This window comes from Homo sapiens, chromosome 14 (assembly GCF_000001405.40).
Source record: "Homo sapiens chromosome 14, GRCh38.p14 Primary Assembly".
Lineage (NCBI taxonomy): Eukaryota > Metazoa > Chordata > Mammalia > Primates > Hominidae > Homo > Homo sapiens.
The window spans coordinates 97,923,626-97,995,714 of NC_000014.9; the positions used below are offsets into that span (position 1 = coordinate 97,923,626).

Consider the following 72,089-nt stretch of genomic DNA (forward strand, 5'->3'; position numbering starts at 1 on the left):
TTCCGAACTTGCACACTGACCTATCACACTCGGGTCTCAGACTAGATGACAAGTGGCACGATCACCTCTCCCTCTCCCTCCTGACCCTTTCCTCCATGTCTATTTCTGCAGTGTCATGTCTTTCCTTCTTTGTTTCTCCTTTTCTTTGCCTTCATTTTTATTCTCGTCTTCTCCATTCTTCTCCTTACTTCTTTCTTGCCTTTTCTTTCATGATTCCTTGCTTGCTGCTGTCCTCCTGCTTCCATCCACTTTGTCCTGGATGTCCTATGCCCGAGGAAAATGAACACCACCCTACTTAAAATGAATTTAGTGCTGAGAGCTCCACTGGCACGAGAACGGGAAGTCTGTAAAGTGGGGACATTTCTCAGTCTGTAAAATGACTGAGAACTTTCCAGGTGTCCACCAAGTTGACCCACTCAATCCTCAAGTGCTCAGAGGACACAGAACTTCACTGAATCTTACCTGCCACCATTGTGTGGGATTTCTACCTAGCACTGGCTTTATGCTAATGGCATTATGTGACCTTTTTCCTCTGGGCCTCAAAACAGCCCTCATACGTAGATATGACAATGTTCATCCCCTAGATGATGACCCTGAGTCTCAGGATGGGAGGAGATTGTACAAGGTGGTCCAGGGAAATGAGTCAGGGGTGGAGCTGCCTGATTGACTCTGTTGCCTTACATTGTCTTTCATCTTTTAAAGGAGAAAAAAGGGAGCAAAAATAAGAAATTATTTAGAAAATTTTACTATGAGAAACATAGATGGTCATAGTCAAGAAGGAGAACAAACACCTGTTTCAAAGATGAGGACCCTGAACTCTGAGAAGGGAAGGAGTTTGACCAGTACTTGGAGGACTCACCCAGGTTCCCGCCACCACCAGGGACCCTCGTCATCACTACACAAATCTATGACATCTTCTCCAATGTAATGCCATAGTAGGAAATGAGCTGCAAGCCAGTGTTCTTAGTTGACTATCTTTGACTATGTAACATGCACACACACACACACACACACACACGACACACACACACACAATTTTCGATATTCTCATCAACATCTTCAGGTAGGCAAGGTGGAAATTGTTAGTGTGGCTGCATGACAGATGCAGAAGTTAGCACCATGCCAAACTTGCTCAGCAAAAGAGGCGAAGCTGGGTCTCCACTCAGGGCCTGTAGCACATGCTAGTCTCACTGGACAGCACTACTTTGGAATGGCCACCTTTGGGGTCTGGGGGAAAGATGAGTGCATGAATTAAGAATTACTTCTGTAAAGCTGCAGGTCATTTCAGAGAGTATCTGGGCTGGAACATCCATTTACCATTGTCAACCTATAGACATGGACGACACAGAGGTGTTGACAGAATAGTTCGACGTGTTAGCTTGATCTTACTTCATTGCACCCTTCGTGATGCTGCTATTTTAGTATGTCATCCTCTAGTTACCCAAAACTTCCCCAGTTATCTTACTATTGCAGAACCCAGGGTCTGGTTTCATAAAGATCTCCCCGCATTACTCACTGTAGAGAGATGATCAAACACAGAGTTTTTAGGGCACTGGTGTGACTTGGCTTCATGCCCCTGTCTTTTGTTATACCGTTATTAGCCAAGATACGTTTTTCAAGAACACAGTCAGGCATGTACACTGGGTCAAGGCATTGCTGCCGGAAGCCAGGCTCCTCCATGATGAAATGTTTATAAGGTGATAGCTCTGCACAGAGTCGCCTCCTTCAAATTCACTTAAGTAGTGATAAAAACCACTGCGGTCTAGCCCTATTTATCTTTTGGCCTCATCTTCTCGCCACTCCTCACCATCTTTTCTTGAAGAAGTATGGTTTTGCTTACAATTCCCTAATTGAGTCATGCTGGTTATAGGCTTCCATGCCATTACCCATCTGTTCATTCTGCCTAGAATGTCATCTTCTCATCATCTTCAAGACCAACCAACTCAAGGATCCCTCTGACAATGTCACACTCCTCACCACAGGCCACCTTTTTTGTTTTTATTTTTTTTTTTGAGACTCTGTCACAAGGCTAGAGTGCAGTGCTGTGATCTCGGCTCACTGCAACCTCCGCCTCACAGGCTCAAGCCATTCTCTTGCCTCAGTCTCCCTAGTAGCTGGGACTACAGGTGCATGCCAACACGGCCAGCTAATATTTGTATTTTTAGTAGAGACGGGGTTTCACCATGTTGGCCAGGATGTTCTCGATCTCTTGACCTCGTGATCTGCCCACGTCAGTCTCCGAAAGTGCTGAGATTACAGGTGTGAGCCACCGCACCCAGCCCACAGCCCACTTTTAACCCACAGGAGCTGATCTGCTGTCCTGTCCGCTGCAGTGCATGGACTTTTTTCTCAGCCCTTATTTTCCCCTATTACTGTGATTTTCTCCAAGCTGTCTTCCCCATGTGCTCATGAATTCCGGGAGATGACGGATAATCCCTGACTCATCCTTGCAACCCTGACACAACGCCCAGGCCCTGACATGGAGAAGTGTCCATGAAGTCTGGTTGAATAAATGAGTGAATGAATGAATGAATGAACAAAATTAGCTAGATGTAGTGAGGCCTCTTCCACCAAACCACAGCTGAAGGGTTTTGGAGAAAGCCTCATTCTGCAAGGAGGTCTAGATCTTTATTAGGCCTGGCCATTGGCGGGGCTTGAACCTCAGAGCCCACCACTCCTAGCACCTCTTCCCCTCTCTTCTGCTGTGCTTCAAATGGACCCAGAGATGAATTAAGTCAGAGAAATTCCCAAGTCTCCTTTCTATCCACATCCAGGTTAACATTGCTGGAAAGTGTTTTGCCTACTGAGGACTTCTCCTTCCCAATATGATTCTTGGTATGTGCTCACATTGACTTCGTATTGAGGGCACTGCATTTTATTCAATGCGACAGCATAGCACAGTGGGTACATGCATAGGCTGCAGAGTCTGACTACATTTGTTCAAATCCAGCTTGAACCACTTCTCAGTTGCATGGCATCAAATGTGTTGTTCGACCTTGTGAAGGCTCAGCTTCCTTGTCTGGAAAATAAAAACACAGTAACAATGCAACCTCATAGGATTTTAGGAAAATCAGAGATAGTTCAGGGAATGTTCCTCGCATAATGAATGTTCATTGTGTATGATTTGTTAGTTTGTTTGAATCATGATCATTGCTGGGACTCCAGGCCTCAGCAGGTCGACATCCAGCCCTGTGAGCCCTGAGCAGAGGACCCCGCCATACCATGTGGGATTTCTGGCCTACCGAACACTGAGCTAATAAATGGGTGTTGTTTTGTGTTGCTACGTTTGTGGTGACTTGAGGGAGCTCTAGCAATCTGGAGTTGGAGATAGTCGAGGCCTTGGATGGGGGAGGCAGGGATGGGTCAGGGGAGGTGAACACATTTTTTTGCTTTTGGTTACAAGATTGCAAAGACAGCCCCAGAGATAGAGATAAGGGTGGAGACCACTGAAGGAGGCCAGCTCTCAGGGGGAGAGGCATAAGGTTAGAGGTGTAGCAAACACCCCACGGGGAGATTCTCTAATCAACACAAGCTCAGGGGGAACCCCAGAATGATTGTATTAATTAGGCTACCCCTCATGATTGGCAATTAAGTCTTGGAGAAGGAGCAGAACTAACATTTACTGTGTTCATCCTGCTTGACAAAGGGATGTGTGTGTATTTACGTGCACATGTGTGTACACATGTTGGGGGAAGAGGTTGAAAGGGAGAGGGATGTATTAACCTTCTGTACTTATGGAAAATAAATGAATAATAGAAATTCTAACCTCATGTCTATATTGGTTTCTCATCTTGCTTCCTAGAAATTATTTATCTTTGGACTTAACTTTTCCATCTGCAACATGGAATACATGAATGTTAGTTTCCAAGAGGTAGATCAAACATCATTGGTCAAGAACACAATGTGAAGAAAACCTCCAGCAGACCCAAGACACAGAGCCAGAGAGGTTCAAGGGTTCCAACTGCATTGATTTCCACCTCCTCATTTTTCCCAGAGGTGGGGCTGTTACTGACTCCACTTCAATTCTATCAAATTCCCATTCAAGGCTCAATTATCCAAATATACAGAATACACAGAATCAAAATCCACTCACATCTGGCCAGCTGCATTTGCTCATGTAGAATGATCATGGCTGTTAAAACATGACTTTGCGAAGACACCTCTGTTTGCTGCATTACCTGTTTTCATCACTAACTGAAGAATGGGAGGTGGGTTTCACCAAAGTTATGGGGATGAGCAAAACGGGCAGTGGGGAAGGGATACTAGAGCAAAGTCTGAAGTTAAATATTTTTTCAGAGGCTGATGAAGATGAGGAATAAAGAGTGTTCAGTGAGAGGCTGGGTGCAGTGGCTCATGCCTGTAATCCCAGCACTTTGGGAGGCCGAGGCAGGTGGATCACCAGAGGTCAGTAGTTTGAGACCAGCCTGGCCAACATGGTGAAACCCTGTCTCTACTAAAATTACAAAAATTAGCAGGGTTACCTGCTAATCCCAGATAATCCCAGGATTACAGGATTACCTGTAATTCCAGCTACTCAGGAGGCTGAAGCAGGAGAATCGCTTGAACCTGGGAGGCAGAGGTTGCAGTGAGCTGAGATTGCACCACTGCACTCCAGCCTGGGTGACAGAGTGAGACTCCATCTCAAAATAAAAATAAATAAATAAATAAAAAGAAGAGTGTTCAATGAAATGGGGACAGACAGTGAGTAGGACCATACTGTAGACATTTTAAACACTCAAGAAAGGTATTTTGCTGGCTGGAATTAGCAGTGGGGTGCCACGAAAGTTACTGTTCAGGAAACAGATCAGAGAAGAATGTTCAGTGGAGGAATTAGAATTGGTGTCCCTCCAGTGAGGCAGCCCTCCATGGGGGCTCCACCCCAGCAAATATCAAAGAGGAGCTTGTCCGTCTCATTCTTACTTCCAGAACAATGTCAACACTTTCTGCATACTGCCCTAGGCCCAGCCCTGGGCCAGAACAGAAGATGAAGAAGGGAACAGGGACAGGCCTCTGTCCTCACAATTGCCACACTTTAGTAGATTTGGGAGCTGTGCCCATTTGCAGTTCCAGCTAAAGACTTGAGCCTTGTAGCCCACAGTATCCTGGGTGCCCCTGACAGCCATGCCTGTGAAGTTATGTGAGTTAATTCGTGAAAACTTTTTGAATCAGTATTTGGTACATAGTAACCTCTAAAACCTGGTATTAACATTGTTATTCTCCTTATCATTATGATTTCCTACCAACACACTCTACGCCTATCTCTGAGATTTGTGTGAACCATCAACTAGCTCCCGAGGCCATCTAGCCAGCCAGCCCAGTGGCCTAATCACTCTGAAGAAGGGGCCGCTGGAGATCACAATGCACTTCAGAGCATGTAAGGTTCTGATAAGCCCTGATACACAGAACACTGTCTCAGCCACTGTGGTCCACACCTGCTTGACTTGACTATATATATGGTGACTTTTGGTCTCGAACAGAAATAGAGGTTCACATGTCTGAAAATTTTATTTCTCCTTATTCAATGAGCCTTTTCCTGAACTCTGCGTGCATTAAAAAAAAATCTCTCATTTGTCCTTTTATGGGGGACCAGGGGAACAGGATGGCTCATTTCATTAGCAAAAGCAACAATTATAGGGACCCTCTGGACAGCTTTTTGGATCTTGTAAACACTTTTGTACATGCTCACAACAATCACATGAGGTTGACGTTGATAGTCCCACTTGCTGTTGGTGGAATTGTGGCTCAGAGAGGCTGTGTGCCCTACTTAAAGTCACAGAGCTAGAAAGTGACTGGAAGGTGCCTACATTTATGTTGTCTAAATTCACAACCCAAGCTGTTTCAAATATTTCAAAGTGCTTCTAAAATTAGAAATTCCAGGTGACTTACAAATTGTGAGTTGGGGTATTTATATATGTGGAGGTGAAAACAAATCCCTGTCGATGTGACGTGGAATTGAAATCAACCATAACTTGGCTCAGAGATGGGGCTCTGTGCAGGTGGTAATCCAAGCTGTCCTCGAAGGTGAGAGCTGTTACTACCATTCCCGATGTTAACAGTGGCCTGAGCTTATACACTAGAAGAGTCTCCATCAGAAAGAGAAGAAGATGTTGGAAGCTTCAGCAGATGGGCTGTTTGCCTCTCACTGAAAAGAACAGCATCGTATCAGGGTCTGCTGGGGTTTTACAAAGCCCAGATAGAGACAAGAGTTGCCGCACAACCCATAGGAGAAAAATTAAGCAAACTAAAACCTTTCTTGGAGAGCAGAGCTTCCATATAAAGATTGCCACTTGGTTGCTTGCTGGCATCTCTCCGCGATGGCAGATTTTCACCCGAAACCACCAGAGCCCGCCCCACCCCTTATCTCTGCGCTGGCCCTGGTGGAGACTCCAAAGGACAAAAGGCACACCGTCATGGTGCTTCCAGCCCACAGCCCCCTAAAAATAACTTCTCATTCTTTGAGTCTTGGGAAGAAGAAGAAAAACACCTGGTTTGTGTGAGACATTCAGGTTGCGTTGTTCTTTGTGGTTGTGTTGTTGTTTTTTTCCTTGCTGAAAGGAGAAAGTTAACATTTGTTCCTCAAAACAAGTCTCTTCTCCATCTGGAATCAATGGGGGCGGCCCTCAGCGGATCACCCCTGAGGACTGGCTGATGTTTATAAGATCTTAATCCTGGGGGGAACGGGCTGGCTTAGGAGGCTGGTAATGGGATAAGAAACCTCTCCTCTCCAGGGCACCAGCTGGAACCCAGCCCAGGCTCTTAATGACGGGAAGTCTCCAGCTAGCGGATTGGGAGGCTCACTGTGAAATGAGCTGGCGGGCTGAGGCCAAGGTGGCTCCAGCTCCACCTCCCCCACCCCATTCCCTTTCAGGTTCAATGTCAAGGATTTCCACGTTATGTCGAGGAGGCCCTGGGCCTCAGGGTTGAGCCAGCCATTACAGGGCTGGTGTGGTTGAAAGGCAGGAAAAATGGGAATGAGTTTCTTTACCGTTACAAGGGAACACATGTTGTTTGAGCACCTACTGTGTGCGCCTGGCATTGTGCTAGAACAAAGAACATATTATTTCATTTCACCTTCACAGCAGCTCTGTAGCTGCTAATGTTGTCCTCACTGAGACAGATGAGGAAGCTGAGGAAAAGAGAGGTTGAGTAATGTGCCCAGGTTGCACAGGTAATAGGCCTTTGATTCCGATTCAAGGACCTGTAGTCTTTCCACTGCTGACAGATAATACTGAGCTCCCTCCAATGTGGAATGGTCCAGCCTGGAAGCTTCCTACCCATGGTGGACACACACACACACACACACACACACACACACACACACACAGCCTTCATCAACAGCAGCACTCAAATCATGCCATAAAAATTTCTCACAAGTCACAGAATCATTTTATGTTTATAGCTTATAGCAAAGATTAGCAATTTTTCTTTTCTGTAAACAGACGGAAGCTTGTAAGTAGTTTCTTAGTTTCTGCTTTGCTGGCCATTTGATCTCTGTCTTGACTACATACCTTTGTCACTGGCAGGAAAGCAGCTCTAGATAATACATGAGCCTGGCTATGTTCCAGAAACCTTTACTTAAAAACACATGTGATGATGGGTTGGACTTGGCCCATAGGCCATCATTTGCCAATGCCTGACTTAGAAGAATTATTCCTGCATTTAAATAAATCAGGAAAAGGCTTCTTGGAGGAGGTGCCGTTTAAGGTAGGCCTCAATGAACAGGTGGAATTTGGAATATGAAACTGAGGAAAGGGGTAGATATTATGAAAAAGAGACCAGAGTGAAAGAAGGCATGAGGCAGGAGAGTACAGAGTGAATCTAGAGATGTAGAATGACTCAGTGTGGGAAGAGAACCACATGGGGCAAAAAGCAGAGGAGACACCACTCAAGAGGAAGGACCAGGCTGGCTGAAGAAGTGCCTGAATGCCTGCTGGGGAAACACAACCCGATGGTCTATGATCCCCACCGCTCTTGCAAACATTCCAAATCCTTTGTCTGAAAAAATGTTAGAACATGAGTCTCCGATGGTTTAAATTTGGTGTAAAAATGGGAAAAAAATAATGTTATGGAAGCACAGGGAAATATGTGCTTGTGGAACCAGATGGAATGTAAAGCTGAGGAGGGAGGTCCAGTGGAGAGAAATGCATAGAGCAGAAGGCTGAAAAATATGCAGAGTTGAGGATCAACTGACCTTGGTGAAAAACTTACCACTAGCTGTGTGGTTACTTAGCCTCTCTGAATTTGAGCTTTTTCCTGGAACATTGGGCCAATGATGTGCACCACACAATGATCTGCACGTGTGATGCAGATGACAGGAGATGGCACATATGACACATGTAACCCATGTTGGGGACATATGAGAATTTTATTAGACAGGGTCCTCTAGAGGGACTGAACTAATAGGATATATGTATATACAAAAGAGAGTTTATTAAAGAGAATTGACTCACAGGATCACAAGGTGAAGTCCCACTACAGGTCATCTGCAAGTTGAGGGTCAAGGAAGCCAGTAGTAGCTCAATTCAAGTCCCCAAACCTCAAAAGTAGGGAAGCCGACAGTGCAGACTTCAGTCTGTGGCCAACGCCAAAGACCCAAGAGGAGTCCCTGGCAAACCACTGGTCTAGGTCCAAGAGTCCAAAAGCTGAAGAACTTGCAATCTGATGTTCGGGGACAGGAAGTATCCATCATAGGAGAAAGATGAAGGCTGGAAGACTCAGGAGGTGATCTAAGTCATCTTCTCCCATTTCTCCTGCCTGTTTTTACTTTATTTTTATTATTTATTTATTTATTTGAGACGGAGTCTTGCTCTGTCACCCAAGCTGTAGTGCAATGGCACTAACTCGGCTCACTGCAAGCTCCATCTCCAGGGTTCAAGCAATTCTCCCACCTCAGCCTCCTGAGTAGCTTGGATTACAGGCACCCACCATTATGCCTGGCTAACTTTTGTATTTTTGTAGAGATGAGGCTTCACCATGTTAGCCAAGCTGGTCTTGAACTCCTGACCTCCCGAAGTCCTGGGATTACAGGCATGAGCCACTGCGCCCAACCATGCCTGCTTTTACTAGCCACACTAGCAGCCGACTGGATGGTGCTACCCATGTTGTGGGTGGGTCTTCCTGAGGGTGGGTCTTCTTCTCCCAGGCCACTGACTCAAATGTTCACCTCTTTTGGCAACACCCAGAAATACCCAGATATGCCCAGAAATAATACTTTGCATACTTCAATCCAATCAAGTTGACACTTAATATTAACCATCACAAAGACTATTTAAAAGGGCAGGAAGACTTTTTCTTGCCAAAGTCTGAGAAGTGTGCTTCTTGTACAACAGGTGCTTTGGAATAGCTCTCCTGATTCAAGGCCAGAACATTCTACCTTCAACTCGGGTATTTGGAGGTGGTGAGAGTAGGCATGAGGGCCTTTTTTTTTTCTTTTTTTCTCTTTTTTTTTTTTTTTTCAGACGGAGTCCCTCTGTCGGCCAGGCTGGAGTGTAGTGGCTGGATCTCTGCTCACTGCAAGCTACACCTCCCAGGTTCACGCCATTCTCCTGCCTCAGCCTCCCAAGTAGCTGGGACTACAGGCACCTGCCACCACGTCCGGCTAATTTTTTGTATTTTTAGTAGAGACGGGGTTTCACCGTGTTGGCCAGGATGGTCTCGATCTCCTGACCTCGTGATCTGCCCGCCTTGGCCTCCCAAAGTTCTGGGATTACAGGAGTGAGCCACTGCGCCTGGCTGGCATGAGGGTCTTTTGATTTTACCTGGTAAACCAGCAGGAAAACTGGCTGTGTGTGTCCACATCACTTACTTGCTACACACTAGCCCTGTCTTGAACATCTCGGGCTCTGCTCTTCCTCTCTGCCTTTGCATGAACTTTTCCCAGTGTAAGGAGAAACTTTTTCTTTCTTCCTCTCTTTGCAATCTTCCAAGGCCCAGGACAAAGTCTGCCTTCCTGGTGAAAAGTCTACTGGGCCTCATTCTGTCTACATGTAACCTTTGATAAACTCCAAGTCTCTTAAAAGCAGGTTTTGTTACCTTTGTGACAATAGCCACCAACTTCATACTTCAAGTATATTTGGTACAAATAATTGCACAGATCAGAGAACAAACAAAAGTGAAGAAAAAGTAGCCACTTTTTCTTCATTGCCTTGTATGTAGTGCATCTTGCTAGGGGTTTTATGATATTGCCTACTATTTACAACACCCGGCTTAGTAGGGATCATTTTCCTCATCAACAAGGCAGGAAGCTGAAGCTCAAGGTGACAGAGCATCATGAATTTTGCCCTTACATTTGCCTTCTTTGGAACTGTAAGTCTTTAAGCAGACCGCCTTCTTTTACAGCACTTGGGTATAAAAACACACAAATACACATGCTCATTGGCACTGTTCCTGGTACAGAGCTGTGCCCAGTTGGAGGGGCCATTTTGAGCAGTGTCCTTGGAGTTCATTGTGTCAACCCTGACACATCAGGCTCCTTAAATGCACATAAGGGCTAATAGACCTGGCAGAACTGAATTTCTCTTGCACTTGAGAATTCATATTCCCTGACAATAAAGGATCTAGAAATGGAGACATCTTCCAAATGCACATGTTTGAATGTGATGGGAACAATAGTGTCATCCTTGAACCAAGGGGAAGGCACGGTGTTTGCTGGGAGTGTGTGGTTTTTATCCTGCATTCAAATCATCATGCAGCAGCTCTTCGCACAAGGAGTAAGACGTTGTTCACTGTGCATTCTGTTCAGCTGTGCAATGAAGAGGAGAGAGAGAGGTGCTGGGCTTGGTGGCTGCAGCTGTGTGGGGAGCCACTGAGTCTCTGTGATGAGATATTGCAATAGGCAGAATCAAGGCACCCTAAAGATGCCCCACGTTAGTCCCCAGGACCCATGAATATGTCCCCTTATGTGGATAAAGGGACTGTGCAGATGTAATAAAGTTAAAAACCTTGAAATGGGAAGATGATCCTAGTACACCTGGGAGGACACTAAATATAGTCACAAGGGTCCTTGAAATCCACGAACCATTCCTGGCTGAGTTCAGAGTCAGAGGGAGAGAGGACCATGAAGAAGGGTCAGAGAGAAATGATGTTGCTGACTTTGAAGAAAGAGGAAGGGGTCCATGAGCCAAGGGATGTGGGAGGCATCTGTGACCTTAAAAAGGGGACACATTTTTCCACCTAGAGCTTCCAGAAAGGAATGCAACCTGCTGGCATCTTGATGTGAGTCCAGTGAGACCCATGTCTGATGTCTGTCCTACAGAGCTGAAAGAAAATAAATTTGTATTGCTTTAAGCCACCCAGTTGGTGATAATTTATTACAAGAGAAGACTCATACAAACATTTCTTCTGAGGCTTATCCTGCAAACAAACCAACACACACATAAACCAACACACACATAAAACAGTACAAGGCCTACATTAGCCGTGGTCACCTACTGCCATATGGGATGTGGCCCACAATGCCCTTGACCTAGACAGAAACTTTCCAGAAGGGAGCAGTGAAAAGAGGCCATCCAGGGGAAGAGACGTGAGCTGACCCTTTGTGGTTGGGTCTAGGGAACACCTATCCCTATTATGCCACAGGTTTAACGTGCCAGCACTGGATTGCAAAAGGCAGTATGGGATAAGGAAACACTCATGGAACTTATAGTCAGACAAGCCTGGGGTAAAGTTCTGCTTTATCCACTCACTACCTGCATGGTCTCCTACAATCTTGCTCAGCTTAATTTGGGAATAACAGTATATAACTTCCGGTTGGTTTGAGAATTTCACAAGATAAGTAATCTATATATCTATGACCTAACCGTTGCCACTAGAACCTAGTAGATGTTCAATAAATTATATTATTTTTATTATTTTACCATTTCCCCTTAGATCATGGCTTCATTTTTTTGCAAGTATGGAAAACAAGCCATTTAAGTACCTCTTATAAGTTTCAAGTGACAATTAGCAAGGCTTTCAAACCACAATATTTCCTTTTAGGAAGTTTTAAAATATTTATTAAAATAACAGATGAATACAATTTTAAAACCAAATGATAATACAAAGATTAGGACATGAAATGAGAGTTTCCTCTTTAACCCAACCCATCTTCCAGATTCCTGCTTTGCAGAGGTAAGAGTATTAGCTAGTTTTTATAATACTTCCAATTTTCTAAACAATATCCTTACAAGACTGACATTTATTGATTTTGTTTTTAAAATATTATTTACTTCATGCTATGAGAGATGCTGATCTAACTCTCTTAAAATGCGCGCACACACACACACACACACACACCCCTCCCATGTAGTTTTAATTTAAATTTTTGATAAGTCAGAAGTGTTTGGGTAAGTTGAATATTGAATCACATAGTATACTGAGCCTCATAATACACTACAATTACACATTCTTGATGGTGAAGCTATTTCCCCTGGAGTAAATAACTATTTATTATTCTTATTTGGTGTTTAATTTTATAGATAGTTATTACTTATCCAGTTTTTACCTTTAAAACTACTATAAGACAACTCACAATATAGACAAACACTGGTAATTTACTACTGCTGTTTTTTTTTTTTTTTTTTTTTTTTTTTTCCTGAAATACCCATTCTTGATTCCTCTGCCCTGCTCCAATTGGACTGACTGTTTCCTAGGGTGGCTGCTTAAATTTAAGCTTGGACTTCTTTTTACTCTCATCTTGGGATTTCTTTTTTCCCCTTTTCTTTGTTTCCTTCCCCTCTCATTAATTCTGTGTATTCTTTATTACTGGCCCAATACCTTATTATATCAGAGAATATATTCTAGAATCTTCCTAAGAAGGCAATACATACTTTGATTGCTTATGATTTTTAAAATATCTTTATTTTATCTTTACCTTGATTAGAGTTTCGATGGGGTATAATTTAAGGTTGAAAGTCATTCTCTCTCACAATAAGAAAAGCATTGTTTGCTTTCTAATTTCCAGTGTCAGTCATTAGAAATCCAGTGGCCTACAGTTTTCTTATCATTTGAATATTTACTTTTGTTCTGTAAGTGTATATGATTTTGTGTTTATTCCGAAGCCCCATGCTGATGTGCCTTGATGTGGATGGTTTCATATTAACTCTGCTGGTCACTTGGGGAAGATGAAATATGTTTCAAATGAAAACCTGTGTGTTTCATTTCTAAGAAATTTTCTTGCATTATGTCTTGAAATTTTTTCTCTTTTTTTTTCCCCCTCTGTTCTCTTTTCCTGGAACTGATATGGGTCAAACATTTGGTTTGTTAGATTTATCCATTGATTTTTATTACCCCATTTTCTATATTCTTGACTTTTTTGTTCATTTTCCAAGGAGATTTTCCTAACTTCATCTCTTAATTCTCCTATTATAATTTTTTTTTCTGTTTTACTTGTTAGAAACCAAGAGTTATTTATTGAACTCTGAATATTCTTTTATTGCACTCTAACATTTCTTGAATGTAATATTCTTTCTTATTTCCCTAAGGATAGGGAAATAATTATAATTATTTGCAGTTTTCTTCTGGCCAGTACAGTCTCTATCTCCCTTAATTTTGTTTGTTTGTTTGTTTTAGCGACTATTTTATGCTCGGAGCTTTATTAAATGTCTGAAGATACTTGGTGTCAATTCTTATTAGGGAGTGAGGAAGTAAATATCTAAATAGAATTTTGTTCACGGGTGGGGCTTATCTACTGCTGAGCCTCATGGTTGCTTAAATGGAAGACCCTGAAGTATCAGTGCCTGTAGTCTTCTCTTCTGGTCTAGTCAGTTTCTCCCAAGAGGATGCCTAGATGCTATGTGTGATGCCAGCGTGCTGGGAGTCCAGCAGCCGAGCAGGGCTGGAGGTCAATGTCCAGTGCCCCAGAAAGGCAGCTAACCACCCTAATTTCTTTCTACAGCATGACCTCTGGTTTCGCTGGGCCTGGTTTCTCTAAGTGAGAGACACTTTGATAGTAACCCTGCATAAGGGGGGATTCTCTAGAGGTTTGAATATCCCTTACACAGAATTTAAGCCAGGCCTCCTATTTTCCATTCCATCTTGCACCCTGGTTCTCAGAAATACCAGGTACCTCCAATTTTTGAGCCTTCTCCAGGTTCTTTGGCACCAATCCTCTTGCTTCTTACTAGAGACGTCTATAGATCATTAGACTGAAGCTTTTTAGCAAAGCTACTTCAATTACCATTTGTCAATTCATTTTTCATCTTCCATAGCTTTGTGGTCATCTCTCACCTGGTGTTGTTTTCTCTGCTTCCAAAGAGCTTATGTTCTAGCAGGGAAGGCATATGCAAGCAAATAAAGTGCAGAATCATAGGAGTTCACTAATAAAATTGTGAGTAAAGTGAATTACCATTAAAATAAAAGGTAATTAACATTCTTTATAGGGGTCAAGGGTGGCTTCCAGGAGAATACAGTTTCTATTAGGTTTTGAAGAGTAAACAGAAGTTTTCCAGATGGATAAATAGAGGAAGAACATCTAAGAGTGATGGCTAGCTTGCGAAAAAAACAAAACAGCAGAAGAATCTGGTTGAATAACTAGAAGTAGGAAGGTATGACGTGAACAGGGGGACAGGGGGAGACCTGGAGCCATGATGGGGCCAGCATATGAGGGCTGGTTTGCCATGCTGAGAGGCTGATCTTTTTTGGAGGTTGAAGGCAGCCATGAGAGGTTTTAGAGTAGGGGAATCATATAGTCATGGCTACATTTTAGAATGACCATTTGTCTAGTGAACATGATATAATGAATGTTCGTATCTTGGGGTATCATCCATGTAGTAGGGAGTTGTGGCACACAATGCAGACTGATATTTTAGGAAAAATCAAATAAACATCTCTGTAAATGCTTGGCCACAAAAAAAAAAAATCACTGAGGTTATTTTTTAAAGATCTCCAATTTTTGAGGTTCCCGAGAGACTTAGAGAATTCATTCTGAGACATACAACCTAGTGACTTTATTTTTGACTTATTTTTTTTCCAAGAAAAGACTCCATTCTCAAAAGTTTAGTTTAGGGTACATGTATCATAATCAGCAGGCATGGCATCAAACCTTCTCAAGAGTCTGAAAACACTAGTCATATTTCCTTGGCATCAATCTACTGCAAAGAGGAGGAGACGGGGCATTGAGGTCCTAATATGTGCCAGCACGCACATTAGGCAACATGCTTGTATTTTTTATTTTCTGGTCCTTTCAACCACCTGTGGTGAATCTTCTCAACCCCACTAAACAGATGAGGAGGCCAAGGTTTGCAAGGTGAGCTTGCCTGTTTGGGTTCCATGACTGTCCAGTGGCCAAAGCAAATGGCAGAGAAATGTCTAGCTGCTTCTCTCCCACACCTTCTCACTATTCTATGCTCTGCCCTTGTTATTACAGCAGATTTCCTGAAGATGCATTTGCTGCTTGGCTATGTCAACACTTGGAGCTAGGAACCCTACTTAACGTCACCATTTGACAGCTGAGCAGCTGAGGAAAGCTTCATTCACAAGGAGATATTATGACTTGATTAAGATCCCACCATTCAACTATAATAGAACTGGAATTTGAACCCAGAAAACCAGGCCTAGAAAGTGCATGTTTGCCCACTGGACTAGGCACCATCTTCTCTCTTTCTTCCTTAAAAGTCTGTGAGGGCATGTCATCACTTCAAGAGTCAAGTTCAAGCTGCCTAGTAAGTGCACAGAGCATTTCATCTCTGGCCCCTGCTTATTCTGTCTCCCTTTCCTACATACTGCAAACCTGGCACCTTGCTTGCAAATCCAGAAATCTCGCACACTCTATTTTTTTATAAACTTTGCTTATGCTGGGGCCCTTAGAGCACCCTGCTCACCCTCACCTTCCAAACTGCCTGGGCATCAGCAATTGATTGTTCCACACAGAAAGAAAGTCAGCTCCTCTAGGAAACCCACTACAGCCCTTCTACCCTCCACAGGCCCCACCCAAGACAAAATACAGGCTCTCATGGGACCCTGCAGGGACCTAATGTGTGCCTTTTCTGACCTGAACATGCCCTTTCATAGTCTCTCTTTGATGACCATGTATCATCCTGTGTTAGAAGGCCAAGGACTGTCTGATCAACCTCTATTTTTACCACTCCCAACACAGACTTTGGCATTTAGAAAGTACTTTAACATATTTGTAGACAGAAAGAAAGAGAGAAGAAAGAGGAAAGGCAAGAAGAAAAACAAAAAAACAAAACAAAACAAAAACATAAAACAAAAACATGAGCTGCAGTTGTCTGACTAATCTAAGCCCTTTTTATATTCATGTTAACAGACATATAAATACTGGGAATTCTCACTGCCAAACTCAAGTTTGCAAAGCTTTAGTCTTTCATAAAATTACGTCATTTAAGAGGAAATCACCATACTTTTTAAAAGACAAGCCAGACCAAATACTGAGAAGTGTATAACAGGAGAAAAAAATAATAAAATTCAGAAAGCAATGGCCACAAATGTAATATTCACCCTCATACACACACATGCACACCGAAAAAGAGTCTGCTTTTGCTGGATCTGTGGCGGCTGAAGTCATTACAATCATTTCTAAATCTACGTTGACCAGAGTGGTAAAGTTTGTAAGATTAACCATTCTAATTGGTCTGTTATATGAATTCTAAAAATAAGATAATAGTAATTTATATCAAGTGGAAAACAAAACATAGGTAGGAATACTCTTTTACCTTCTATTATTTAGACTAATAAATCAAAAAAAAAGAAAAAGAAAAGAAAGTAAACCTCTCAAGTGGTTGAACCAGTTTATTGTGGTCTGTTAAGAGAAACATTTTCATTCTCCTCGGTGTCAAAAAAGGAAGACCTTTCTTTGTATTCATTGACCAATATCACCTCATCCTCTCTCCCTCAACCCCTGCTCAGCTTCTGTTAACCATTATTCTCCTTTCTAACTCTATATGATCAACTTCTGTAGATTACAGACATGTGTAAAATCATGCAGTTATTTGTCTTTCTGTGCCTGGCTTATTTCACATAACATAATGCCCTCTAGTTCCATCCATGTTGCTGCAAATGGCAGAATCTCATTCTTTTTCATGGCTGAATAGTATTCTACTGTTCATATGTACCATATTTTCTTGATCCATCCATCTATTTTTAAAAAGTCAAGAAACAAAGGAAGGCATTTGTAATGGAGGAAGGATTCTCTCCAAAATTTTCTATGTTGAAAAACATTTTCAGGCTTATGACATGGGACCTCTTCTCCTCCTTCAAAGGTTGGCTATTTGCTGCAGGAATAAAGGCATACCAGGGCAGTTTGGTCTGACATGGTTCTTCCACTTTAAAGCCAAGCTGGAGGAAGCAAGTTGAAATCAAGATGGATAGGATGAGCAGCACAAAGAAAACTGTTCCACAAACTGAGAAACAAAACGTCATCCACAGATGAGCTTTCTCCCACTTACTGGTGTTGCCTTGCAGGTTAGGCCTTGTCACCTTGAAGTCTTAAGACTCTCACCATTGAGTACTCCCTTGCTCAACTTGCCCTCCGACTACGATTGGCTACTGATCCTCCACTGGCTCCTTTACAAACTCTTTCCTTGAGGGGAAATGGAAAATCCAGGCAGGGTTTCAAGTTTATGTAAAGTCCTGCTGGGAAAACCTTACATTCGATGCTTCTGGTTCCATGAAAAAGTGTTTGAAGTAGACTCCAGGTACTACACATTCAAAAATAAATACTTTTTTTTTAAGTCTGACTTTTTTTTTGCATGGAGGAAGGGGAAGGAGACCATTGCCAGAGGCTGACTTTGTGTCCCAATGTCTAATATTATAAGAAACTTTATAGTTTTGATAGACTTAATCCCTACCGCAGGAATGTGTAAAATGGCAGAGTTCAACTGCCAACAAAAACCAGGACCACACTAGGAAAGTCATCAGCTTTCAAGGAGCTACCTGCCAGGTCCTGTCTGGCAAAATCCCAGCTAATGAAAAATTGCACAATGTCCCAACGTATCAAGCTGGACGTGGCTTTGCAGTGGGTCTATACAAGGTCTGGGGTGACCATCACTTCTAAGCACACTGCTTATCATGGCCAAGAAGCTTGACGTCCTTCAGAAGGGATGTGTATGAAGAGAAGCTTTCCCAGAAATCCATTTGTGTTTTTGCAAATCCCCTTATGGGTTCTTATCGGTTCTTCTGGCTATCTATGTGTGTGTGAGTGTGTATGTCAGTACCTTCTCCTACTAACATTTCTTTAATGGATTATGACAACTCACAGATCTTTCTTTGTCTTTCGTTAGTTGCTGCCATTCAGACCGATTTTTGTCTTGCATATGATTTTAATACAAGCACTTGTAATATGATTACATTAACTGTTGAGCAATATCGCCTCAGCAGAACCAAACCACAGTGTTCTTTTTTTAACTGCACTGAAAATGCCTTAGCTCTATCCACAGTGTTAATTCTTTATTGTAGCCATTAAAGTACATTGGGCAAGTGGATCGTGTTTGAAGACATGTATGTAAATACATATTTGGAGGATTGGCAGAAATGGCTCAGGAGAAAGACGTGAAGGGGATAAATGAGACGCATTTTTCTTGGAGTTGAAGAAAAGGTCTCCTTCCTCGCTTTAAAGATTCTGGCAATGTTTTAGAAATGTGCTGTCTTTCCAGTTTGGCCTTTGGTAGTATAAGTAGAAGTGGTTTCTTTTACTAGTTCTTCAGAAAAGTAAATCCAATCCAGGATATCCAGGAGTTGTGGCCAGTGAAATGAGGAAAGGAACCTCTTCCACTGTGGTCTCTGTGAAGAAATATCTCTCTATATGATTCTTAAGGTAAAATTATTATTCCAATTAGAAAAAGAAGAAGAGGAGAAAAAAGAGGAAGAAAAGGGATGATGTTGAGAAGGAGGACAAGAAAGAGAAGTAGCAAGAAGAAGAGGAAGGGAAAGAGAGGAAGATGATTTGACTTGATTCCATTCATTTAATACTTCTATGAGTGTTTCAGTCCACTTAGGCAGCCATAATAAATTACCATGGACTAGGTGGCTTGTAAACAACAGAAATTTATTTCTTGCAGTTCTGGAGGCTGGGAAGTCCAAGATTCAAGGCACCAGCAGACTCGGCATGTGATGAGGGCCTGCCCTCTGGTTCACAGATGGCACCGTCTCCACATGTCCTTGCATGGTTGAAGGGACAAGGCAGCTCTTGGGTTTCTTTTGTAAGGGCACTAACCTCATTCATGAAGGTGAACTCCTAATATGGTCACTTCGGGGATCAGGATTTCAACATGTAAGTTTAGGAGGGACATAAACACTCAGACCATAGCAATGAGTTCTAGAACTGTGTACATCTGTCCCAATTGTTTTATCTGCTTCCTTGTTTTCAGAATAGTTTGATGTCAGAATTTCTATCCATCTTAATAAAGCAAAAAATGTTCTACAATTCTGCTAACAACAGGATAAAAATTGTACCCCTTACACTGCCTCTTGACATGGAAATATTCTAAGAATTGTTTTCTTCAGACCACATAGCTAGAATTTTTCTTTTGGCCCAGAGAATGCAGTGATGTTTTCATTTAGAGAAAATGTGGGGAGTGTGTGTATGTGTGTATGTGTGTGCATGCGCACACATAGAAGGAGTTCCCTACTGGAGGAGACAAACACATTCTAATTTATCTTCTGGTTCCTGCTTGTGATTCTTTTTAGAAGACACAGAAGCCACCTAAAATTTCTGGTCTATCCCCAAATTCTCAAACCCAAATGGCTGGGATTTGTTTATTTTTTATTGTTATTTCTTCTTAACATATCATGAGTATACCATATGTGAATATAGACTTTTTCTGTGAATTTTTGTTCCAGGTTCATGTTTGATGCTTTTTGCTTGACTTAGAGACTATAGATCTGATATGGACAACAAACGGTGACCCTATCCTTATATCTCCAGAGCAGCTGCTAATAATTTCAATGATTAAACAAATGTATTCCATGAATCTGCTATCAGCAACAATTCCATTATTTCCTATGTCTCCATCTTCTCATCCTTTGATTCCAAGGCAGAAGGGTCTCCTGCTATCAGCTGATGTGCCTGCAAAAGGTCATCTGGAAATAGTCTCTTTCTTTCCCTGCTATAGAGGATGTGGCCTGTTTCCAGCAAGGAACACACTCCTGAACACTCCTACTAACAATTTCTCTTGGCAGTGACACTTGCTAGCCCTATCCAAGGGGTCTTTAGTTCTCAGAATGTCAAGAACAGCCTATGCTGATGACAGGCAAGGTGTTGCTGCCCACGATCCTGAGTCAGGGCTGACTAAAGATACCCATCCTTTTGAAGTGCCTTGGGAGGTAAATCATTTTAAAAAGCTGAACCTACTTACTTGGCAATGCCTGCTCAAACTTAACAAAAGGGTCAAGAATACTTCCCTTTAAAGATCCAAACTATAACAGGGACATTCAGAAATCATATTTTATTTGAGAACACATGAAGACTAAAAGCAGAGGGGCAGTGATGTGCCAGTAATGTTTACCAACTGGCTTCTGGTGAAACACTGCCTTGAGCTGTGGCATTAGCCTCTGTCTGTGGTGTAAATTCCTTCTGCCATGGCCAATGCCAAACTGCCAGCATGACATCTCTGAATTTGGCATTAGGAAGAGGTGCCTGCAATTGGTCCTCTCAAGCCAGGACTAGAAGCCCTAGCCAGGACTAGCACAGTCATGCTATAGACTGTGAAAGTGGAGGGAGCAAGCACAGAACTTGGGGACAGGAGATGTGGGTTGGATTTTCCAGATATGATCTTTCCCAGCTTATATAAGTTACTTTGGATCCTCTGTGAGCATGTCTAAAACATAGCGGAATGAGCACTTTCTAGTAGGGTTTTGATGAGGATCAAATGATAAAACAGTTGGGGTCATTTTCTCCAGCAAGAACAACTTTGTCTTCACCACCAACTAACATAATGCACTGTGCCATGAGCTTTTCAGCCTCATGCAGAGGATGGATCTCATTTCATCCTGTCACATCTTCCAATGTGGGTGGTGTCATTTCTATCTCACAGAAAGAAAAACTGAATCTTAGAGTGGTGAATAACCTCTCCTCCTCATCCCAGTGAATGATACCAGCTCAAGTCAGCCTATCTGCAAAGCCTACTCAATTCAGCCCCATGAGATCCTTAATGGTTTTAGCTTTTAAACTGGAAAAAATATTTATTATAGACAGGGGAAGATCCCCTTGAGTCCTAAAATTGTCATACACCTCCTCAAGAGAGGGAGGTTGCTAACACCCCCCAATGCTATGCCATCTGAATGCCATTTTTTTCTCCTCCCATCAATTAAAAAGTGCTAGGTTGTATGCAAGAGATGTTAAGTCATAACCTGCATTCTTTGAACATAAGGTCAATTTCATTCAGGGAACTATGAAGAACAGTTAGCCATATCATTAATTGATTTATGTTTTACTCCTCAGGGAGGTCACTTACAGAGGTCACAAATATGAAATTATAGAATCCTGGCTTCTCCCCCCATCTCTTTTATTTACATGCTGGGTGGCCTTGGTTGAGTCACTTCTCAGAGTATCAGAAAAGCTTCATCTATAAGCCAAGGGTATTCATAAATTCTTCATTCAATCATTGTGTCTCTGTGTGTGTGTCTGTGTGTGTGTGAGAGAGAGAGAAAGACAGAGAGGGAGAGAGAGACAGAGACAGATACATACAGAGACAGAGAGAGAGACACGAGAGAGACAGAGACAGAGAAATGATTCAGATAATGATTGTAAGCTCCTTGAGAACAGAGCTTTTGTTTAATAGGCTCAAATCTTCAGGATTTATCAGCACTATTTGATGAATCAGCGAGTCAAGTACTTGGAACAAAAATTGCCACCCAGACAGTTAGTAGGTGACTGTAATATTTATTCTAGTTCCAACGATCCTGTAAAATCCCCCTTAGACTTTTGGAAAGTGACAGCTGTGGTTTTACAATTTCCAAATCAAGACTAGACATACATATATTTTTTAATGTGAGTTTACTTTCAATGTAAACAACCTTTCCAAAGCAACACCAAACACCCAATACATTGGGAATAAACAATGCACTGCAAATTGCATCCCCAATAATCTATCATATGTACATCTCCTATGGATAATGCAACATAGCAATAATCCTTTGGTTTAATTGGGCTTGTGAGCAGTAGCATATGCCTCAAAATGGTCCCATTGACATTGTTTTGCACCCAAGGAATCAAATTAATGCTTACTAGCATACTAAGCACTGTGTGGTCCTCTCTCCCTTGAAAGTGCACATGTGTTGCTATTAGCATTAACAGGAGTCTGGCCTGGGCTTTGAGGAGTGTGAACACCCCCCCTGGGGTGCAGTAGAGAGGCCAGGAAATATTCTGCTGATTTCAGTGGGACTGTGTGTTCTTTGAAAAGCCCTGTAATGGTTCCAGAGGATATCTCTCCAGGTCTGGCTGCAATGTTAATAGATGTGTCTAGTAATAACAGCCTAATTATATGTGTGAGCATGTAATATTGACCTATACAGCATATCTTCCCCATCTTTGCCTCCAAACCACAGGGATGCCCTTTGCTAGGAACAATAGGAGCTCCTCCATATCAGATGACCTCGCCCCACTTTAACGGTGCTCATAAATACTAATCTGGCCAATTCCATCTCCTTTGGCGCCAGAAGGGCAGTTTAATTCTAGATGCTTCAACCCTGGTTCTCAGAGAGCAGAGTATTAAGCAGTGCTGATATGACTATCAGATCTAATACATTTTGCACCATCTTTCCCTAGAATGGATTAAAGTGCTGGTCTCTCTCATCACAAGGCAGAGCAGGGAATGAAATCATTACATCATGCTGGCATCCCCAGGAAGAGGAAGTAAACAATGATGTGGATTTGCCTCCTCCTCCGGAGGGCAGATGGTCTGTGTCCGGCAGACCCACCTTGTGGAGAGCCCAAGGAATGCCCCTGCCCTGCCACCTGCATGATGCAAATCAACTTCTCAGACAAGCCCCCATTCATTGTCAGGCTGGAAACTCAGCCTTCCCAAGGCCTGGAGCCTGGAAGCTGAGCAGCACTAAGCAATTATCTGTTTTGAAGGAATACACTGATTTGACATTCTTAAGGAGTCACAGACGTCTGATTTCATAATATAATTTGTAGAAGTAAAAAAGGCAAGTTAAACATTTGCTTACACATATCATGTTTACATGTGTTCAAAGAACTTTCCAAAACTTTGCAGTCTCATCCAACTGCATCTTTTTTAAGCTCGCTTCGCTCTCGTAGGTTTGCAAACAAATTCCACAGCACATTCAACCGCAAATTGATTTACTTTTGGGGAAACTCCTTGAGTTTCACGACTTTCTTCTTGCTGTTTAACGTACACACAGATGCAAAAAAGAAAAAACAATCTCCTAACACAGGAACACAAATCTGGCATCCGGAGGAGTCGATTTTTTCATTTATTCTCAAAGTGAAGGGAAAGCAGTAATGGAAGTGATCCAGATTACCAAGGAGTGTGCAAATGACTTCTTGGGCCCCGCTGGCAGTGTGACTGACAGCCGACTCCTGGGGCAGAGCAGATGAAGGGGAGAGGAGCATCCTCACATGAAGGAAGACCATGTTTCATTTATGACATAACCTGGATATTCATCTTCCTATCACTCCCTGGATGGCACTGCCACCCTCTCTGCATTCAAGTCCAGGAGGCATCTTCAACTACCTGTCTCTCTTACCTTTCACCAGATCAATCCCCAGGTGCCACTGATGGTGACTCTTCCATGTCTCTTGAGTGCTCTCCCCTTGCCCAGCCACATCCAGGCCACCCCATCACTGAGCACTTGGGCTTCTACAGCAGCTTCTCTGTGATCTTACTGCCCCCTGCCTCCTGCCATTCCATCCCCTGTTCCCCATTGCTGCCAGAGAGAGAATTCCTAACTTGAACATCTGATCCATGGGCCATCTCTTTAGCATGACTTTGAAGGTCTTTCATGGTCAAGCCCCTGCTTTCTTTCCCAGCTTCCTCTCCGTGAGCATACCTCACACTACATGCCCCAGCCAAGTTCTGCTTGTGTTTGTTTTGCCCACCCTCCATGACTTTGGCACATGCTATTCTCTAGACCAGGGATATCCTGCTGTCATTTTTCCACCTGGAAAACACCTACTTATTCTTCAAAACCAGCTCTGATTCCATTCCTGGAAACCATTCCTGAATCGCCAAGAGGGGGTTAGGACTTATTTCCCTATATCTTTAGCATCCTACACTGCCGTACCATAGCAACTGCCACTTTATGTGATTGTTTGCCTATTTAACTAGTGTCTGTCTCATTCAAATTGAGTTGTCATGAGAGGTGGGCTGTGTCTTTCATGGGTTTGCAAAACTATCTCCTTTAGAACCATATTTTTGTTACCCCTCTCTATACAACATCAAACACAGTTCCCAGGATGTGTTAGATACTGCATAGGGATTTTCAAATGAACGAATGGACACACAAACGACTGAATCAGATCATGAAAATGGACAGGTGTGTACCCACTCATAAGGCTCTGGGTCAGACTATTCTACCTGCTGGAGACCCCTCACAAAGTGATCTAAACTTACTGCCAAACAGTTAGATCACAGAATGCTGCAGACTCCATGAGTGGTGAGAGAGGGATCTCCAGGGGTCTTCCTAAAGCAGCCTCATTGCATTGGTCCCTCATCCTCAGACTTTATCCTTCATTTCCACCTAGGCAGAGAAGCCTCTGCCACTGCACCTGGTGACCTCACCCTGAAGATGCTGGAGGGATCCTCAGAGGAAGTGAGTGTGTCATGAGAATGCTAACCCCTGGAAGGGGCTGGAGGGCCCAAGAAAGGGAGGGCAGGCTGCCCTTTCTTCCAGCAGAGCTGGCCAAGAGCTTACCTGGCCAAGGACCTCAGTGTACTGAGCTGACTTCTCCTTGGCTGCAGTTCCAGAACATTCCTCTGCCTTCCATCCTGCTCCATGAGACGGGGAGCAACCTCTCTGACCCACTCCCTCCAGGTGTGCATCTCATTACTTGCAGGGCATCTCCAGCAGCCTAGTGGCGATGCCAGTGATGAAGCTTCCAAAGAAAGGGCTTCACCGAATGCAACATCAACAGCATGGAGTTAGGGAGGCCGGCGTTTACCAACAAACGCGTCTTCCAATCTGCCTGACTTCTGTCCCTGAAGAAAGGAGCATATGTCCAGCCTGGTGTCTTCCAAGGTTTTCAGTTTTGCTTTTGTTTATTTGTTTTCAAGAAGTTTATAAATAATCCAGTGTCCGGGCCATAAAGGGTGACTCCAAAAGATCCCGTTTGTGTGCGACCTGGTTGGCGGCCGGCAGCCCCAGGCAGCCCTCCTCTGAAGCCAGAGCTCTGCTATTAGGGCTTGGAAACCCACATCATTAATAGGAACCAGGCAGGGAAAGTGAAGTTGAGACCAGGAATGTGTCGGGAGGCTTCCAGCTCTGCTCAGCTGTGTGAGGCCTGGGCAAGTCACGCATCGAGGCAGCTCGGCCCCGGGGCGCTCCAGGCAGAGGGGTTGGCAAGCGGGTGGGGCTCAGGCTCCAGTGCTTTCTGGGAGCCTTTGTCCAAGTGGCTGACTGCCAGAAACCCCTCCCTGCTCTGGTTCCTGGGAGTTAACCTGGCGAAACCCTAGACCCTCGTGTGCCTCAGCTAGAATCTGGCCATGGATTGGAGGTCTCCGATCTGTTTTTCAGACCCATGCTTGCAGGTCCTGCTGTGCTGGGGGAGGGGGCCTGAATGGGGTAGAGCAGGCTCTGGGCAAATGCTTCCTGCACTGGGCTGTGTTACCATGCAGCGTGCTAAGGGCTGCAGACCTCCAGGCACGACTCATGGACCAGAAGGAAGCAGGCATAGACGCTGACCTCCAGGGTGGTCACCCAATTGAACCACCCACAGAAAGTTAATTGGATGCCATCAATCTGCTGCGGTAACTCAGAGAACCTCAGAAGAGCAAAGGAACAGAGAGGATGGATTTTAGCAAGGCTGTGGCCCTGATGCCCCCTCATTGGCTCCAACTTTGGCTAAGAGGCATGAGATACCATCAGGCTCCGCTCTGCTCCATGCTACATCCCACATGCATGCCACCTTGGAGCTGCCACATCCCAAGGGGTTCAGGGTCCCTGCCATTGGGAAGCACAGTGTCCAGCCTCTCTTCCACCCACACAGTGATTACTGCTGATTGTGGTGCCACCATTGGAAAGCTGTGTTTCCCCAGCCAATGACACTGCTCTGGTCAAGGGATGTCAAAGTGGGCAGGGTGTGAGTGGGGGTCAAGAAGGAAACCCCAGTGATGTCCAAATCATAACTAGCTCTCAGGAGGTGAGGGGAGTGGAGGCTGAGCACGGCAGGAGTCTTCAGGGCCTGGCAATACATTTGACACTAAATACATGATAAGTGGATGGTTGACCAGCAGTTCACTTTTCTACTTTTCTATTTGTGTCTTTTACTTTGTTTTTACAATGCTGGCTTGATTCCTAAGGCAGGGTTGTCAAGTGAACTTCTGATAACATTCACAGTGTCTGCCACTGTGAATGTTAGCCAGTCTCTGTGCATGCGCACAAGTCAAGAGTGGCCATAGTTAACAATAATACATTATATAGCTTCAGATAGCTAGAAGGAGGATATTGAGTGTTCCCAACACAAAGAAATGATGAATGTTTGAGATGATGGATATGCTAATTACCCTGATCTGATCACCATATATTATATATATCAAAACATCACTGGTGTACCACGAAAATATCTATATTATGTAGCAATTAAAAAATTAAATAGTGGATACATATAATTCTTAAATCATAAAAGATTTAAGAATCATAAAAGATAGTTTAGAAAATTTGGCAAACACAGAATAGATAAGAAAATACAAATCATACATGATTGCATCACCCAGAAGTAAAAACTGTTAACATCTTGCCGTACTTCATTCTTCCAGCAAATATTATTTTACACATTTGAGATCACACTGAATAAACAATTTTGCATCCTGCTTTCTCCAATTAATTTGTAGTATAAGTAGTATTCCCCCTTCCTGGGGAAGGTAATTCTGTTTTAGGTTAGGTTTGATTTTGTCTAATCAAGATAAATTTTTATTTTATTTGATAGAGTGGCAGAGAACAGAATTCCTGAGTTAACTTTAGGTACTTCAGCTGTTGATATTTGCTTATTCCCTGGATTTCTACAGCCTACTGGTAGTTTGCATCAAAAAGGATAAAATCATCTGCTACCAATGCCCAAAATACTGAACAACTCTGTGAAAGAAAATGAACCACCCTAAGCTAAGAGAGAGTTGAATTCCCCCTTACAAAAAAGCTATGTAGCACTCAGAGAGACAAGAGATTCCAGTGTCACAAAACCACTAAAGCCAGCTCAGAGACTGAAGCAGGACAGAGAGTTTCTTCAAGACACTGCTCCTGACAACTCAGTGCCTAGGCTGCCTGGATGATTTACTTTTATTTTGTATTTTACTTTTGATTAGCAATTTTACTATTACATTTATTGATTTACTCCAGGAGAGGAAGTCCTCAGGTAAGAGATAATCTTATCCAACTTTAAGCAAGCATGGTGTTTCTTAGCCAAATTAAAGACATTCAGGCCAGACCTGGATGAAAAGTTTAGTGAGATTTCAACTGATCAGGCCAAAAGGAGACAGGCATATTTTTCCCCTTTTTAGTTCAATAGGTGTGAGTTTTGGAATATGAGAGTATAGGAGGTGTGAAATAGTGGGGTAAGAAGCAAACTGAATCCTACTATAGCATCTGACCTTTATTTTATTTTGCAGGGATAAATTTAAAAAAAAGTGCTGAATTGGGCATTCAATTTGCCAATTTATAGATATGCCCAAATTTGTGGAGATATACAATGGTTCATTTTATCCATGAGTTCCTCCTCTGCATAACATACCATGCCAGATGAAGCAATTCTCAAATCCAAAGACAAGTTATGCCCCAGACCTGCATCCAGGAGCTCTGCAGCCATGAATCAGTGAAAAAAATGGAGAAATTGCTATGATGTTAATAGATGTTACAAAATAAAAGTGACAATAAGTGACAGGCAGCTAAAGCAGAACAATAAAGGGCAGAGGGTCCTTATTTCTATGTGGACATCAGAATAAAACCTCATCTATCCTAAAGAATGGTAATTAGATCAGAGAATGTTAGAGACAGGCATGGGTTTTGGAGTTGTTTCTTAGCTGGGTGGCCTTGGACAAAGCCTTTCCTCTCTCAACTCCTCCATGTTGTCATCTGTACAGTGGGGCCAGTGTTGGCTCCAAGTCTCTGTGCCCGGTGAGGCTATTGTGAGAAATCAATGTCATCATAGACAAAAGCACTCTGCATTGTACTTGCGTACATTAGGTACTCACTGAAGAGCAACTGTAGAGAGGATAAAGTTATTATCATTCACTGTAATCAACAAAGGTTTCCATTTGATACTAACACATCTGATTCTAACCTAGGATTGGTTTTGGTGACTTCTCCCATAGGTGGTGGCTATCACAGTCCAGGTGGAGTGCCAGAAAAGGAGAAAACATAGCCATAGCTGCTTGTGGAATACCTACTATGTGCCAGTGTAAATGCATCTCCTCTAACTCAACAACCCATTGGATAATGGCTGGGGTTTGAAGGAATGACCTGCCCTGGCTTACACACATGGCAGAGGACATGCTGTGCACACCTCTCCATGCTCATCCTTTCTGTCATGGGACTGAGAGGATTCCAGGGGATGATGTGAGCCAGGATCAGATACTTCATGTATCTATCCATCTTTACTTTATTCTTGCCTTTAAAGGTTACCGGACTCCTATGAGTCAGGACCTATGGTGGGTGCTGGGGTATTGAACTGAATGGACCTTTCCTTTCTTATTTCAAAGAATTTCATATCCAGAGAAGTGAAGGCCATGTGGAAAGTAAATGCAGCCAGTATAATAAAGATTAGGAGAACAGTGCTGAATATGCAACCTCCCCTCCCCTTTCCCCTTTCCCTCCCTCTCCACCCCGACCACTTTTATTTTTCCTCCTGGTCTGGATTGTCTCTAATATCTCTGTTTGGACAAAGCCTTGAACTTCCATATCCACTTTGACCTTTTTCCCACAGCTTCTCTGCTTACTTATGACTGACTGAGGCCCCTCTGCTGGGGGCCTTTCTTCTCTCTGACATTCTAAGGAGGACCTATATAGCCCATTACTTGATGTACAAGTGCCACTTTGATCCTGTTGTTGTTTCTTATCTTAATCTTGGTTTATATTTATGGTTCTACCTCTAGCTGAAGATCTACAAGCTCACAATTTTCACTTTCCTCAGCACCATCATCAAAGTTGGCACACAGTAGGTGCACTGTAGGCAGTTAGCAGAAATGCTATGATTTGCCAACTTTGAAATCTTCTCAGAGTAGAACAGGATGGAGATACACATAATCACAGAGAGACAGGGCTGGTGTGGAGTATTTCCTCCAGTCACAATGTGTAGTTCTTGAATGGCCTGTTTCCCTCAAGGGACCATGGAAATTTGATGGACAATGGAATCAGATCCAAGAGAGCCTCCAGGACTTTTGGTGAACCTTATTCCATCAGGAGAAATGTGAGAGAGGCAAAAGAAAGGTTGCAGCGTATTAGGAACAGAATATGTCTGTTAGTGGGACCATTCTATATTAGTAGATCAGCATAGGGAGCTGGGACAGTGCTGCCAAAACTGAGCCAGTCATAAAGTTAGTTGTGATCTCCCCTGTCTAGATGGTCAAAATGATTGGATTTTCTTTGCCGATGTGGAGTGATTGAAGGCAGATCCACTTTGCCAGTTGTTGATTGATGTGTGTGTTTTGTCCATTCCCTCACTGCATGAGGCTTCATGTACACTTGGTTTGGCCTCTTAGGGAACTTTCGACTGCCAATCTCAAGCAAAGGACCAGACAAGATTCTGTATCAGTGAAACTGTCCCTTAGATCAAGTCAAAGAGTGAAACTGCTTCTATCCGTCATGACTTGGGCTTTTGTTTGTCTGCCTGCCTGCCTGCCTTCCCTCCCTCCCGCCCTCCTTTCTTTCTTTCTTCTTTCTTTCTTTCCTTCTTTCTTTCTTTCTTTCTTTCTTTTTTTCTTTCTTTCTTCCTTCCTTCCTTCCTTCCTTCCTTCCTTCCTTCCTTCCTTCCTTCCTTTCTTTCTTTCTTTCTTTCTTTCTTTCTTTCTTTCTTTCTTTCTTTCTTTTTCTTTCTTTCTTCCTTCCTTCCTTCCTTTCTTTTTCTTTCTTTCTTTCTTTCCTTCTTTCTTTCTTCTTTTTTTTGAGACAGAGTCTCGCTCTGTTGCCCAGGCTGGAGTGCAGTGGTGTGATCTCGGCTCACTGCAACCTCTGCCTCCCGGGTTCAAGCAATTCTCCTGCCTCTGCCTCCCAAATAGCTGGGACTACAGGCACGTGCTGCCATGCTCAGCTAATTTTTTGTATTTTAGTAGAGATGAGGTTTCACTGTGTTGCCCAGGCTGGTCGCGAACTCCTGAGCTCAGGCAATTTGCCTGCCTAGGCCTCCCAAAGTGTTTTTATTTCTTTTGTGTTTACTTTTGGGGTTGTTTGTTTCTTTGTTAGTTTTCGTTGAATTCAGACTTAATATTGTCATCCTCTAGGCATTGGCTCTTTGGAAAGGTAAGGTTTGCAGACTTCTTCATCAGCTTTAGGCTCTAGGGAGCACAGAGTTGCTGTGCCAGTGAAGAGCCTCGGTGGGTTCTGTTTATGCTCCAGCTAGAAGCAGCCTAGGGTATATTTGCTGCTTGCTGATTATGGTGGCCCTTTTTAAGTGTGAGCTTGAATATATGTACAGATCTAGTGGAAGGTGTCTATATATTCCCCTTGAGATATTCCTCTCGGCAAAAATGAAGCAAGATGAAAGAGTGGTTTTGTGCCCATTTCTTTAGCCAACTCTGTTGCATGTTTACCGTGTGTCAGGGACCATAGGAAGGACTAATGAAGAATAGATTTATAGGGCAGAGCCTCTGTCCTCGAGATCCTTGAGGCTGGCTGGTCAACATGAGGATGACCAAGCAAGAGGCACCTTCTGTGGGTATGAAGTGATCCAAACTAGAACCTGACTGAGCCTAAGTGGGATGTAGTAGTTATGAACTCTGACTTTGAGGTCAGACAGAAAATGGGTCCCAACCTCAGGTCTGCCCTATTTTAACTATGTGTCCTTGGACTTAGTTTGGCTATGCAAATATTTCTGGGTTTGAATTTTCTTTTCTGCTATAAAATGTAAGATCAGGTAAAGTCTGAAAAGCACTTAGCTCCCAGCCCAGCACATAATTCCTGCTGAACACATGTGAGTTTTGTCATTATCATCACTATTATTGTTGTTATTACTATCATCATCATCATCTGTATTTACTGAATGAGAGAAGCCTTCACAATAAAAGGGATAATCAAAAAAGATTTTGAAAGACAGCTAGGGTGTGCCAAGGTACCTGAAGGCAGGAACTCGTCCCAGAGAAAAGAAAGAGTTTGTGCAAAGACTCAGAGCTATGAGAGTGAGTTGGGCTATTTTCTGGGATTGACAATAGTAAAAATGACTGGATTTCTTGATTTTTCTGGGATAAAAGGTGTTGGTGTATGGGCCTTTTGAGGATCTAAGGTGTAAAATAATAGATGGTGGTCAAACCATAAGAGCTCTTGAGTGGTATGCTGTGAAGTATTATTATTACTCTGGAAATAAGTAGAAGTTATGGACAACATTGGATCAAAGTTTAGCATGGCTGCCAGAGTGAAATCTGGGTTAGAGAGGAGCTTGGAGACACGTATGTCTAGAGAGTTCAGGAAGGATAAAGTACTCAAAGAAAGGGGCTAGCACTAAAAGCAGCCAAGAAAAAGGAATTATAAGAAAGGTGACTAAGATTTTCCTCCAAGGGCCGTAAGATGGACTTTATCCCCCTTGTAACCCTGAAAAAGCCTTTGCCTTCTTTAGTTCATGAAACAAATTCACAAGAAATTATATAATTGCAGGACTGAGTCTCAGCTGACTGCAGATTTAAAATGGTGAATTCTCTCTTCTGATGTCTCAGTTTGTTGGCCATGAGTGGACTGAATCCTATACAGCCAGGAGAATCTGCTTCCAAGATTTACCCCCCCCAGCAAATGGCATATGCAAGTCCAGATCTTTTAGAAGATCTGAAATAATTATTTGGAGAAAAGAAAGAAAAGAAAAGGAAAGGAAAGGAAGGAAAAAAATAAATGTATGATTTCTTCCTTGAGTACTAAGTTTCCTGGTTCTATTTAGAAGAGATTATAATTTAAAAATGTACGCCCCCATCTTTTCAGGAAGATTTCTACTGTATAATGTGACAGACTCATTGCTTTTAGTTTATTCAGAGCTGGTGCTAAGAATATGAAGATGAACCAAATGTTCTTCCTGCCCTTAGGGAGCCTGGTGTCCAGCACAGGACACAGACATGGAAGTGATAGATTGAAGGTTTTGTGGTGACAGGAGTGGGCACAGAGAGGAGATGCATCCTTGTCTGCCTGGGAGAATAAGACAGAGATTTGCAGGAGGATGAAGACAAGCCCTCTATGTCACAGTGGTGGAGATGCATTTGCCATATGGTGACCATACTTTCTGAATCAAAAATTGAGATACATGATCTGACACAAGGTTTGACGATGGGACAGAATTTTTGAAATCAAGGCTGTCCGAGGAAACCCAGGACATATGGTTGCCATAACCAATCATTACTGTGCACACAGGGGGCATGGTTTGATCCACAAACAACCAAAGCCAGGATTCAGGCAGACAATTTATATCAACGCTTGACTGCATATGTGGCAAACTGTATTTTCTGACCCTATCTATTGGCCTGACCATGGCTGGACACTCATTCATTCAGAGCAATCCTAAACGAAGTTGGGCATGCCGGAATGTAACAGACTTTAGAAACTACCTGGTCCAAACTGCACCTTACCATGCCAGTGGAGAAACTGAGGCTCAGAAAGGGGAAGAGACTCTCTCAAAATCATGCAGCTCCTACAGAACAGAGCTGGGTCTGGGTAATTTTCCTTCCCCTCACCAGGGCTGGATTTGAGAGACACATCAGAAAAGCCCATGAATTGAGAGAAAACACAACATGCCAGCCTTGGTGTCACTAAGGCCACAGTCAGTAGATTCACTCCCGACTAAACAACCAAAGTGTCACATTTGATGGCCTTGAGCTCAGATCTCTCCAGAATATTGATGAGGCTGCCAAGCTGAATGTGAGAATGCCAGGCTGTTTAAGACGCAAAGGAGGTTGTTGTAACACGATTTGTCAATGCCAAAGAGTTCCAAGGACTCTGAGTCTTCAACATTATATTCTACTGATCTTTCTCCATTGGTGGTGAAGCGATAATGAAAAGAGAAAGCTCATGGAAATAGACGAGGTATTCACGTATGCGCATTCGGGAGAGAGAGCTGTCTCAGCTGGAAAAGTGGAAAATCAAAAGTCCTCCTGCCTTTCCCCAAGATGGCACTGGAGAGGGAACCCACCTGAAAGCTACACCCATTGATCTTGAATCTCTGGTCGTTCTGACTTGGGAAGAGGCTGAGTTCCAGACGTACATGCTGCCAAGAAACACTTAGTGCCTTCACAGCCAAAAAAAATGTAACACGCCTGCCCAGCATGTGAGAAGGGCAAAAAAAAAAAAAAAAAAAAAAGTGGTTTTTCCTCTGGGGCTGACAAATACCAGCCCAGAACTCTGAGATTAAAATGCACGACAGACATGCTCTCCCTGATGCGGGCCTGGACTGGAGAAATAATTTAGAAGAACTGATGGAATGGCCTGTGCTTGGCTTGCATGCCTCTTCCTCTGGAATTCCAGCATAGTCCCACCTCTGGGATCCAGAGCTGGTTGTGGGCATGTGGTCTAAGCTGGGGACCACCCATGAGTTTTCCTTCCTTTCCTCTCCTCTCCTTTCCCCTCTTCCTTTTCTAGTCTTTATTTTTCTCTGTTTATCTCATTGGTTGTCTTTTGTCTTTCTTCTCTTTTGCCTTCTTTTCTCTTCTCTTCCATTTCTTCCCATCCCTTCTCTTTTCCTTCCTTCCTTCTCTTCTCTCTTTTCATTTCCTTGTCTTTCTCCCCATCTGGGGTGACATACAATAATGCAAATTAAATATAAATTGCTTTGTGCCTAGATGCTGTTGGGATCTGAGATGCTCTCCCAGCTTACTGATCGTTCTTAGCCATCCATTCATATTTTCATCCATCCACCCATCTACCCATTACCATCTCCTGCCATCCTCCCAACCAAGCATTTGTCTATCCTTCTCTTCAATTCACATCGGCAAGCATTTCCCAAATCACATATAAGCACCAGGGACCCAACAATACCCTATGACAGCAGAAATGAATATGACCTCAACCTGGAATTTGAGAAGTCACCCAGTGTAGGAGGCAAACTTATAATTATTACTTAGTAAATGTTTGATAAGGGCAGAGCCTTCAGTCCATCAGTCTATTCTGTGCAGCCTTTTTTTCTTTTTTTTTTTTTTTTTTATTTTTAGAGACAGGGCCTCGTTTTATTGCCTCAGCTGCAGTACAGTGGCACTATCATAGCTCACTGCAGCCTTGAATCCCGGGCTCAGGGGATCCTTCCTCCTTAGCCTGCCAAGTATCTGGGACTACAGGCATGTGCCACCATGCCCAACTAATTTTTTAAAAAATTTGTAGAGAAAGGATCTCACTATGTTGCCGTGAATGGTCTCAAACTCCTGGGCTCAAGTGAACCTCCTGCCTCAGTGTCCCAAATGCACAGAGTACAGGCCTAAACCACTACACCCAGCCTCTGTGTACTCTTTAGGTGAAAAGGAGTTAGTCCTTTGAAGAGGAGAGAAAACACCAACTCTCTAAGTTGAAGGAGCACATAGGAGGTGCACATAGGGTGACGACGAATTGTCCTGAATTGCCTGGGACTGAGGCGATTCCTGGGATGCAGAACTTTCAGCTTTAAAGCCAATATAGTCTCAGACAAATCATGATGGATTGGTCACATTGTGTATGCATTGGTCTGTGTGGCAGGCATAATAACAGCCACCCAAAGACGTCCAAATTCTAATTTCTGGAATCTGCAAGTATGTCACCTTATAGGCCAAGACGGACTTTGCAGATGTGATTAAGTAAAGGATTTTGAAATGGGGAGATTATCCTGTACTACAATTGTCCTTATAAGGGAAAGAAAGAAGAGGGTGAGAGTCAGAAAAGGGAGACGTGCTATGGTTGCAGAGGTTAGAGTGATGCAGTTGCTGGAAGTGCCCCACAGCCAAAGCAAGCAGGTGACTTCCAGGAACTGGAGAAGGCATGGAACAGATTCTCCCCAAGGGCCTTCCAAAGGAACACAGCCCTTCTGACATCTTGATTTGAGCTCCATGAGACCCATTTTGGGCTCTGACCTCCAGAACTTTAAGACAACAAATGTGTGTTGTTTTAAGCCACTAAATTTATGGTAATTTGTTACAGCAGCAATAGCAGACTAATACACTCTGCTTTCCAAAAAATCCCCCAAAGACTTGAATGCAGGTTGCTTTGCTGCCTTTCTATTGCCCCAGGGCAGATTCTGGTTTCTCCCAAAATACCATTCCTTTATTAATGAAGGAGGCAGTGTGGGAAGTGTTGAGAGCACATTGAAAAGCAACCATTTACTGATCATCCAGGTTAAGCTGGAGCACTAGAGTGGGAATTCAGATGCTTCAGCTGCATGTCTGGCTCTGCCTTTCCTTGCTCTGTCAGCTTGGTCTACCTCTCTGGAATCTCTGGTTCTTACTTATCTCTAAAATGAACTAAATAACATAGAATTATCATCTCAAATTTATAAACTTTGGTAACATTCTTAAGTGATCATGCATTCGTAATGTGTTTGTGACTGACTCCAGAGCATATGCATTTTTGGGGGGTGACATCACACCCAAGAGGATTAAAATGGATTCTTGGATGGGGGGCTCTTACTGTTTCTGTGTTTTAGAAACAGATGTACAGATGATACATAACCGAATACACAGTATACCTGTGGTATGGAAGGTTCATGGGGTGGTGACAAGGAAAAGTGTCCAACACGTCTCCTTCCGGGAGTGCTAATGGCAAAGAAAAAGGCTGAGAATCATTTGTCTAGTTATTGCACCACCTGTTGCTATTTGATAACGTGTTTTAAAGGGCATGGGAAAGATGATGAAGCAGAGGAATCTCAGGAACTTTCTGGAGTCAGATGAATATAAATCCAATTCTTCACGTGGTTGTAGATCTGTACCACTCTGAGATCAGTCTCTTTATCTGTGACGGAAGACAGAACTGTTCTCAGGTTGTTGTTGGTATTTCATTAGATAAGACAGAGAGAGATACAGATATATAGGCAAATATAAATTGTCACAGAGCCTGGCCTTCAATGATGTGTCTCCCCTTTTCTTCCTCATCTTTTTGCTCCTTACGAAACGTCATTGTGGAATCATTTCTTCACTGCTCACCCCTTACTGTTGTGCCCCCTACCTGACACTTACTTTTGCTTGTAAATTGAATCAACATATGGAAACATCTAGCTTTATTTCATTCCCTGATTAGTGGAGCGCCAAACATGTGTGTTTGATTACTCTGGAGGCCAGGGAGCAGACAGCACTGGAATAGTCTGACCCCTTTGGCCAGGGAGAAAAATTAGGCCCAAGGGGTGGCCTGGCCAAGCTGCCCCTGTGCTGTAACGTGGTCACAGGGTTTCTCGCACCTTCCATCAGGCCATGGTCCAAATGCAGGGGGAGCTGAGGGTTCAGCATGGAGGTCGTTCCACCGGGTCTGCTTGTGTTACGATCAATTTGTCTTCAGAGACAGCGCCCGTGCTTCCAGAGACAGACTTTGTTCTTACCATCCCATCTTCCCACACTATGGAGTAATAGAAGAAAAGAATAGTGTTCTATGGCCTGTTGTTGTTAGGATAAGGATTCCATGTCATGCCGTAGTGTTCCTTTAATGAACACCCATGGGGGGAAAAATAAATCTCCAGGCTCAATAGAGGGGACAGAAAGGCTTCTTGAGGACATTTTCCCTTTTGAATCTGGCGAGTATCATGCATTGGAATTCATCATGTTTCCTTCTGCGCTTGGGCTGCCAGGAAACTCAGAGCCAAATTTGTGTTATATTTCTAACATCTGTACAAAACCTTTCTGATTTTTTTTTATGTTTTTATGTTTGATTCGTTCTTTGTAACTTTATCTTCTCTGCTGCTCCTGGTTCCTTCCCAGAACCCTAGTGGGCTGACTTGCTCTCTGGGTAACTAACACCAGTGAGTATTCCCAGAAGACGACTACTGCTATTCTCCCCACTTCCCCCTTTCTGAACCCATTAAGGGTTCATAGTCCTGCCTTTTTTCACCAAATGTTAATATCACACTTAAATTGTGATCCAGAAGTCATGACCCACAAAGGACCACTTGGACCTTGCTTCTTATTTGATACCTAACTCCAGGAATTGCCTCTTTAAAGGCACTGGGTAAAAAATGATGGACCGGGCTCAAGGAAAGAAAACCCAGTCAAAGCTTAGGTGAACAAATATGTTTGACCACTTAATATAGGTATTGTGGAAGCCAAGATGCATGGACTCTCATTCCACAGCCCACAGTCTCACTGGGGTGACACACAGGGAACAGTTAGTGTAGTACAGTCCCCTAAGTGCTATGGTGGAACAGGTGCATTGGAGTACTGGAAACAGGAGGGAGATCAATGTTGCAGACCCCAGGGAATCAGGCAATGCTTCCTGGAGGAAGTGGCACTTGAGCTTAATTGTAAAAGGCAGGCAGTTGAAAACTCATGTCCACATAGAAAGTTGCACACAAATATTCATGGAAGGTTTTATTGATAATTGCTAAAATTTAGAAGCAATCAAGATGTTCTTCAATAGGTAAAGGAATGAACAAACTGTGGTACATCTGTACCATGGAATATTATTCAGCAATAATATTGATATGGAGGAGACTTACATGCATATTATTAAGTAAAAGGTGGTTAAAAATCTATATGCTTTCTGATTCTAATCATAAGACATTCTGGAAAAGGCTAAAATATCAAGAAAGTAAAAAAAAACATTAGTGGTTCTTAGGGGTTTGGTGGCAAGGAGGAAGGGATAGAAAAAGAGCTCATGAAAGAGAGAGGGAAGACCGGTGTGCAGAGTACAAAGGTGGTCAGTGAGAAAGGACATTCCAGTCGGTGGCAATAATAGAAGCCAAGGCATAATAATTGAAAATGCAGAACCTGATTCAATCAGGACAGGTCAGGCTGTGTTGCAGAAACTAAAATACAAGAGAGGAATAAGGGGGATGAGGCCAGTAAGCAAGTGGACCAGATCACAGAAACCTGAATTTTGTCCTTATGACAATGGGGAATGTTTAAAATAACTTAAGCACAAGCATGCGATGGTCACATTTATTGGTCACTGCCACCAAGAAGCTGTGGACTTAAACCCTCATCTTTGCCTCCTTCCCTTACTCCTCTTCCAAGCCCAGTCAGTGGGGAGTAACATGATCAAGTGCACTTTTTAATGTCTAGTCTGTGAATATAGTTCATCAACAGTGTCCAGGAATGATGGGGCAGCCTTGAGCCAGACGGTATGACAGTCAATAAAGACAGACCAAAAGTATAGCTCAGTGAATACAGAAGCATTTACTGGACATTTACAAAGTGCTAGAAAACTGCACATTCTCTCGTTGTCTCTCTCTCTCTCCCTTCTTTCTCTCTCCTACCCTCTCACTCTTCTTTCTGCCCCCCCGTAACAATGTTTTAAGTTTGGTTTATTATTACATGCATTGACAAAACTGAGGCTGATTGCCATGAAGCAATTTTGCCTAATGTCAGAAGAAAGTGAGCCCAGGTCATTGGGCCCCAAATCCAATGCTTTCTATTTGAACTGCTTTCAAACTTGCTATCCACCTCTATTCATCACATCTGAACTCTTCCAGCCTCTGCCAAAGAGGTCATTTCTTGGCACACTGAATCCCATTGTGGAGAGGGATAGAATAGGTGTGCCCTGGCCATCAGGTCACTACAATTATTATATATAGACTTCTGACTTGTGCATCCATGATCTCACAGCAGCACCGATTATTGTTACCCATATGTGTTATTAACAGCTTCCTAAGGCTGCTATAACAAAGTACCAAAGCACGGTGGCTTAAAACAATAGAAACCTGCTCTGTCATAGTATGAAGGCAGAACTCTGAAATCAAAGCGGCAGCAGGGTTACTTCCTTTGGGGGCTGTGAAGGAGAATCCCACCCATGCCTCCCTCCTAGCTTTGGGTGTCTGCCGGCAGTCCTTGGTATTCCTTGGCTTGCGGCTGCCACACTCCCATTTCTGCCTCCATCCTCACATGGCCTTCTTGTTTGTCGTCTCTTCTATGTCTGCGTATGTCCAATCTTCCTTTCCTCTCTCTTACAAGGACACCAGTTGTTGGGCTTTGGGTCCCATCCTAAATCCAGATGACCGCAATTACTTCTGCAAAGACCCTATTTCCAAATAAAGTCACATTCACAAGCGTGGAGATCAGGACTTGGCCTGGTTTCTTTGGGGGACATAATTTCACCTGCTACTGCATAGATGAGCAAGAGGAGTTTTTGCGAGGCTCAGTGACTCATCCCAGCACACAGCTAGGAAGTAAGGGAACATTAAGACAGAAGACCAGCTCCTTCTATCACAAATCCAGGCCCCTCCTGTCTCTAGATCTCAAAGTCATTATCTCTGAATGCAACCTTTGGTTTAGAGACGTACATACAGCATTCAGAGCCAAGAAGAATCAAGGATGCGGTCCTTGGAAAAAGAAACACCTTGGAACTTGAAAAAAGAAACACCTTTCCTTTTCTATGGGAGTGTGCTTATGATATCTTGCTGCATAACAACTACCCCAAGACTTTTTGGACTAAAACAACAAGCATGTTTTATCCCCGAGGTTTTGTGGGTCAGCAATTCCAGGTTGCTTAGCTGGGACTTCTGCATCCAGGTTATCCCCAGGCTACCATCAAGGTATCAGCTAAACCTGCAGCTATCCCAAGGCTTGGCCAGGAAAGGGTCTGCTTCCAGGCCCACTCATGGGGCTGTTGGAGGGCTTGGTTCTTCCTGAGCTGTTAGACTGAAGGTTTCAGTTCCTTGCTTGTTATTGGGTAGAGACTGTTCTCAGTGTCTGGTCACCTGAGGCCTCCACAGGGCAGCTTGCTCACTCAGTCAGAGAAGGGATGGAAAAACAAAAGCATGTCACCATCTACCATCACCTAATCTGGGACCTGACATCTCAATCATTAAGCCACCAAGCCTGTCCCACACTCAAAAGGAAGAGATTACACAAGGGTGTGAATGCCAAGAAGCAAGGATCACTGGGCATCACCTTAGAGACTGGCCACCAGACACAGCCACAAAAGTAGACCCTCCTTGTCTATGGGTGGAGTGATAGAAAGATGTGAGGAACAGAGCTATGGCAATCATTTTGCTGCAGTGAAAGGAGAGCTGGGGATTTTGAGGAAGGCATGACATGGAGCCTGAGGACAGGGCCAACACCAAGGGATACAGAAAGAACAGACTTAGAAGAACCAGGTCCTTGATGACATGATTAAGCCTCTTGATCAGCCTCCTCTGTAGCCAGAAACCTCGGAAATGTTCAGATATAACGTGAGATAATAAATGCCACGGACAGAAAGTCCTAACAGATGCATGACCCCACATATAAATATGGGCAAGGTAGTGAAAATAACCTCCTGAGGTTGTTTGCCTCTGGATACAAGCCTTTTTTGTCATTCATTATCATTTGCTCACAGATGATTCACATCGGTACTGTGAGCTGGCCTGGGGTGACCATCCACAAGCTCAGGGCTGGGTTTCTAGCTGCATCCATATTCCCCTTATATTGAAGAACACCTTATATTTTATCAAGAGCCCCGAAGTCAAGCAGCTGATGAGGTTAAGGTCTGTCTACACCTGAGCACACAGCCAAAACCCCCAAGTCCCAGGGACTATTCATTTCACTGTGTTCGCAGGTGGGTTTTTAACAAAATTAGTAATGAGATCTTGCCTCCAAATCCCTTTTCCCTGGTGAATTCACTGGGGGAAAATCAGCTTGTCTGGGGGGAGCCTGCGTGGCCTGTTTTTTTCAACTGATGTTGAAATCCTACCATCTCCCAGCTCTGCCCTTCCACCCGCACCCACCCACATGGAGACAACTAACCATTAACTTGTCTTTTCCCATTTCACTGAAGAATTTGCGAGCACAGACTCAGCACTCACCCTCTCTCTCTGACTTCCTCAGACTCCAAACAGCACTTATAGAAAGTCAAAGTGTAATTGTGGAGATGTATTTGTGCTCTGGCCTTTTCAACATTTTGAGAATCACACACTGTGGGCTCCCCCCAGCCCTGCCCTTCTCCCTACCCCATAAACAATGTCTGACCTATAGCCTTTGAGGTAGGTTTCTGATGGGAATTGCAGATGATGGAGCCACCTTCTGCTTTAGGGACCTCCCCCATTCCCGGGTGGACACCGCCCCCCCCGCAACCTGCTCTGCTTCATGCATAGAGGGAAGAAATAACTATTCCCTGGAGATGCCGCATCTGATTCATAAGGAAAAAAAAAGGGATTTGAGGGGAAGATAATAGGAAGGATTTTGTTTTGTTTCATTTTTTTCTCATTTCACATTTTATTTGTAGAAGTTTAATGACTAGATATCAATGTTCTCTTTTATTTATCTACTTTCAAATTTTAATGAATACTTCTGGCTATAATTACCTAATTTTTATACTTAAAATGACTAGACACCTGTAGTTCAGAGCACATTGTATTCCAGCATGATGGCTTATGGTATCAAGTGCTGCATATATATGGATTAATCAATAAGCAAATTCAATTCTTATGAGGTGCAGTTCATTCTTTAAATTGAAGAGGCATTGACAACAGGAGGGAGAGGGTTTAGTGCTACTCTCTTAGGATGAGAATCTACCATGAATGTGTTCACTTCTCTGTTGTTCCTTTATTATCCAGGGAAGTGGCTTAATATTTTCTAAGAGTGGCCATTGTAAGCAGGACTCATCTATCCTTTTTTAGATGGATTTCTTTATTTTCAAGACAGTGTATGAGTAACCTGAAGAGGGGGTGGGTCTCAGTGCCCCCTCAAACCATTCAATTCTATAAAATGCCCAAGAGGTAAACATTGGAGGACTCCACTTCTAATAGGTATGGAAAATACAATTCTACCCTCTCTAGATGTGGGTCCTGATAAGGCTAGAAACCTCAGCTTTTAAAGTCATTGGTACTCTTTGGTATAATGACAACCACTATTGGACTAGGTACCAATTTTAGGGCCTGTGTCTGAGGCACTATGCCAGGTGCATCACATACAAATTCTAGTCTCACAGCAGAGTGTGAACTGATATCTTCATTCTACAGATAAGGAGGCTCAAGGTGTGACAGACCATATCACATGTGAAAGTCATGTAGTTAAACCAGGAATATCTCATATCTAAGCATTTTTTTCTGCCCACTCTATTACATTAATTTATTGTTTCTCTCCTTTAATTTCTTTCCTTCTGGAGTACTCACACTAACCCTTCTCATGTTCTGTTAGAAGCAAGGCTCATTAGAATAAGAAAGGCAATTGCTTGAACCTCACCATCTTTTGCTGGAGCTTACAGAGAGGCAGTCATGGACCTCTTGAGACCAGGAGGCCCAGGTACAGGTGATAAGAGCCCAGCTGAGACCAGAAAGGGCAGAAGGTGAGTGACTAATGGACTCCCACCACCCGCCTACTGGAACCCTGGGGGCCTGGAGGTGAGGAATTGTGAGCTAGACTAAAAGAGCATTTTCAATTATCCCAGGAGAGAAGTGTTTAGACAGGACAATTAGGTCATTTAAAGTGACCATATTTTCTGTTAGAACCAAGGGAATTCCTAGTTCAGCCTGCCCTGGCTTTCTTAACCTCACTGGGTAAAGACATTGATGAGGGAAGAGAGGAATCTCCCCACAGCCTGGTGGCTCACAAGGTGTCATCCGAGACCTCTGTGGAGGGTTTACAATCAGGGGAGGCTTGTGGGACAAGGTGCACAGAGTAGGTGAGGATTCATTGAATGCAAACTGATGAGAGTTTTCATAATGTTAAATAGGGAAAGAAGAGGAGGGTCACAGGGGTAGGAAGGAATTGTAAGCCACAGGATGTGTAAAGGCTGTTTTGATTAGGGAAGTTTGGACCACTCTGGGTGACCCACCTCTGTGAGAAGGAGAGATGTTTGGGTGGGGCTGGTGGAGAAAACGGCACCTTGTTAAGGCCAGAAAGATGGCCAGGAATTAGCAGGGAAGAGACACGGGGAGGGCTTTCTCGGAAAAGGAGCCATAAGTATTGGTATAGTAACAGTTTTACATTTAAATTTAAAGAATGTCTTGATGGATTTTCAAGGTGAGCTTTTTAGGCCTTTCCACCTTCCAATGTCCCCTACTCCCCATTTTCCCTACAGATGAAATGATCAAATTCAAGCTGCTATGGCATTTGACTTTCAAAGCCCAATACATTTCATTCCTTGTTAACCTGTTTATTCATCTCTTATAAATACTCTTTCCACCCCCACCCCAGTTTCACCTGGAGGTCTCACACAGGAGTGCCTTCTCTCTGCTATGCTCTCTGACTGCTGTGACCCCTGTGCACCCAGGTGGGGCCACAGTCACTCCAGGAAGTCTTCTGTGCTGGCCCCACATCTTTCTCTTCTTCCTCTTTCAGCCTTCTCTGGATGCTAACAAAGCTGTTGATAGCTGTTAATGGTTTCGCTGTGTCCCCACCCAAATCTCATCATGAACTATAGTTCCCATAATCTCCACATATTGTGTCATGGGAGGGACCTGGTTGGAGGTAATTGAATCATGGGGGCAGTTACCCCCATGCTGTTCTCATGATAGTGATTCTTACAAGATCTGATGTTTTTTTTTAGGGGCTTTTCCCCCACTTCACTCATACTTCTCCTTGCTGCCACTATGTGAAGAAGGATGTGTTTCCTTCTCCTACTGCCATGATTGTAAGTTTCCTGAGGCTTCCCCAGCCCTGCAGAACTGTGAGTCACTTAAACCTCTTCCTTTATAAATTACCTAGTCTCAGGTATGTCCTTATAGCAGCGTGAGAATGGACTAATACAGCTGTGTTCTGAGTCCGATTTTATCTGTTTTATGGGATTGCGATAGCCCCAGCTCTGCTGTGTACTCTTGGAGCACAATGCTCTTGCTGTAGAATTCCTCAAATTCCCCAACAGACCCTAGACACCATGGATCTTTCCATAACACTCTGCAATTAAGGGCTGGTTCCCAATGACTGACTCTTGAAAAATACTAGACCTTCTTCCATTAGCAAAATGAAACAAACAATACCATTTAAACTTGACCATAATGTGTTTGAAATCTCATTTTCTCTTAACCAAATGTCCTCTACTTTTTTAGTTGAACAACTTAAACTAGAAATTTACTATACAAGTTATAAGTCTGAGGTATTAGACCTTCCTTTTTTGATTACTGGTGGCAGTCTGATTTGTTTATATAGTGCTTCCGAGTTGACAGGAAACTTCTGGAGCCATTATCACTTTTTCCTACACAAAGGACTGAAAGAGTATTTTCTCTCCATTTGACAGATGAAGAAGCTAAGGCATGAGGGAATGAGCAAAAGTAAGCCCAATATGCTGCAGGAGAGGAAGGGGATCCAAGGATACCTGACAGAAAATTTTCTGCTCATTTTAAGGCACTGGCCATTGTCTTCTTCTTTTTTTTTTTTTTTTTTTTGAGACAGAGTCTGACTCTTTCACCAAGGCTGGAGTGCAGTGGTGCAATCCTGGCTCACTGCAACCTCCGCCTCCTGGGTTCAAGCGATTCTCCTGTCTTAGCCTTCTGAGTAGCTGGGATTACAGGCTTATGCCACCATGCCCGGCTAATTTTTGTATTTTTAATATAGACGTGGTTTTGCCATTTTGGGCTGGTCTCAAACCCCTGACTTTAGGTGATCTGCCTGCCTCAGCCTCCTAAAGTGCTAGGATTACAGGCATGAGCCAATGCACCCAGCATGGCCCTTGTCTTATAAATTCTAAAAAGCAGATACTACTGCATTTACCTAAGACCATTGACAGGGAGTCTGAAAACTCATAGACATTCATTGGAGTGGAGTGAGAGGTGGGAAAGTGTGTTGTTTTGGTGGAGTGAGGCTCAGATGCATTTCTCATTCTTTCTCTTCACGTAATCGCAGCACTGTGGGAGGCCGAGGTGGGTGGATCGCCTGAGGTCAGGAGTTCGAGACCAGCCTGGCCAACACAGGCAAACCCCGTCTCTACTAAAAATACAAGAATTAGCTGGATGTGGTGGTGCGTTTCTGTAGTCCTGGCTACTCGGGAGGCTGAGGCAGGAGAATCGCTTGAATCCGGGAGACGGAGGTTGCAGCGAGCCGAGATTGCACCACTGCACTCCAGCCTGTGCAACAGAGTGAGACTCATCTGAAAAAAAAAAAAAAAAAAGAAGTAAAATTGTGTAGGAAAAGATTGTATTTCCTTCAAGCCCAGATTAAGGGTTTTGCAAAAATCAGTTTAGGAAGAAAAAGGGATGGAACAGAGCCTTCTGTAATATTTTAAATCAAAGGGGTTGGCTATAAAATATGGAGACCAAAATAACTGCTGAGAACACAATGCTTTCACATAAAATAAAAACTTGGGAAGAAGACTCCAGATAAGAAAGACTAACAGTTGGCACTTACATTTCAGTGTTATTTACCAGCAGGAAAAGACGATTTTGACTGATTGAGTTGAATGTGCTGAGTTGATGGTGAGTTCAATATGGCTGTAAAGCTCGGTACTGTCCTGGTCATTGTGCCTTCCGGGAGAGGGAGAACGACTGTGAGTTCCTGAGCCCAAAGGTGATCTTTTCTTGCTTTGTAGTTCTGAGGAGACTGCACCTGGACAAGTTGTAGAAATTTGGGCTGTGCGGTATGAGATGCATGTATGCAGACTAAAAGGCATTCAGCCAACGGATCTAAAAATAATTAAAAGAAGAGTGAGATTACCTTTCATGGATGGACACAAAGACCAAATATATGTATTTACCCTAAATGACAACAGAAGGAAACCAGAAAGATAATTGAAGGATTGTGAAGATCAAAGGGCTAGAGGATTTGCTCTTTCTGACACAAGGGTCTAGAATTGCAAAAAAAAAAAAAAAAAAACAGAACAAATGTATGATGCTAACATGTAGTTTGCCTGACAGAAAACCTTAAACAAAAACATAGTGGAGTTACTTCCCTTGGAAGAACTTAGATCTGGGGGGTGATTCAAAATCTACTCTCATAAACTGTCAAAAGTACATTGGGAAGAGAGGAATCATGTGCAATCAGTGAAAGAATAGTTTAGAGGATCTGCTAGGATAGTTCATCATTGCCTACTACGGCAATGTGACATCAAATAGGAAGCCCCAATTGTGTTGCTCAATTACATGTGTATTCAACAAGCAGAGCCTTGGGCATAGAACAGGACTCCTAAGTTTCTTACAGCCATGATAGAATATAGAGTATCTCTTTGAAACAAGCCCCTACATAAGCCTCAAAAAGAAACAAGTACAATTCAGAAGATGTGAACTCAGGGATATCCAAGAAAAGAGGATGAAAAATCAGACCGATGGGGAAAGAGACTGATATAACATTTTTTGAAGCCAAGTACTGCTAAGTTAATCCTGTAGTTGATCTCAATAAAAAGGAGGACATTAATAATCTGTCCAAAAATACATATTTCGGTGTATTTGGTGGAAGGTAAAGACTTAGAGAGAGAAGAGCCCAGTGCAAAGACTAAGAATAGTCCAATATGGCTGCAAGGCTCAGAGGTGCAAGGCACAGAGACTACAGGCTATTTAGAAACCAGACCAAAATCTCTATGATTCAGGCAGAGGTTTCTGAGAATTACCTCAAGTCAGCAAGGGGGGCCATTGGGAAATCTCACATATAAAAATGAAACAATAAAGTTTGTGTTTTGATCATCCTGTAAAGATCTGTAAAGATTGTCCTGGCCCTGAAATAGAGAATAGACAGGAAGGGTGAAATAATAGAGGTAGGAGATAAATTAGGAGTTTGTTGTAGAAGTCCAGAAAAAAAGATAATGAAGCCTGGACTGAGAGAATGGTGGAAAATGGTAGTGGGTTGGAGAGATTGAAAAAAAAAAATGAAAACTATTGAAAAGATAGAATCCATAGGCCTCAATTTTTAATGAGATGGGTGGGTTGGTGTTGAGGAAAGATAGGTAAAGACATCTAAATTTCTCAGTTGGGCATCAAGTATGTGGTAATGCCATTAATCAGGGGACACTGACAATGGAGTAAAGATTTGGGGACGAAGATGTTATAGGGAAACTAAAGTAAAGTCAACTTGAACATATTGGGGTTTTTTTGTTTGTTTCTTTGTTTTGAAATGGAGTCTTGCTCTGTCACCCAGACTGGAGTGTAGTGGCAAGATCTTGGCTCACTGCAACCTCTGCCTCCTGGGTTCAAGCCATTCTCCTGCCTCAGCCTCCCGAGTAGCTGGGATTACAGACACCTGCCACCACACCCGGCTAATTTTTGTATTTTCAGTAGAGATGGGGGTTTCACCATGTTGGCCAGGCTGGTCTTGAACTCCTGACCTCAAGTGATCCGCCCTCCTCAGCCTCCCAAAGTGCTGGGATTACAGGCATGAGTCACCACGCCCAACCAAAGATATTAGTTTGAAGGCTCTGTGATATGGCCAAGTCTAAAGACAGTCATCACATATATGAACGCAAAGGTCTGGAGTCTATAGAGAATCAGGTCTGGGAATGAAGCTCCGGAGTCATCACCATGAGTGGTTAATGCAGTCTGGGAAGAAGAGGGATCCCAGGAGATAATGTAAATGAGATAATATAAAAATTATTTATGATATGTTAAATGGCCTATGGCAAACCTTGAGGAACATCAACATCTAATGGCTAGGAGAGAAAGACAATCCTGGAAAGGAGAATAAGAAGAACACTGAAAGAGGCAAAAAAGAAACCCAGCTCTAGGGGCTATTAAGGAAGTCCCAGGCAGGACCCAGGAATATTCTTCAAGATAATGGGATAGGTCAGGGCACAAGTACTAAGACTCTATTATGGGTTCAGCTTTTTTGATACAGAGATGAATAAGAGAAACATACCTGACCTAACTGCCCAGAGAAGCCAGGAGGATTTAGAAAAAGAAACACTAGGGTTATGTCTTGAAGGCTGAAAAGGAATTTTCTGGGAAAGGAGAAGTCATGCCAAGCATGAGAACCTGAATATGTGAAGTCCATGTCATGGCCCAACATGATGTGTTTAAAGAACAAGAAGAAATTCCATTTCACAGGTTCAATGGGTTTGTGGTGGAGGGGTGCCTGGGAGGATATGGGCACATGGGGATTTGGAATGGAGTGGAAGTCTGTGCTAAGAAGCCTGAGTCTTGTCTTATCAAATGTGGGGACCTTAGAGCTTTACAAGAAGATAAGGAGCATGTTTCATTCTAGTTCAGAAAGGTATCTTTAGTAGTGATAACCCTAGAGACTATAGAACTGTGTGGAGAGGAGACATATTTAGGAAAGAGACTGGGTATGCTTTAGATATTAATGCAGGGGATTCAGGGGGTGGGTATTCTGGGGCTTGTCTTGGGCAACAGGGAGGACAATTCTGTTTTTCCAGGAAGATAAGAGGAGGACAGTTTTAGACTCCAGCAAGGGATAGTTGAATTAAAATGAAACTAGTCCTGATCATTGTTGCCTATTATTTCCATAAAAAAACAAAAACAAAACCAGAAGCAGTGGGTAGAGGCAATGGCTAGATATTAGGAATTTGACAGGGGATGAAGGGTTAACCAAATCTTGGCGATGGATTCGATTTGACTTTCTGGAGTTGAATCAGAGACCATGATCATAGACCATGGCACAACCTCTGACAGCATCATGTCTTTCAGAGTCTTTGGTAGGGAGGGCAGCTGCCTTCTGCCGAACATCTCCTCTGTTCTAAGACCTTAACCCACGTGATATAATCAACACTAATGCCGACACTGTGAAGTCACCTTTGGGAAGCTTGCCTTGCCGTGGGTCAGATTTTAACAGTTGCTGAGTTCAATTTCTAGCCCAACTCATTCTGGTTGCCAAGGGGCTTTTTTCTTCTTTATATTCACATTCCCTTTATCCATTGATCACACTGTCTGGTATTATCTGGCATCACCCTGGTGAAACAGTTGGCTGACCTTACTACTTCCTGACTCCTTAGCTTGCTGAATTGCTATGGACCAAAAGTGAGACTAAAAGGGAGTGTAATGGAGCAGAGGGAATCAAGATTTGCATTATCAGTATGGTGGTTCTTCTTGATATTGCTGAAAACTCCATCAGGTGAGGGGCAGAGGAGGCTGTGTCTAATTATGTTTTATTTTTATCAATGAATAAGTGCTTCTCTTTCTAGAAACCCCCATTAAAAGCCAGTGAAAAAGGATCAGTTGGGACAGCGTCCCCAGACATTCTTCACTTCCCATCCCCCATAGGCACTGAGTGCTTCCTGAGTGAAACATGGCATGTGATATTCTTCTCTCAATTGTCCAGGTGACAAGGCAGTTATGTCCCTTGCAGGGTCATGACCAGGACAGAATACCATACATGGATCTCCCGAATCCTCCCTGCTTGGGGTTGGCAGCCTCCTTTTCACTGCTGTGATGGAAACAGATGAATAAATGAGCTAGAAACCATGGACCATCAAAGAAGCTGTCATGACTTAATGATGACTGAATCATTTCTCAGATGAAGAAAATGAGGCATAAGAGTTAAAAGTTAATGCGTTACAGGTCACGTCTCAATCTTGGTCTCCATAGAAGTGTATGTATATTTCTGGGTAACTGTTTACACATTCCTCTCCTCCATGTGCTGTGAACAATTGGCAGAAATGGTCTGTCTTCCAACTCTGGATCCCAATGCTTCATAGTGTTGGCACACATAGACTGACTACGATCTCATAGCTACACATGCTGCTGAATGAGAGGCTATTGTTTGTCAGGCATTTTACTGGTCCTGGCATTTGAGTAATGATGTTAATCACTTTTATCTAGTTCCATCTCCAATTTCACGTTGCATTTGTTGTTCATTTTAATCCTCTCTTCCTTGTGAAGAAGACAGTATTATCATCACCATTTTTGCAAATGTCGTAACTAGGAACGTAAGAGTTTAAAACCTGCCTTAGTTCACGAGGCTACTAAGTGGTAGATGAGAACTTGAACCCCAAACTACTGATTCTGAATCTTAAATGGATGTGCACAGCTACCAAGATGAAGAGGACCCCATCTGCACCCTCAGGAAGGTTCTAGTCTCAGAGAAATGGCCTCAGAAAATAAACTGAGGGATGTGCACTCCACTCCTTTATTCACTGGGGTCTGCCCGTGGGTTCCAGTCTAAGGGTTTGCACTTCTGAATGAGAACAATGTCCTGTTTGGGGGAGGAAAAGCAAATAGACAGGCCTGAGAAGTGGTTCAGTCATCGTCAATGTCATGACTGCTTCTTTGATGGTCCATAGTTCCTAGCTTGTTTATTCATCTCTTTCCATCACTGTACTAAAAATGAGTCTGCCAACCCCAACCAGAGAGGGTTCAGGAGATCTGTGCACAGTATTCTGTCCTGGCCACGACCCACCAGGGAGCAGGCAGGAATTAAGTGATGCAAAATGCTGGTATGAAATATTGCCATAATTGCTTTCTGGAAAACAACAAGCTTAATTCCCAGTAAAACGGCATTAGAATTTTCCAGGCTCTCAGACGGGGAAAATAAAATGCCCTTCCTAGAAATTTCTCATGCTCTGTGTTTTCTACGAGATGATGAAGACTCTGTAGAGGATAATGTGGAAGGTTTTGGAATCTATGCTCATTGCCCTGTTTCATCAAATGTATGTGGGACTCTTCTCAAACAGACAAAAAAACTCCAAAGCCCAGGCTGATACATATTTTAAAAATTTCTATGAGAATAAAAAATGGCCCTAGAGTCTCTCAGCCTGAGTTCCATCCTGTCACTTAATAGCTAGGCATTGTTGAGTGCCTTACTTAAGGTAGAAAGCTCTGATTTTGTTGTCTGTAAAAATGAGACTAATACTAGAATTTTCCTCATAGATCTGTCAGTACCTTTTAATAAGTTATTCCAGATTAAACACTTAGCCTTGTGCCTGATACAATACATGTTGGCAATGATCTTAACACTTTTCTGTTTCTCTTCTTCTCTTAGCTGATATGTTGAGACTGAGCTGTTTTACTTCAATGACCCTTTCTTCTGTGCCATCACTTCCTTTCTGAATTCATTGAATTATTCTAAGTAGAGAATATCCTCACAAGGTGGTTTTGTGGATCCACAAAACCCTACGGTGGTTCCAGAGTAATGTCTAGTGCTGGATAAATGTCTATGGCCCTGAACTTTGCGGGGAGAGGATTGGTGAGTTGAGTCAATACGTGTTGAACTGTACAGCAAGAAAACTCAATTCCTTTCTTGTGATAATTGAAATCATTTCAATTCATTTCCTTCTTGGTTGGACAGAAACATGTTTTCAGTAGTGAGCAAATCTTGAGGGAATCCATTGACCTGAACACTCATATAATGCATGAAGTTAGTGGACAAAAAATGATATTCATCTTCAGTTAATAATAGCATTTTCTTCTGCAGCACCTAAACTTAGGGGTGGTGAGGGATACTATTGGTGCAGTCACTGTGCCACCGGCAGATGCATGACCTTTGTTGTATCTAACTATAATTGGATCTATGGTGAAATAAAATAAAAACCAACACAAGTTTTGACACTAAGATAATAAATTATAAATTATGGAAGTCTACGCCACCAAGGATCTTGTAAACAACAGGCTGGTCTCTTAGCAACAGACCAAGGAGAGCAGGTTGTTGATAGGAATGGAGCAGACAGGATTGTTTTGTAGTGATTACTACCAAACACCAGGAACTACATTTCAACACCTGCCCGAGGCCCCATCCCTGCCCAGCCTTTCTTTGTCCAATGGCCAGTGACCCTTTCCCACTGACCCAGATGACCAGACCCCATGGAGGGGACAATAAAGATATGGACTGAAGGATAGAGGTGGGCTGAGGATGCCCTGTGGGAACAGGAGGGAACTACAGAGGGGGCGGGAGAAATAAATACATTCTTATTTGATACTGTTTAAAATTAGGACTCTAAACGGGGAACTCCTCTTTTCCCTGCCCCCAACTCCCTTTGGTTTTAAAAATCTCACTGAGAGTGGTTGTCATGAAGGAATTTAGACAAGACTTTGACAAGGTGCCAAAATGGTTTATTTTAAAATGTTGTTCCCGAAAGCACCGGAATATTAAGTTGGAGCAAACGTTGCTTGGAAGAGCGAAGGGGTTGTGGTCACACATTCTTGGAAGAAGGGTGATGGAGATCAAGGTGTTTGTAACCTGGAATTAACAAACGCAGGTGGACCGAAGGACTCAGTCACCAGGGAGTTTTTTTTTACAAATACATGTGTAAGAGTGTGTGTGAGTGTAGGTGAGTGTGGGTGTGTGTGTGAGTGTGGGTGAGTGTGTGAGTGTATGTGTGAGTATGTGTGAGTGTATGTGTGAGTGTGTGTGTGAGTGTGGGCGCGTGTGTGTGAGTGTGGGTGAGTGTGTGTGTGAGTGTGGGTGAGTGTGTGGGTGAGTGTGGGTGAGTGTGTGTCAGTGTTTCTCAACTGCGGGGCATTTTCGGAGTTGGGGTGCAGAAGGAGATTTTCTTTAATTAATTAGATGTTTACCTCCAGCATCATCCCTCAGTGGTTTAGACAATCATCTGCCCACATGTTAGGAATGAGATTCAAGAAAGCCTCTTGGAGTGAAATTTTCCTGGAAATATCCTGATTCTTGGCGGCACACACCCTCTCCCTCTTTCTGTGATAGAAACAGCCAGTTCTGCATTATTCCAAACCACAAAGCAAGCGACATGCCATCCCAACTTAGGATATGAAGGAAGTATCAGCCCCCTAATTGCACAGGGGCCACACAGCCTGCATCTCCCTCCATCGTCCCGACTGCATGCTTTTGATTGTTTCATAATAAAAGTGGCCGGCTAAATTATGACTACTTGTGATTTATTTGCCATGTCATTTAGACTTTTCATATGTATAAATTTGCCATTTGAAAAGAAAGAGAAAATTCACTGCTATTCCCCAAGGCCTCGTTTTTGGGGAGCTCCTCTAACATCATGAACAGAGGCTTTGTGACTTCTAAAGTGATTAGCTCCTATCCGGAGGTTTTGGAACATATCTGTGCTCAGAAGCAGTCTGCCGGGGTGAAATTCTATCTGGAATAGTGTCCTAACCCCATCGGAGAGAGACTCTGAATTTTTAAAACGCCTGTTAAGGACCCCTGGGTATGAGCCCCGCACAAACATGTCTGCGGCACCCACAGCTGTGCCTCAATGAAGGCCCAATTTCTCCATTGCACAGATGAAATTGCAAAGGCCCAGCAATGTTAGCCAAATTCCCCAAGCTTAATGCCAGAGCCTGCTTCCACTCCAGGACAAAGTGGTTTCAAAGTCCATACTTGCCCCACCCTGGTGGCCTGCCCTGGGGAAGGTCACTGCCAAGAAGGCTCCTGGGCCGTCTTGCAGCTGCTGCCTCTTCTTTTAATTACGAAAGAAATGCATCATCATGAAAAATCAACAATACACAAGATATAAAGTTAAAAGGCAAAGTCCCCCCTCATCCTCTCTCTCAGCCCCTCAAGTATATTAGAAGATCTTTTTAGGGTTGAATTTTCACTCTGCAGGAGGGTGTTCTGTATACAAAGAATACGACCCTTTCTTCCTCTTTAATTTGCTTATAGCTGGTACATTTCAAAAAAAAATAAAAAGTGACCCATGCCTTTGATGTTTTTTTTTTCCCCTTATTTTTGTCAACATATTGTGGAGAATGCTGAGTTCTTTGAATTGTTTTTCCCTCTGACAGCAAATCACCAAGATGTACTTTTCCAGAGCCTAACATCCTTGAATTCACAAAAGTTCCAGTCTGGAGTCATAATGTGGAACGTAAGCAGTTCTAGTCAGTTCTGATCTTGGCAACATGAATTCTCCCCTTTCCCCGGGGAGACTCAGAAACCTGCATTTTCACAAGATTTCCCAAGTGACATGTGTGCACAACAGGGTTTGAGAAACCCTGTGCTGGACTCAGCTGCTTCAGAGAGAAGACACAGAACAATTGCCAAGCTATCAAAAAAAGCTCAGACTGACAGCAGAGAACTCAATAGAAATGCCCCATCCGACTGTTGAAACTCAGGCCCAAACTACTGCAAGAGAGTGGAGAACTGTTTCTCCTCTGAAAAGGCCCGATTTCGACTAAATGAAAGCAAAACTGTAGGGACCATTTCCCACCTAGTAGCTTGAAGCCCTACCCGGTCACCAAATTGGCCTAGCTGGTCCTACCTGCATTTGGTAAGAGCCGGGGATTGGGACGAGGCAGAGAGCAAGACCAAGCTGGTTTCCTCTCCGGTTTCCTCCGGGGTGGCTGGGTCCCAGGTCCTGCCCCCGCCTCGCCCTGTGCAAGCTCGGTGCAGTGCAGCCCCTCCGGCTCTCGCCCCACAATGCCGTGCGCAGGCTGGCAGCAGTTCAGCTGAGGACTAAACGCTTGGCTCAAGTTCAACACGGCTGCCAAGATTTGGCAACCAGAGAGTTGCAGGGAAGCAGCAGGCTGCTAAACCCTTTCACATTTTTAATTAGATCCACACACCCATGTCTTTGAGCTATCATAAATATACAGATGACATAGAGAGTATTATTCGGGGTTAAAAAAAAAAAAAAGGAAGCAAACTCTACTAAGGTACAGCTTACCTTATTGAAATAATTTCCCTATCACTAGTTTGAGGGCTGAGGAGGAAAAAGAGAAGGTAGTGATATTTGCTTAAGTAGAACCACATCTGACAAGGGAATCTACCCAGGATCTGGAAAACACAGGTCTCGGCTGCCTTGCTATCTTCCTGGGCTTCGAGAATATCACCAGAAGAGGGCATTCTTGGCGCCGGCTCAGCCCTGTGCAGCCCGGAGCTGGCAGGCAGCAGTGCTGGAGGAGTCATCCCTCAGGCCACTCCCACCTCCCGTTCTTGGGGATAGCTTTAATATCGCCACGGAGCAGAGAGGTTCTCTCCTTCGCCCTAAATGCAGCAACTTTTATACTCCATGTTGCCTTACTATTCTTCTCGTTTTATTTCCTTCTCTGGATTGTTTTTGGGTATCTTCCCCTGGAAAACAATTGCAGATGCTTCTAAATTTTTCTAAGTCCTGTGCCGCAACATGCTCAGCTTCTTCCCCTCAGAACCAGCCTTTCCCCTTGCACTCAGCCCCTGGGCGATTCTCCCTCCGGGGAGGAAAGAAGATTCAACTCTTGATTCAAATGCTCCGGATTTCACTCTGGTTTCGCTGTGTGGCTTTGGACATAGGATTTAAAGCCTTCACGTTGGTTCCCTCATCTGAAAGATCCCAAAGCAATTCTGGCCTCACAGAGTGGCTCTGGGGTTTAAATCCTATGTACAAGGCTCGTAACACAGTCAGCACCCAACACTGAATATTCGATAGAACATGTGCCTTGTAGACAGTCAGCTAACAAACAACTCCACCAAAACAACAGTGCTAGTCCTTAGTCTTCTTCTTCCCTGAACTGCTTCTCCTCTTGTTTGTGACAAAGGCCACCCATGTTTCTCAGACAACTAACCCTAGTCTGATCAACTTGCCGTAAGATGAGAGTGAGCCCATGCATTGGTGTGCATGCCCTTAATTTAAAAGACATGTTAAAAAGGAAATGAAACACTTGAAATGCAGGAAAGAAGTGCCTCTGGTTGTCCCATCTGAGAGCACAAAGTTTATAAATAGAACCATCACAAGCATCAAACACGAGCTGTGCTAAGGCATCAAACACACATACATACACACACACGCACACACATGTTTGTGTCCTTGGCTTATGGTGAACAATTTGTACACCTTTCAGTGGCCCCCGCAGAAAACCAGAGCTTGTAGTGGACACTTGGCAGCATTTGGTCTTTTCCTCATCCTTCCTTCATTTATTTTTTCTTCACATATGACTTGAAAATAGAGCATGTTTTACTGTGGCAAAATTCCCTCTATACTTGACCTGCAAACAGGACAGTCAGGCTAACTGGGATGACCTGGTCCAATGAAGTGGGCTGGAGACAATTCTACGCCCAATAGGCACCTTTCAGCAGATGGAAAGGGTGAGGACAAACAGGTTGGTGGGCCTCAGCACCTCATCTTTTCCTGTAGTCTCTCTTGCTCCCCAACACCTCACTATCTCCCCCAATCCCCAGGTACAGGGGATTTCCTTTCACTAGAAGAAGAAAGGATACAAGCTTCTTATGCACGTGTGCACACACGCACACCCATTCATGCTCACAGACACTGAAACAAGACCCTTACACCAGGACTGTTCCACTTGGAATACAGAGAGCAGTAATGGCTCCCACAGCCATGAAGACCCAGGCTGAGTCCCACTTGCCTCTATGGTCCTGATCAGGCTCTGACAGGGAGCACACTGCTGCTCATGATTAGTTATTTATACATGAGGAAGCAGCAAATTTCTATGAGAGTAAAGTAAGATATGATCCACATCATGCTTTCCTGGAGCAAAAAGGGTCAAGCTGAAGCCGGTCTCATTCTCTGAGCTATCGTGGGCTGCACCTACACGTCCTTCCCACAGACGCATTGAAGGAAACGGGCCCTGTGACACCCTGACCCTTTCTGCACTTTATGTAGGGTGAAGGAGGTAGGCTGGGAATTAATACATGCACTTCATGTATTTAAGGGCCATTCCCTAATAGTACTCTGAGACTTCCTGGGAAATATTATTAACTCAGGACTGACATGTATTAGTCTGCTTGAGCTGCTATAACAAAATACCACAGACTGGGTGACTTAAATCCCAGAAATGTATTTTCTCAGTGTTCTGGAGGCTGACAAGTCCAAGATCATTTCTGGCTGGCCTGGTTTCTGCTGAGGGCTCACCTCTTGTCTTGTAGACAGCCACATGGCCCTCCCTTGGTGTGTGTGCCTGGGGAAATAGCATTCTGGTGTCTCTTATAAAGACACTCATTCTATCATATCAGGACTCTACTTTTATGACCTCAGTAAGTCTTACTTCCTTCGAGCCCCCATTTCCAAATATGGCCATACTGGGGTTTAGAGCCTCAGGATATATATTTGGAGGGATAGAAATTTTCAATCCATAATAAAAGCATTTTCGTACTTTTGTGCATTTTGTACTTTTGGAAGGAGATGGAGTCAGATGGAAATTCTGCTCACTCCGCCACCCACTAGCTGTGTGGCCTTGTATAAATCTATTAACCACTCTGAGTCTTATTTTCCACTTTTGAAAAACAGGGGTTAAAAATGCTTTCCCTAGAGTGTGATTGTGAGTAATAGGTTAGAGTAATATATACACAGTTCCCGGCCAAGGGAGGCACTCAAAAAATGCAACAGCCATAGTGGTAGTTGATACCATTATTTATTATTTGATGTTATTATTTGTTAAAACCACCCAGAGAGTGTTGCCTGAAACACTGGCTTAGAGCTTTGCATCCCAAATGTTCTCTATACTGCCGTTTGCATCTGTTTATCACCAATGCTGACATGAGTCAATGAAGCTCATAAGGAGTGTGACCGTCTGTAATAATATCTTCCATGGGGTCCAGAGGAAACAAACATGCGCACTTCCAGAGAACTGTGTATAAATATTCATATCACTTTACGTTTAGGGCATTTTGCACTAGTTGTTGATACCATTATGCATTTAGCATGGTCATGACAATCAGGTTTGAAACTCTTGGTTAAAGCGAAAGTCTTGCAAGAAAACATAAATGTGGCTGCATTACACTTGGGGAGACTAAACTTGAGGGAGCCAAAGATTGGAATTATGCAGTTTCAAAGGCCATACCCTGAGCTTCACAATCCTGCCTGAGTCAGCAATTGCAACAATAATGCTGTATAACAAATCATCCCAGCTCAGATGCTTGAAAGACTAAGTATTTCTTCTCACGCTCATTGGTTTCTAGGTTTACTGTGGTTCTGTTGAGCTAGACTTGTCTCAGCTGATCAGCTCTGCTGCAGACTGCATGTCTCCTGAGCATGGTTTTAAGCTATAGATTGGGTTCTCATCCACTCAATGTGTATTTGTTCTGGGATCCCAGCTTAAGGGGTGACAGCTACCTCAGACATGTTATAGCCTAAATGCAGAGAAGAGCAAGCACATCTAAGGTCTCTGATTGCATCATGTCCACAGGCACTCCAGTGGTTAGGTGAAGCCACATGGCCAAGCCCAACCTCAGGAAGTAGGGAAGGAAATTCTGCACGGTAGTATTGGGGAAGAGGGGAATGAGTTTTAGCTGACAAATAATCCAAACTATTGAGTACCCTGCAAACAACAGCATACAGAAAACTAGAATAGCAGCAACCACCATACCTTCTTTATCAGCAGAATGCTAATTCCCTTTAAGGCATCTCTAATGGTTGACAGCCAGCAGCCATTCTGACTGGTCAAGTGTCAGTTTTGCTTGGTAGTGCCCTAAACTTAATAGCTTTAAAATAGCTTGACTATCACCCTGGATTGTCAGTATCTACAACGATACCAGCAAACACCAACTTCCTAGGGCCTGCGATATCAGCACCAATGAATTCCACTCAGAACCCCCAAAATTCTAAAGACAGGGTCCTAGCACTGCTGAAATTGTGATGTGGATACAGGTTTCAGAGTGAAGGAGCTAGGAGTTTAATAATATCTCTGATGCTTCCCAAAAATGTGGCCCTGGGCAACGACATGATCTCCTGAATCTCAGGTCTTTAGTGGGGTTGCTTGTGGTGCTGCCGTGAACAGTAAACTACTGGATGCGTGGAAATCAGCCAACACAGGGCCTATAATTTACAGTGTGCACCCACTAAATGATTACTCTCTTCTTGCTTTACTATTAGCTTGAATCTTATGGAACTGTCAGAAATAATCAAGAGTTGGCAATTCCATACAGTTCAACCTAACAGGTAATAAAACCCTTATGGGCAAATGTAATATTTTGTATAACTCTATTCCTTGCAATCCTGGTTCATTCCTCATCTGTGGAAATGAAAGCCAAGGATGGGAAATGCCCAATGAAGATATGGCCAAATGTTGAATGTTGTAGCAGAACGGACACCCCCTGTGTTAGTATCACTCCAGTGATGAAGATGGAATGGTGGGGTTGTAAAGAGGTATAGACAGATAGAGTATAGATAAGTGAATCTACTGTTTATCTGCTTTCCTACCACCAAGGTAGGACGTGTCAAGTAAGAGCAATGGTATAAGGAAGGGTGGGTGTTCTGCAGAAGTTCAAGGGGCTGGGAGGCCACAGGAGAAAATCTGTGCCCATTTTATGGTGTGCAGAGAAGATCGTGTAATTTGAAATTAAGCAGATATGGGGGTTTTAATGTCAGCTCTTCCAAAAACATGCATAAAATCTTGGGCAAGTCACTAATTTCTCTGAACTTTTCACCTATGAAAATGACATAGTTCTCACAGGAACGTTGCAGGCCTCATAGCGATGGTCTAGCTATCAATATCTAACAGAGAGCTTGTTTTCTGGCAGGGGGTGGGAGGGCTCAGCCATCTTGGTGACACATCACTATCCCATTTTTTTTTCTCCAGGCTGGTCTTGAAGTTGGGGCAAAATGAATGCCGAGCAACAAAATTCTAGGGTGTCTAGGTCTTCTTAGTGCAGACTTTAAAACTGTACCAAAGGGATTTGCCAAGAAACTCGCTGTCATTTCCAGAGCAAGCTATTTTCATTTCCCCCACTGGTGCTATAGCAGCCGGAAACTTTGCTGCAGTCCTGCCCTCTGGACACCATCTAAAAGCACAAGCAAGCTGTAGACATGGGCAGTGACTGGGTATCCAAGGAAGACAGTCATATATACAATAATGACTGAAATTAATTTGTCTTATCCCTTCTAGGCCAAGGGATAAAACAAGAGAAAAGCAGGGGGAAAGAAAAAAAAAATAACAAGGGAAAGGCCCTAAATGAACTTCAGGATCAAAAATAGATCCTCTCTAACATTAGTAGAAGACGGTAATGTTATCTATTGTGTGCACCTTTAGCCAGAATAAAGCATTTAACAAACAACATTTATTGAGTTCCTACTCTGCGCCAGGCACTATACCAGCCACAGGAACCAACATTGAAACAAGCAAGATGCCTGCATCCCAAAAGCCTCATTCTTTTTGCCCAAACAGAGGGGAAGGAAGATCGATTCTATGGGGGTCTTGTTTCCATCTGAGGAATGAGGGTCAAGGATGGGAAATACCCACTGGAAATACATCGAAAGCATCTTGCCATCAAGACGTCTGTTAAATGAACAGCAATTAGTAATACCACGTTCTTTTTGTTCCTTCTACATGCTCAGCATTATCCTAGAAAATGCAGGGAGAAGGAATAAAATATAAAGTCTTGCTGCTCCTCTCCAGAATTTAAACTCTAGCTCAAGAGATTGGATTACCACCTGTGCAGAAATTGCAAAGAAGACAAGAAAATACTGACTTTATTTATTTTCATTTTAAACAGAGTTCATCTCCTTGGACTTCCTTTTGGGAAACTGTTTAAGGAACTCACATACAATACATTTAAACAGCTAATGGCCAGGAATAGAAGTTCAATACATAAACAGGAGAGCATGTAGCATCAGCTAACCACCAGGTTTTTTGTACTTACTCTATCTGCACCCCAATTTGCTCTTGAGCTCCCTGGCAGCCAAAGCAAAGGGAAAATATGGTCAATTGCAAATGTTTGCTTTTATTTTTGTTTTGTTCTTAAGAAAGAGGACACAAAACAAATCCTCTGGAAGATCTAGTTAGCATCATGGATAAAGTCCAAAACACTTGCTTTTAGAATAAATGCATACCTAATTTCATAGGATTGTTTTCCATAATGACTCTCAATAAAACTCAAAGATGTAACAAAACATTACTTCCAAGTAGGTGGTTTGTCAAGGGGCTACAAAAAATGGTTGAAGTCTATATCTTTCCAGGGATCTAACTCGATAAAAGAACTTAACTCAGCACAGCAACTTATATGAGTGGATAAATAACAGGTGCCTCCCGCAGTCTTATCATTTCTCTAAAGATGGGTTTTGTTGGAAAGTAGAAGATCTGAGATTATGCTTTCTTGTGGGCACCTAGATAAATGGTAATCTGTGTTTCTAACTGATGGAAAACCTACACAGTTTGTAAAGCAGACAAGTGGATGATATGTATAAAAGTATATTATAGAAAAATTGACTGGGCAATCAATCCATTAATGAATCCAATGGCTATCCATAGACCACCATCTTAGTCATTCAAATATCTGAGGCATAGCCAGTGGTATTCAGTAGGTGCTCAGTAAATGCTTTTGAATTGAATTCCTAGGAAATGAGAAGCTTAGGTGGCAAAACCCTGAAGGGCTTCACCCGTACTTGAAGATGTCTGGTGACTATCAACATTTCCAGCATCACCTCTGCCGTTTTTGGCCTTTGTGAGCCAGAGCAGGTGGTGACCGCACGATTTGCCAAGGTTAGCTGACCCCAAAAGATTGTGCAAAAACTCCTACTACATCCTGTCAAAGAAACAAAAATGATCATGTCCTTGGGACAATTACTGTCTTTGGAGCATCAGGTTTGATTCTATAATTCATGTATACTTAGCTCAAGCTCTGTCTGACACAAGCTATTTTGCCAGGCTCACTGCCTATCTCATACCCCTGGGTCTTGCTTTTAACTTTTTTTGTGAGTCTGCCCTTGACGACCAGTTCTACTATTATCCCACCTCAAGGGGATGATTCGCCATCTAAGGAACAGTGTATGTCTGTCTTGTTGCCCATCATCCTCCCCCTTTCCTGTTCAGAGATCCGCATGGCCTTCCTGGACTATTGAAACACAATCCTTCCTCCATCTTCCAGGCAGCTACTCCAGCCCTGCTGTCAACATTCAAAACCAACCATGGAACATCACTAATGGGCATCCAGTCAACTCCAGGACCAACACCCTTTGTGATCTTCTCCACTGACCACTCCTTTCTTCTCCCTCTGTCTTTCAGCAACTGGTGTTTGCTGTATATTGTTATTTTGGAGTTAGAATTCATATATAACAATTCACCTCTCTGAAGAGGCCATTTATTTCTGGCCATTTATCTAAAACAGCAGACCACACTCTGCCCCATCACATACTTTAGTTTTCTCCTCAACAGTTATTTGTACTTGAAATTATGCCATTTGTTTATTGGCTGTCTTCTTTACTAGGATATGAGCTCACAGAGATCAGGAACTTCACAGTGCCCCCAGAGCCTGGGACCAGGCCTGGCTCACTGTGATCTCCAATGAATGAGTGAAGGAATGAAGGAATGAATGAACACCTCCTCACATAGACTATGCTGTATTTTATCTCTTTACCTTTGTGTTTTGTTATTGTTGGTTCCTTGCTTTGCATTTGTTCAAATCATTACCCTCTGCCAAAAAAATAAAAAAAGTTTATTCGTCTATGTGTCCCTTATTTTAAACTTTGGGTTAGATATCAGATGCTGCCTTATTCAGAAGCTCTCCTAGCCACTTCTGCAGTTGTCTCTTCTCTGAGGGCCCACAGTCCCCTCTGTTTGTTTATTTGTTGGTGCATTTGCTCCTTGGAACTGTAATTGTCCATCTGTGTCACTATTCCCCTTAGGAGACATTTTCTCCTTGAGGTCCCTGACTAGAGCTCACTCATCTCCATGGTCCTTGTGTAGAGAACAGTGCTCACTGTTCTAGCTTATCAAATTTTTCATAGCTTATGTAGTTAATACTCTATGTTGCTCATGTTAATGTATTAGACACCATCTACTCAAACCATCATCATTACCACCGTTTCATATGTGCTGAAACTGAGGCTTGGAGGAGGGAATGGCTTGCCCAAAGTCACAGTGCTCTATGCTGGTGGCTGTACTCTGGATCCCAGACCATTGGCCTCCAGTCAAATAGTCACCTTCAAGACATATGACCATCTGGTGGATCCCTAATTTTTTTGGCAATTAAATCTGACCTTTCTATCAGTGCGGTAAGCTTCCTGAGGACAGAGAGTGTCTTCCACCTTCCTTGTATGCATTTAGGGAATGGAGCTGTGCTTTAAACATAATAAGCAGTTAATAAATATGTGTGGGCTGAACTATTCATTTGATAACAAACTGCTAGAGAGTTTTCTGCTTGGATGCATAAACATAAACATACACAAGGGGATATATTTAGCCATTTTCTTGCTGTTTTAATTTTATACGTGTTGCATATGTATTTCTACCAGCTATATTGGCTTCCTCTTAGAAGTAGAAAAGATAAGAATCAATTAGTCTCTCAATTAATCAATCATGTTTTTATCATTTACTGTCCTTTACAGTAGAAAATCTTGCTGAGTTGTTTGTTTTGTTTTTATTTTTATAGTTTAGCAAAATGGATGTTACTTTACCTCTGTTTAACAATTAAGAAAGAGAGACCCCTGAAATGTTTCCCCAAAGGCATGGCCAACTGGGGAAGACTGAGGAAGTGCATGAGTAATGGGTCCCCGACATGGATGCCAACAAATAGTGTTGGATTCTATATTTTGAAGCTGAAACAAGATTCAGAATAATTTTGGCCAGATGTCAACAACTTTTTCCTCTTTTCTTTTTTGTAATGGGGCAGATAGTGAGTATTTCAGGCTTTGTGGGCCTTAAACAGTCTTCATCATAGCTACTAAATCTTACTGCTGTAGAGCATCAATAGTCATAGACAATATGCAAATGAATGACCATGCCTGTGTTCCAATAAAACTTAATTTATGGACAATGAAATTTGAATTTCACATAGTTTCTGCCATGTGTCATGAAATATTATTCTTCCTTTGCTTTTTTTTTTTTAAGTTTATTCTTAGCTCCAGGGCCATACAAAAAGAGGAGATGGCTGAATTTGCCACACAGGCTGTAGTTTGCAGAGCCCTGATCTAAGAGCACCTCCCTTTCACCTTGAAAAGGAAAATGGAAGAGGAAATTCGGATGGCGAAATCATGGCCAGGCTCCATCAATAGCCCACTCCTTCTGGTCCTCCATGTTTCTGTCCAGCGCATGGGATCTCCTTCAGTTCTCTATCTCCTTATTGTAAATAGCTGGGCATTTAGTAAATAGAAAACAAATTTCTGGATTAACTGATAACAAAAATACCTTTGCAAGCCAGTGCCAGCAACTGCCAGATTGTTCTTTGAGGCAAGCAAGGCCCCCAGAGGATTCTAGGTACACACCTTCCACATCTCATCAACAGCCCAAATGGAAAAACCTCCTTCCTACGTGGAGGTGAGACCCCCACACTGGAAGGGTGGCGGAACTCAAGCCAGAGCCCCAAGGATCTGATTGGCAGACGTCTCTGATCCACAAAGTTCTTTTAACTGACGCAGCAAATGACCTTGAGCTCGAGTAGAAAAACAACGGGCTTCTAGTACATCCCAATTTGCTCCTCTGAGTAAAGTCACATGAAAAGACATATCTAGCAGGTGGGGACTCAGGAGATGTACCCTCCAAAGAAGCAGGATATAAGGGGTGACAAAAGACTCCTTAGCCAAAGTCAATGCATTTTAATACAATATTTAAAAAATCAAAATTAATAATGAACATCTAGACAAAGGAAACATCAAAATTTTAAATAAAGTCAAGATTGAGTACTGTACATGCTTGTCTCCCTGGCTTCATAATAATATTCCCTGTAGTTCCTGCCTTTATTGAAAAATTTTGGTTTTTTTAGCATAGATTTTTTTACAATCATTTTGAATTTTGGAAATACGGAATTGTTCAGAAAACACTGTACAGAATGTAAAGGAGGCAAAAGGAGACTTATATAGTTTTATCTTTAAAGAAGACACCAAAAACACACTTACTTGCCCGAACACAAAGAATCCAACTGTGACCCATGAGCATTCATATCTGTTTTGCTGCCATCTCAAGTTGCTGAGCATATTTTTTTTTTTTTTTTTTTTTTTTTTGAGACGGAGTCTCGTTCTGTCGCCCAGGCGGGAGTGCTGTGGCGCGATCTCCGCTCACTGCAAGCTCCGGCTCCGAGGTTCACGCCATTCTCCTGCCTCAGCCTCCCGAGTAGCTGGGACTACAGGCGCCCGCCACTGCGCCCGGCTAATTTTTTGTATTTTTAGTAGAGACGGGGTTTCACCGTGGTCTCGATCTCCTGACCTCGTGATCCGCCCGCCTCGGCCTCCCAAAGTGCTGGGATTACAGGCGTGAGCCACCGCGCCCGGCCGCTGAGCATCTTTCAGGGAAAAAAGAATCACTGAATGTGTCCACTTGAATGTAATCCCAGGCTAGTTGTCTCTCTAAATTATAAAATGTTTGACTGTCACTATCTATCTCATGAAGACTCAGCACTTACATCTGTCCAGTGCCTCGGAATAATTCACGCTGAGGAAAAGCCAACACTACACTAAGTGGAGTGGTCACATACCCTATGGTAAGTCTCAATACTCTGTCCGGTAAGGTGTGAGTCAGTCTAATCACAGGCACTGAGATTAGAATGCAGTAATTGACGATTTTTCATCGACAGCAATGTTTACTACCTATTCTGCAAAAACAGAGCTTCTTAAAATATTACAGAACAAATTTTTCCTTAGAATCTCCAAAATTTACACTCAAAAATAACACTGATGCTTTCCTCCCCTTTCACTAATAGAAATATCAGTTATTTCTCAGAGTCCCCCACACAAGCGGCTAGAGTAGAGAAATTCCTAAAGAATTTCATTCTGATCTTGACTCCTAAGAGTCATCAAGCATGAATCCTTGAGGCTACCTATGTCCTTCTCTCTCTGGGTACCCTCTTCACACGTCCTTGGCTAAATATCTCTGCCATTCCTGATGCCTTAGCCTGAACCAAATAAGACATCTGAAATAACAAGCCAGTCTTCTTTCCATATCAATCGTTGACAGCCATAAGCATCTCTTTGATGTTTGTAGACAGAAGAAGATGGAAGAAGGCATAATTAGTTGGTGTTTTAATGTGTGTGGTATTTTCCACTTTTTCTAATTCCTTTTTTAGCTAAAGTTCAAATTGTACAGTCAAAGAAGGCACTGGCAGAAGGAGTGATTATATGTTTCAGAGGTCAGAAGCCTGACCCTTTGCTGTGAAAGTGCCTGGAGGCGAAATTGAGCCAAGTTCAAAGGGAAGTCTAATTGGCTTTCTTGAGAACTGGTGCTCTTGAAATATTGAGTTGCTGCTATAGGCTGTCCAGAATGGCCCTCAAGAGGCGGTCTTTAAAATGCCACTGGATAGCATCACTCCCTTGCAATAAGTTGGCTTCTAGGGTCCTCCCTGAGCCTAGATCATTTATTCATTCAACAGGAAATATATATATATACATCTATATATATGTATATATATATATATAGATGTATATATATATATGTATTTTTTTTTTGAGATGGAGTCTTGCTCTGTTGCCCAGGCTGGAGTGCGGCGGTGTGATCTTGACTCCCTGCAACCTCCTTCTACCAGGTTCAAGCGATTCTTCTGCCTCAGCCTCCCGAGTAGCTGGGACTACAGGCGTGTGCCACCACACCCGGCTAATTTTTTTTTAATTTTTAGTAGAGACGGGGTTTCACCGTGTTAGCCAGGATGATCTTGATCTCCTGATCCCGTGATCCACCCACCTTGGCCTCCCAAAGTGCTGGGATTACAGGCATAAGCTACTCTGCCCAGCCCAGCAACAAATATTTTTTAAGCATTGTCTGTGTGCCAAGCACACTGTTCTTCCACGGGAGCTGTGTTCAAAACCCTTTATTCAAGAGATCAATGCTGCCTAATGCTAGAAAAGACCATTTATTCTTCCTGCCATGGCCGTGCCATCCAAAGAATCTGTCTTTGCTGAAACAGTGGCCGATCAGTCATATAATTCATTATCAAAGCCTACCAACTAATGGAATCTCCCCTTTATCCTACTCCATTGAGCTTTACTAAATTCCTCCCCCACCCCTACAAATGCCCAAAAGTTTCTTTCTTCCTTTCTCCTCTCCCTTGCTTGTGTTACTATGGTGAACATTCTGCCCTGCCAGCATCCTCATGAGGGCTAGTCTCAGGTCAGACCAGATTCCCAGGACAGGGTATAGGATGTTTATTTCATCTTCCCTTGGAAAAGTCCTAAAAGCATATCACAGAAAGCCACTAAATGCTAAGACTCACACTTCTCATTGTAATTCCAACACTTTTCTCTCATTATATAGATGCTCAGAGATCTGGAGAAAAAAAGCTTAATTAGGTTTTGTCTATATGAGTAATAAAGGTGAAGGGGTTATGGTTACAAGATGGGAAGGGCCTTGTGAGTCTATAGGATTCAACCCTCTGTCTCAGGTAGATCTACATACAAACTCCACTGAACAGGAAGGGAAGATGGTTAGTAAAACTGACTGTTACTGTTGTTGTTCTTTGAAACACCTCTAAGAAATTGAAAAATCTCTTGGGATATAGGGCCTGTGAACCCTCTTTGAAGGCATTTGTAAGACCTGTTAAAGTCAACTTCCTCCATATGATAGCTAAATGGACAATTAGTGACCAATATATGGAATTATTGTTGCTGCATTTTACCTGTTACTTGCTCCCAGTCACCACATCCAGGCTGGCCTCAACATGGCTAATAAAATTATCTTCCTGAAACACAGGCCAAATCAGTGTCACCCTTTTCCCCAACCTCGGAAGGCTTCAGTAGATTTCCACTGCACATTAAGTGAAGTACACAATAATTACCATGGTATGGAAGACCCTCAGTCATCCATCTGTATGCCTGGACAACAAAGACACATGGGCTTTGAAGCCTGGAAGACTGAGGTTCAAATTTTATTTCTGCAATTTGCTAATTATTTTGCTTTAGGACTGAGCCTCAGTTTCCTCATCTCTACACAAAATGGCAATTAGAACCTCTGTCTCCTAGTGCTGTTGTTTGGATTAAATAAAGTGAGACTTTTAAAATACTGAGGACGATGCCTAGCACAAAGCAGGCCCTCAATAAACTTTGTTACCTTAAGTGTAAACTGCACTAAAAATTATTATCTTCTCTGTCAGCTCTCTGATCTCCAAATTTATTTCCTATCATAATCTTCCTCTCATTGAGTGCTCCATTTGAGACGTTTCTCTCTCCATTCCCAGGACACACTCTGCTAAATAGAGTCTTCCCCCCAAAATCCCTGCCATGCCTACTCCCAGAAGTTTACCTTTTCCATTCTAACCTTGCTCATTCTCTCAGTATCTGCTCTTTAAGGAAGTAATTTTCTTTTTAGGTATATATTTTTTCTTGCATCTGGACTTGATTCCCATGATACTTTTTGAGAATCTAAGGTGGCACTTACAGCCTTCAGCCTATTTTTAAACATGTAGTTTACTCTACTAAATTGCAGGTTTGCAGAGGGTAAAAATTGTGTCTTTTATATCTCTCTATCACCCCAAGGCACTGATAAAGCTGCATCCGTCATGATAAAGCAGTATGATGAGATCTTTTAACAGGTCATGCTGAAGTAACAAACAATCCTCAAATCTCAGGTGCTGACTACAACAAAGGTTTCTTGTTTGCTTGCATATATGTCAATCGTGGGTCAATGGGAGCTCTCCTCCTTGTGTCTCCTTTGTACTGAGATCTGGGCTGAATATGTACAGCTCCTCTCTGGCACTTGACCTTCTTGAGGCAGAAGGAAATGAGTTCATGGCAGAATGATGCAGTGGTCCTTAGATTCTCTTCTGGGGAGTGGCGTGTGTCACATGATGTGGTCAAACTTGGTACCACTGGGATGGGGAGAGCAGATGCTTTCCTGGGATGTTGCACCACACACCCCATAGCAACAGGCAGTGGTGTAGCATCATCCAGAGAAGGGCGGCAAAATATTTGAACACATTATTGCAGTTTACCACCCTTGTACATCAGAGGCTGTCAAGGAATGCTATGAAAATCAAGTCAATTTGCATCATTTTAAATAACCTTCTGAAACCCATAGTCAATGGCAGTCAGAATATTACTAAAAACATTATTTACTTAATTAGAAAATGTGCCCTTTGTGAAGAACTACCAGTGTGATTTCCCTTAGCTCTATGTATCAGAAGTAAGTGTTCTTTTACCCATTACCTATGAAACACTGTTCGTTATTTTACTGGCTACTAGGAAGCTCCTGCCTAAATAATGGCTCCCATTGGTGAATTACACAGGAATTTATGGAAACTTTTTCAGAATTGACCTTATGCCTGGCATTATTGTATTTTACTTCTACCCTTATTCACCCAGATGTAAGTTTACCACCTGTATTTTTCATAAACTATTAAAAAATACATGGATTATAAACAAATGAGCTTATCTTAGACATACCCTTTGAGACTGTTTGAAGCTTGTCTGCCCACTGGACTTTATTGTATTCTTGCTTAATGCTTTAGCTCTGCCTTTGAGGAATAAATGAAAACACATGTGGAAGACAAATCACTCCTTGTCCTTCCAAATATGCCATGAACTGCCTGATCAAAGGGAAATGAGAAAAGCCACTTTTCAAATGGGGCCCCAGGGGTCCCTGAACCAAACCAGTCTCTCTGGGGCCAGGAAGGACAGATCCCCAAATCTGCTCCAGTTCCCCAAGGTGCCTGCTGGACCCAGCACCTTTGCCCTCATCATCAATGAGAGGAAGCATCGATGTAATCCTTTATGCTTGGTGGGACTGTGGGAAATAATATCACAGACAAACACTGGACCCCCAGGAGGGGCCTTCTTCAGATGACAGGAAGGCAGACACAATTGCAAATACCTTGTGCCTGTGTCTTCTAAGACAAAACAGTTGGACTCTTTGGACACATGGCTGATCTTCTCTCCACACATAGGGTAAGAACAATTCTATTCCTTACCCCATGGCTACCAAAGTGATGGATTCCTAATGCTGGGCTGACTGTTTCATGCATCTTTATGAGTACCACGTGGGACTTCTCACTGAGTTTACGATGAAATGTGAATCCCTAAACTCGGATTTTGGGGCCTTCAGGAGCAGCTTCCTCATTCTCCATCTCTTGTGTTTCTAATTCCCTAAATTTTACATGCTCTTCCTTAAGTCCATTCCTTTGCAGTTAACTTTAAAAAATGATGATGATAGCAAAAATAACAATAATGATACTAATAATACAGTAAGCCCTAGCTGAGCTATAGTCATCCTTTCCACTCAACTGAACACATCTTTAGAGAGTCTTCTCTTTCATCATCAGATGTGTTAGGCAACCTACTTTGTGACCTCAGCTGATGCCTCTATATATTGTAATACTGTGTTTTATCAACTTGTCTATGATTCCTTGAGGCCAACCAAAGGCGATGTTCAAGCTCTTCTTTCCATCCCTAGCCACTAGCTCAGTATCAGGTGTTTAGGAGATGCAGAATGAATGTTTGCCAAATTAATATGCACATAAGTTAAATAGGACCCCAGTCGGTTATATGGGTTTAGTGAGTCACAAAGAAGAAAGTGGTGTGGGGACGGTTGGAGGGAACAGAACAGGAAGAAATAATACCTCCTTGAATCAACAGTGTCTACATCACCTCAGGTGAAAGGTGAGAGAGAGAGGCAGGCACTTCCTTCTTTAGAAGGATCAGAGGGAGCAGGAGGCTGAGAATGTGACCATTCACCCCACTGAATTAGACCTAGGGATGGTGACATGCCCGGCAGAAACTCCTGTGTGGGGCCAAGTCATCTTGGCCATGCAGGCAAAGACATGGTGAAGCAAGAATCTCTGTGGGAACATTTTGTAAAGAAGAGGCCATCGAGGATGTGGGGTTTTACAAACAACCTTCATCATTATGAGAACCGTTACCACTGTTACTACAGGAAACTGTGCACACAGTAAAAATGAGATGGCAAGCACAGGCTCTGTTGCAGAAGAAGAAATGGAGTACATTTCCTGATAGTAGAGTAAGAAAGAAAAAAAAAATTCTGAGCCACTATGACGCTGCCTAGTAAAACATAGTGAGAGACTCCTGTGTAATTTTAAATGTTCTGTTAGCCACATTTTAAAAAAATGTAAAATTAAACAGGTGAAATGAAGTTTAATGATGTATTTGACTTAACCCAATTCATTCAAAATATTATTTCAATCAGCAAACCACACAAAATTATCAATGAGACATTTTACTTTTTTATGGTATACTGAGTATGAGAACTTGAGTTTGTTTTCCACCCACAGCATATCTCAATTCAGGCTGGCCACAGTTCCAGTGCTCCATAGCATAGTGTGTTGGTCACTCTGTCCTGGAGGGCATAGGACGCTGAGCACTGTCTTTACATGGTCCCTGTATCTAGTGTGTAACTGACTTTGAGGAAATATGGACAAGGGCTTTTAATGACAAGAGGCAGACCTTGAGGTGGGCCACATGTCACAGATGTCACAGCCAAAAGACTTCTACTTTGGTGGTCCCAAGGCCAGCATAAGAGGTGCTGTGAGATCATAGAGGAGCCCCTTCCCTTCTTGATGAATGGTCTGCATCAACACCTACAAAATAATAGTTTGGACCAGATGATGATAGTCTCTTAAAAGTATCTGCATGCATCATCTCCAACCCGCACCACCACTCCAGAGCTAGAAGTCAGACTCAACATTCACACTGGCCCTCATATGTTGGGTATGACATTGAAGGTCACATTCACAACAAGCCACAGAGCCAAGATGGGAGCCTACACCTGTGAGTCAATTCACTGGCTTGTGGCAAATAGTTAAGGGCACTTTGCTTGTTATTCTAGGAAAAGATATTGGAACTCTGAATTGTGCGTATGCATAACAGATTTGATTTGCTCAATTGATATGAATGACTACATCACCAGGTAGATGACCTCTGTTCTGTGGTACCTCCTGCCTTCTCAATTAAAAACTTTGCAGGCTGCCTTTCATCTTACTTAGGTTGAAACAGAAGCACATTTCAAACGTAGTTTATTTCTTCCACCTCTTTCTTATACTCCGGTTGGTTTGGGCTCTTGAGCATTCATAGAGACAGCTCCCTGTCATTTTCTTCACATTTTCCAAAAAGAGGAAATGGGGAAAAATATCAAAACACCAGACAGGTTGTTATTGCAGCATCAGAAATCTCAGTGGGAGCTTTGTTAAGTCACTGTCCTC

The 72,089-nt window shown here is 42.9% G+C and overlaps 1 long non-coding RNA gene across 6 annotated transcripts, besides 2 other annotated features; it reads right to left on the minus strand.

The window, feature by feature from the left end:
• Positions 1 to 1,984: 1,984 nt before the first annotated feature.
• LINC01550 (long intergenic non-protein coding RNA 1550) lies at positions 1,985 to 54,499 on the minus strand. 6 transcript variants are annotated; one of them, NR_152746.1, is made up of 4 exons: positions 54,352 to 54,499; positions 45,648 to 45,922; positions 36,638 to 36,792; positions 34,305 to 36,195 (listed from the first exon to the last, which is right to left on the minus strand). It is a non-coding gene; the product is annotated as a long intergenic non-protein coding RNA 1550 (long non-coding RNA). The 6 variants fall into 6 exon arrangements; NR_015430.2 differs by lacking the exons at positions 34,305 to 36,195; positions 36,638 to 36,792 and adding an exon at positions 1,985 to 3,019; NR_152750.1 differs by lacking the exons at positions 34,305 to 36,195; positions 36,638 to 36,792 and adding an exon at positions 9,441 to 11,256 and having other exon boundaries at positions 45,648 to 45,845.
• Positions 25,493 to 25,992: an enhancer, noted in NCBI's record as "H3K4me1 hESC enhancer chr14:98415455-98415954 (GRCh37/hg19 assembly coordinates)". NCBI's record gives its function as "activates a minimal SCP1, AML or CMV promoter by ChIP-STARR-seq in primed H9 embryonic stem cells {active_cell/tissue: H9 hESC(primed)}" and the evidence as "EXISTENCE:reporter gene assay evidence [ECO:0000049][PMID:30033119]".
• Positions 54,499 to 54,998: an enhancer, noted in NCBI's record as "H3K4me1 hESC enhancer chr14:98444461-98444960 (GRCh37/hg19 assembly coordinates)". NCBI's record gives its function as "activates a minimal SCP1, AML or CMV promoter by ChIP-STARR-seq in primed H9 embryonic stem cells {active_cell/tissue: H9 hESC(primed)}" and the evidence as "EXISTENCE:reporter gene assay evidence [ECO:0000049][PMID:30033119]".